Source organism: Nicotiana sylvestris, chromosome 8, assembly GCF_000393655.2.
Source record: "Nicotiana sylvestris chromosome 8, ASM39365v2, whole genome shotgun sequence".
In the NCBI taxonomy this organism is placed as follows: Eukaryota; Viridiplantae; Streptophyta; class Magnoliopsida; order Solanales; family Solanaceae; genus Nicotiana; species Nicotiana sylvestris.
This window is the reverse complement of record NC_091064.1, coordinates 27,110,062-27,182,150: the sequence shown is the minus strand read 5'-3', so window position 1 is coordinate 27,182,150 and position 72,089 is coordinate 27,110,062. Positions and strand designations below refer to the sequence as shown.

Genomic DNA, 72,089 nt, shown 5'->3' with positions numbered 1-72,089 from the left:
ACGTGTACACAATAAGATTGACAATATTATTTTTTATTATAAAAATATCATATGTTCGAAATTTAAAATAAAATTAAGAACATCGTCGCCCTTGTATGATTAAACAGTGAACTGCACATCTCGGGTTATATGAAATTATTTTAACATCCTCGGAGAACCCCCTTTTTATTAAATGTTCTCTTGAAGTTGCGCGAACGCATGATCCGAATTGTTTTTTAGAAATATAATCAGGTCACGCGAACGTATCCCTAATCATACAAAATATTCTTAACGGTAGTATAAATTTTCCACAAAATTTTTTATTACGTCCATGCATTTTTATGTGAAAGTCATGAGAAATCCTTATTTGAGATACCTCTAAATTCCTTGAAAAGAATTCACAATTTATTAAGTGTTGACCACAAATTATATTTTTTCGCGTGTGAATTATATTCCTCAACACCATTCGAATTTAAAGAGTAAAACAAAAAATAAACAACGTGTGCTTAGTACTACCTTTTTTATCGTGGATACAACATTAGTATACCCAAAAATCGAATCACATATAAAACTGGGAAAAGAATTAATTTGATAAACAAATTAATAGTTTCCGAAGAATTTTCAATATTTATATTTAGTGCGAACTCTATTTCTGCATATCCTTGACATAAAAGGTTGCAATTCATGCTTATAAATCCCATCTCATTTTCGTATACTTGTTTTTAGTCCAAAGTTATAATTGTTTGGTTAATTTATTTGCCATGATAAATAATCAAACCAATTTTATTATTGGCCTATGCAAGCTATTTATGGTCGCTAAATGTACCTTTTGTAAGACTTATTGACATTATTTTTTATACACTATTTTTAAGAAGTGAATTAAAATAGGAGGACCCTTTGTTGGTAAGAGAGAGAATTATTCTACAATTTGATTCAATAAAATGACATTACATATAACGTAGTTATATATCTGAATCATTTCATAATATTCCAACATCGTGACGGCTTATATCAATTCACTTTTCACCTAATGGTTATACACATAACCGTTATTATGCCATATATGAACAACATACAACTTACATCAATCTAAACAAAATCGGATTTTGACAAGATATACTAGTAATGTAGTTTCTTGATACTTCTTATTCTATTCTATACTTAGCCAACAATATCACAAGATAAAATTAATGGCCAACTTTCTACCATGTTCCCTATCTTGACAATTCGAACATAACTTATACTTAACGAAATTCTGAAATAGATAACATTATTACAACACTTATATGAATTTCAAAAGGGAATAATTAACTAATAGTCATCATGTCAAGCATACTACTATGTTAACCAACTGAAACAAAATTGCAATTTAAACTAATAGACTTAAACGAATAGAAGACATAATATTAATTACAAACTTTATTCAGTTTTGCAATGTTGAAACTTTCCACAGCACAAGTCTAAAGATATTTACCTGGAAATGAGGGTAAATGAGGCAAATTTCAGCAGTAGCAGCAGTAACAAAATCAGCAGAAAATGCCAAATAAATTAGCAGATTTGAGCAACATAACAAGACCCTTGGAACCCAAAGAGCAGTAACAGAATTTTAAGATAAATTTCAGATTTAAACCAAACAATCTTAACAAACAAAACCCGGATAGATTCAAGAAGAAAATGTTTCAGATTTTCTTTCTTTCTTTTGTTTCTGTCCAGTTTTTCTATATCTCTCAGTTCTCTCTTTCCTATTCTTCTCTGTATTTCTCTTATATTTCTCTATCTCTCTTTTTGATTCTCTCTATAATCTCTCTATCTGTCTATCTCCTTGTGTGTCTCTTGTTCTTTTCTCTGTCCTCTCCTCTCCTTATACTTCTATATCTTATACAGGTCTGCCCCCTTTCTAGCAGCCCACTGTCCGGACCCCTTTCTCTTTTAAAAAATCAGAAAATCCCCCCTCCCATAGCACTAAGGCTGGTTTTCTAATAAATCAGCCACTAAAGGTACTTTTTCATTATTTTCAGCATTCTCATTATCCTTTGTTTCTCATTATCCTAATAAATTATAGCCATTAACATTCCACTATCAACACACTAATACTATCATATTACTCTCACTGTTTCATTCCCAACAGTACCCCTGAAAGTCTACTGTTATTACTGCCCTCAAAGAAATCAGAATCTGGTACAAAACAGATTTTAAAATCTGTTCAAACTTAATTATCTTTCTGATTTAAACAGCTACAACCAATTCTCTTAAGCTCTGGACTGAATCTTAATTGAGAATGCAACCTTCTAACACAATTGTATCTAATCAACATTTGTGAAATTGAATTTAAACCTAACATCACAATAACATCACACAGAATTCAACAGAACAAAATTTGAATCGAAATTGAGGTTAGCATGAATGCAGGGGCATTGTCAGTATTGACATTGCCTGAAACTAACTGCTCAAAATCAACACACACATGTTTGACAAACTTTATGACTTATTAAACAAGAACCAACTAATTGGCAAGAACTAATTAACTGATTACAACAAAATAATAATAATCAATCAAAAACAGGTAAACAAGTTATTACAATCAACATTATCAGAAATAGGATTTTATAATATAACTAATCGACGAACTTAATCGAGTCGATTACACACATTGTAAATAATCACAAAAAACAGAGACATTGTTATAATTTGATCACATAAACGGGTATGAGACAGAATCACAGAATCAACTAAACAAATATGAAAAATTACACAAGCTACTGAAACAGGCAACAATATACACGTAGGAAACAAAAAGAAGTAGAAAAATACCTCTGAATCTTAGATCTTACACAGACAAAAACTCAGCTTTGGAATCGGACCTTTTGAGGCTGAACAGACTTTATTCGAAATATTCTCAATTGAGAATACCTCGATTAAAGTCTCTTAGACCTCAATCCCTCACTTAATTCGGACAAATTCTACGATTGGAATTTTTAGGGTTTCAGATTTTTTTGATCTCAAATTCGAACACTTCTAGATATGTTCGAATCAAACCAGTGGTGTTCTAGGCACAAGGGAGGTCCGGTGGATAACTGGTGTGAGTTTGAGTTGAGTTGGGGTAGGGTTAGGTTTCACTCGAATCTTCAAATGAAGATTCGAGCAGTTCCAGGAGGATTCAAAGTCAACGAACAACAGATCCGTAATGAGGGTAGTTAGGGGAAGCTATGGTGTTAATTTGGAAGTCATCGGATAAAGTTGGGGTTTTCAGACCAACCTTCGATCGAAGATTCGAGATCATGTGGTCTGATTCGAGAGAAACTAACACCAGATCCGTAAAGAGGGGGTTGTGAGGAGTCTAGGGTGTTAAGGTGGGGTTGTTTGGACCACCGGAACCGCCGTGAGGCGATTTCCGGTGGGCGGTGCACGGTGGTGGACGGTGGAATTCATCTGACCTCTTTGAAAGAGATGATGAACAGGACCGGGGGGTGGGGTGTTTGGTTTGGGGGGCTGGGGTAGGATTTAGGCTTTTATAGGGGTGGGGTGGATTGATCTTGACAGTCAGATCAAACATGATCCACGGTCAAGATTAAATCACTTAGCCAAACGATGTCGTTTGGTTTAAGTTGGGGGAAAGGGGTCAACCCGGGCAATGGATCGGGTAGGGGTTACGGGTTAGGGTGTGGAATATCAGCCGTTGGATTGATCTAATCTAACGGCCCTTGATGAATGATAACCAAACGTCGTCGTTTGTTTTGGTTTTGAATTGGACCGGACCTGGGGTGTTTGGAGTGGGTTGTGGAGTTATTTTGTTTGGGCCTGGATTTCAGTCCAGGTCCGATTTTTACATTTATAACTTATTTTCCACTTCCTAATTTTATTTCTAATTATTAAATTCCTAATTTTAATTATAAAAACAAAATTAACCTTACAAAACATTAATCACCTTTTAACAAACATTAACACACAAGATAAATTATTAATCATACAATGGCATATTTAAATGACGAACAAATAAGATAAATGCATATTTTTTGTGATTTTTCCCTTTAATTAACTCTTAAATGCATAATTAAATCCTAGATATGCATGCAACATGTATTTTATTTTATTTTTGTTTAATTATAACAAAGCAAACATTTACGGACAAAACACAAAATAATTAATAAATGCCACATAAATCCTAAAAATTGCACACTAAGAGAATTTTTTTTTGTTTTATTTTTTGATTTATTTTAGAGTAGTTTTCGTAAGGCAAAAATCACGTTCTCACACCGGTACCGAGGAAACATGCCAATCCAGCCTCATGGAGAAGATCCATCTCCATACCAAGGGAAGATCCATACCTAATGTAATCAAGTACTTCGGATAAATCTATGTCCAGGGAAATCCATCCATCAATAATATCATCCCTCACTAGGGATGTGTAGACTCCGGAGGAGCTCCTTCAGCCTAAGCGCTATAACAAGCCAACGAAGGCATAATAAATAATCTGCTGTGGCGTGCAGCCCGATCCCATAATTGTCACTCATAATCAAGCTCTCGGCCTCACTCAATCTTCAATATCTCCAGTATCACCCACGGGCTCACAATGTCATAAAAACTTCCCCTGAACAATGATATGATGTATCAATAAGTAATAATTGAGACTGAGATATGATATGAATGCATGAATATGACTGAGTACAAAATATCAATAAATTCAATGAGATGACAACAAGAAACGATCACTATGGGTCCCAACATTATCAACATAAAACCTAAACATGATATCTAGCATGATGTACAACTCATTTATCTTATCACATGGTGAAAACACAAATATCAATAAAATAGGGCCACTATTCAGTGCCCTGGAAACAACAGAGTCACAGCTCACAGGGTACACGCCCATACGCTCGTCACCTAGCATGTGCGTCACCTCAACACCAATCACATAATACATAATTCGGGGTTTTATACCCTCAGCACTAAGTTTAGAAAGGTTACTTATCTTAAACAAGCCAATTCCGACACCGAGCAAGCCAAGCTATGCTCCAAGAATCCCATCACACGCGTTCCGACTTCTGAATGACTCGAAACTAATCAACAACAACTCAAATACATCAAACAATGCTAAAGGAACCAATCTAATGGAAAAAGGTCGAATCTTTACTCAAAAGCCCAAAATCGACCATAAAGCCCAACCCGGGCCTGCACCTCAAAACCCGACAAAACTCACAAAAACCATCAACCCATTCAATTACAAGTTTAACTATACCAGTTTCACTCAAATCCGACTCGAATCGATGTTCAAAACTCAAAAAATTATATTATGAAACTTTAGGCCAAACCCCCAATTTCTTCTTTAAAATTCAACAACCAAAAGCTAAAATCGAAGATAGATTCATAAAATATAACCAAAACCGAGTAGAGAACACTTACCCAATTCATATGTTGAAAAGCGCCTCGAAATATCGCCAACTTCCGAGCTCCCCAACTCAAAATATGTTAAATGCACAAAACTCTCGTTTTAACACTGTTCTGCCTCAATTCTTGTGCCAAAATATCTCAAAACTCATTTTTGATACTTCCAATGGATTTCTTTTAAAATTCTAGTCAAGTTAGGCTCTTGAATCACTCCATTTAGCCTTATATTGAAGGAGATATGTTGGTTTCAATATTTGGAAATAGTGCAAATTTTTAAATATGCAGCAGTGGCAATTTCGTACTTAATCTGAAAAATCTAGCAACCTAATTCTTAGTAAAATGACCATAAAATCCTCATACGATGTCCAAATTTGATGATTCTTTTTGCTATAGCTCTGTAATTACGATACGGATCTAATGCTTCAATAAAAACAGAAATCAAAGCTCATTTGTTCAATGTGGTACCATTTATGCTTGAAGAAACGACATCGAAATATAAGAAAAACGAGCGCAACACAACCCAACCAATCCGAAACTCACCTAAGCCCCTCGGTACCCCATCTAAGCATACAAAAAAGTTCTACTATCATAATACAGACCTACTCGAGGCCTCAAAACACACATAACAATATCGAAACGATGAAATGCACCTCAAATCAAACTTAATGAACTTTCGAACTTTCGACTTCCAAAAACTCACGCCGAAACATATCAAATCAACTCAAAATGAACCCAAATTTTGCACACAAGTCCTAATACATCATACGAAGCTACTTGTGCCCCCAAACTACCGAGCAAAGTGCAAATTTCTCAAAATGACCGATCAGGTCATTACAGTAAAATTACAACATAACATAAAATAAGCTTCAACATAATTTAAATAAATATATTCCAAAGAAAAGGAAACATAAGCTTATAACCTCATTTAACAATGAGATTCAACTTTAGCCGCATCACTCATTTTATGCTATGCTTCTTAATAATTTACTAATTCTAATATTAGGAGGAGCAGTTTTAAAACTAGAATAATAGCACAATTATGCTAAATGAAAAAGATAAAAAATATGAGCAACTATATGGAATCACAAAAACTAAAAGTTGAAAAATGAGAATATCATTTAAATATTAAAAAGTGATATATCATTTTAACATAGTTAAGTTTGTATATAATTCTATCCCATAACAAAGTTTAACTTTATGACATCACTCATTATAAGTAGAGTTTGTGGGTGATTTATTATTTCTAAGATTACGAGGTATAATTTTTATAAAAATTAGAATTATAACATAGCCAAAGTGTAATAAAAAATAAAGAAAAATAATTAAAAAATAAATAAAATATAAAAAACTATGTAGAAACATCTGAAGTAAAGATTGGGAAATGAGAAATGAGGAAATAAAAATAAATAATATAAAAATAATATTTGAAAAAAAATTTAACGTTAAAAAAATAAACTAAAAAGAAAAAAAAGAGTAGGAATAAAAAGTAAATTAAAAAGAAATTGAAAACCTGGTAATTACATTATGTAATTACTAGCAATTCTCAGCTCCCCCTTTAGAATTATAGAATATAATTACACCCCTCCAATTATATCCACTTACATGTTGACTAAGTAATTATTTAATTAGACAAATATGCCAAAACAGTGTAATTACACCCAAATCCAATTATAGGATGACTTTCCAAACAAGCTCCCAAAATAAGTACTCTCTCAGTTCCGATTTATGTAAAATTTCCTTTTTAGTCTGTTCCTAAAAGAATGACCATTTTCTAAATTTGGAAATAATTTAGATTAAACTTTCAATTCTACCCTTAATGAGAAGCTTTTATAACCACACAAATACTCTAAACCCTCTTTTGAGTTGTTTAGGATTATATATTTTAAAAAAAGTTATTTTTTCTTAAATTTTGTACCCAGTCAAAAAAGTTCACATAAATTAAAACACGGATATAGTAATAATTTTATTGTTGAGAAAGGAGGTGAGAAGTGGAGGGGATGGGTGGGGGAGGGGTTCGTGGTCATTTCTGGAAGTCCAGCTGGTAGGGTCAGAGTCTGCCCATAGCTTTTGTCCTGTTCACGTTTGGCCTTCAAGTCTTCAACTCCTTTTTACCCTCGTTATAATCACCCCAAACAACAAATCATTCTCTTCATCATCACACACACACTCTCTCTCTTTCTTCTCCCCCTAAAGGAAAGGCGAAAGTCTTGGGGGATAAAAAGATAAGAGATAGAGAGGAAACTACACAAATAAGCAACAAAAATACAACTCCTAACAATCAAGAAAGGGAGCTTTTCTATTGTGGGGAATGTTGTCTGGCTCGAGGAATCTTTAATCTTGATCAAATTCTTTACACAGATCTATCATTATATATGTTTTATATATTTTTTAGATCTTATATAGATCTATAATTGTTAGTTGTTAGATCTATGAATTTTGATCATATTTTTTTGCGTCGTCGGACCAGGCTTCATTCCCCTCAGAGATTGCTGCCATATATTAGTATCGCGATTAAGATCTTTTTTGGTATATAAATAAGGTGAGGCCCATGTTTAAGTTCTTTTTATTTTATTTGTTTGTCACTTATAAGTGCTATATTCAACATTTGGGACAAATTTGTACTTGTTTATTAACCTATTTTGGTATGTCCGTTATGTATCTGCAGATTGGTGTAATGATAAGGATCTTGACTTTAGTCTTTGAGTTCTGATTCTCATTTTTCATCATTACAACCTTTTTACATACTCTGTGTTTCATAACCTTAGGTTTCTTTTGTCAGTAAATAAGACATACTCCCTCCATTCCAGTTTATGTGAACTTATTTCTTATTTGATCCGTTCCAAAAAGAATGACTCATTTCTAAATATGAAAACAATTTAGCTTAAACTCCCAATTCTACCCTTAATGAAAAGATTTTACAACCACACAAATACTCTGGACCCCTTTTTTACTTGTTTAGGACCACAAATTACACAAGTATTCATTTTTTCTTAAACTCTATGCCCAATCAAACAAGTTCACATGAATTGAAACAGAGAGGCAGTACTTTTTTTTCATCATTGTGTTATGATTGTAGAATGATGGCTTTTTTGGTCTTTTTCTGCAAAATTTTCTGATCTGTTTTCTGGCTTTCTACTTTGCTCAATACCCTTTCTTCTTTTAATTTTCTGCACAAAGGTGCGCGCACACACACTAGATGGGATTAATCTTATCGAGATGCTATGTTTATGAATAACTTAACCATTTTATCTAACTTGTTTTACATTGCCATGTCTTAATGATTTACTTTGGTCAACTGAAGCACGCGTGAGTATTTATTTAGATCTTACGATACTCGGTGCATTAAGCTCCGGGTTTATTGTAGGCAGTCTTATCTTATATTTCTACAGGAGGTTGTTTTCATGGCTTGGACGTGACTTCCTGGTCACACGGCGATTCCCTGGACATTACCTGTTACGCCAAGATTTATTGTATTACCTATATGACCATAAGCTTTTATTCCTCAAGTTTACATTTTATTACTGTATTGCCAGACTAATGAGTTTTGTTTGTGTACTGCTGGTGTAAAGTCTATATGTGCATTGGCTTCAAGTTTAGGCTTGTTCTTGAATATGAAACAGACTCACATAAGTGGTGCTTTTTGCAGTTTTATCGTCAACTCGAAGGCACATGTAACAACTGATTGATCTATTGATTAATCTTATATTCATTCACAGTTAATCATTTACACTATCAGTATAAATTAACTTGTTTTAAAAATGCTACACTTGTCTTATTTTGCAGGTTCTTAACACCATTGACTATGGGTAGCTTTAAATACAAAAAATTATTATACTTTCAATGTGAAAAAGTTAACCCTGAGAACACTACTTCTAGCGGTTGTATATGGAAAAGTATTTGCTACTATATTTTTGTTGCTATGATGCAGTACTGTTGAGTACTTAGTGATTGTTTTTATTTGTTTGTAAACAGGCCTAGGTTTAATTATTCTTATAGCTCTTAGGTTTGAGTTGGGAAAACAAGAGAGGAAAGTCATTAATGAATACACTGAAAAACATCTGACTGGAAATGAAGTGGTCTAAATGAATGACATAAAAAGGTGAGAGGTAGACATCCTGCTAAGAAAAAAGATAAGCTATGTAGACCTATAGGAGAGATAACAACAATTAAGTGTAGGCTTTCGACTACTTCCTGCATATTAAGAAAAACCAAAACAAAGTTCATTAAGAATCTAAAAAACCTAGATTTCTGAAGTAGTAATAACTCAGTCACATTTAAATCATTAATGATGAATGTTTCAAGAAATTATGCAGTCATCTGGTAAATTGGTGTTTATCGCAATATTTGAATGTAAGCGCATTGCCGGCTCTCATGCTCTTTCAGCAACACCAAAAGGTGCATCATGAAGGACAGTTCGGTGCATCATGAAGTATTTGCGTCCACACAGAGTTCGAGGAAGAATCGCATCCTAAAAAGTGATGTAAGTGACCTACCCTAATGCAAGTATCAATGACTGATTTGACCACCTTTGAACCATCAGAAATTGTTAGAAGACTTGGTGATTTTGAATCTTTTTGACTTTACAAGCTTGAAAGTGGGAATGTTAGCTTTTGTGTTACTAGTTTTTTACACCACATACACACCCGCAAAGAAAGTTAGCTCGATTTTGATGCATGAATGGTCCATTCGTTGACTATTTACTGTACATTGTTTGGTGCATTAAAGAAAAGCTTTGACACTATAACATATAAACTGTGCCTGTACCCATTAGTTGCAGCATAAAGGGATACTGATCTATCAATACACTGGGGAAAATCACTTTAATTCTTACTTTTATTTTTTTTATTCAAGCTAATACCAAAGCTATGGGATGTTTGGCACGATCCCTACCTGTAATATTTTATTATACCGTAAAAAGAATACATGGAGGAGGACATAAACCTTAACTTTTAGCATCCAAGATGAGATGAAGAATGAGAGAACCCATTCTTGTACGTTGTGCAATATCAGCAATAATTAAAAGGAAGAGGACTACTCTTCTTTTTTAGAATTTTGTTTAATAATTAGAAAGATCAACACCATTCTCATATAGTTATGGTAGATATTAGCCATCATCAAAAAGGAAGTGACCAGAATGAAACTATAATACCCACTAAGATATTTGGTTGGCGTTTGGACAACATTTGGTTAAAGCTGAAAAAAAGGTATTCGAAGTTAAAATTATGTTTAGATATATATTTTACCGTAAGATATAGTTAAACAGTAGTGAGTAAAAACTATCATTTCACTTAAAATACTTAAAACAAGTTTATCAATATTCCACTAGTATGCAAATAATGATGGACAACTCAGAATTTGCAATATGAAAGTTTTCGTAGTAGTATGTTAAATGTCAAACTTTGGTCTTCGACAAATATATATAGCTGTATAGAAGACTTCTATTGTATTTCACCATTTAACTTCGAGAAGCTGTTTCGCTGTTGCCTTTGAATAATTCAAGTACTTTCGATCAATGGCTTAGTCAGAAATTTCACGAAGAGTATTCAAATTTTGAATAAATAAGTAATTTTTTTAATGAATAGGTGCACCAAAAAGTTTAACATAAATTTAGCTAAATCATAAAAACACTTGTAAAATGTAACGGCCGATAGATCATTTTGCGTACCAGTCTTAATTTCTGTGTTCCGAGACCTCTCATAACTTCATTTGATGTTTATTAATTTGCGTGCATAGTCCATGTCGTTTTCCAGAAAGCGTTTACATAAAATTTTGAAGAAAAAGTGATTTTTTACTTAAAATAAGGCTTGAGTTGACCACTATCAACGTTTGTGGTAAACGACTTCGGATCGGTATTTTGACGACTCCCATAGATTCGTATGATCTTTTTGGACTTGTATGCTCGTTAGGTTGGGGTCCGGGGTGACCCGAGCGCGTTTCAGCACATTATGTGAAAGTTTCTGAAAAATGAGTTTTCATGTTAAATATCTTAATTTTTGATGATCGATTCTTGTTATTTAATGTTATTTTGATGTAGCGAGCGAGTTTATATGATATTATTACACGCGTGTGCATGTTCGGTGTAATGATACAACCGGTCGTTTTGAGCTTTAACATTCCATTCAATGGTCTAAGACTTTGAGTATCTTTATAAGATGTATTATGACTTGAGTGTATCGTCGGTTTTGGTTTTCAAGTGGTTCGGGATTGATTTTGAAGAATGACTCTTTATTTGGAAGCTTTAAGTTGGAAGAGTTGACCAAGGTTTGACTTTTGGGTAAACAGACTCGAAATCAGGTTTTGATTGTTCCGATAGATTCGTATGTTGATTTTGAACTTGAATGTATATTCAAATTTGATTTTGGAAGTTCCTAGAAGAATTCGACACTATTTGTCGAAAGTTGGTAATTTGAAGAACTTAAGAGTTCATAAGTTTGACCAAGAGTTAGCATTGATGTTATTATACTTCAATTGGTGTTCTGAGACTTTGGATAGATTTATATAGTTGAACTGAACTTGTGTGCAAAGTTTGTAAGTAATCTGAAGTGTTTAAATGTGATTCAGACATTCTTTTGAATTTTTTAAATATAATTTTCCATAGGTTGAGAGTGTTGTATTACTTCAAAAGACATTGTCAATGATACAACACAAAGGTAAAAATTACCCTTTCAAAACATAGGTGGCGAGGTGATAACAAGAACAGATTCACATGCCCCAAACAAAAGCTCCTAGCTTACAAAAATATTGGTCTTGTCATAATTAATTCTAATGCTTGGAATTTGGCTTTTGTCCAAGTGAAATGGCCTTTGGCTGCTTTAGGGAGCTGCTGCCCAGAAAAGAAAAATGCTCCAGTTTGTGCTTTTGATGCCATTTTTGTCAAAATGTCCACTAGTTGGTTAGCTTCTCTATAGCAATGAAGAATGTCAATATTAGATGTACGCCTCAGTCGAGCTATTTTCTCTGTGATCATAGCCATTTTGTAGTTGCTCTCTGTCTCCTCCTTTTAGCAAATCAACATGTATTAGGGAGTCAAATTCTAGAGTGAAATATGTATAGTCATTCTCAATGCACCAGGTGATGCCAAAAAGTGCTGCATTTTGCTTCCGCAATGTTATGGTTGTTGCATCTATAAGGGACCGAATAGGCCATGATAATTTCACCACTGTCATTTCTTTAAACACCTCCCAAGCCAACGCTCCCATCTATCTTGGTGAAGCTTCTATCCGTGTTAAGCTTCAGTCTACCCGTCATAGGTTTTTGCCATTGCACGACCATAAGACTTTGCTTGGGATGTAACCTTACAACTGTGTCACATGGCCTGTTCCAAGGCATTTGAAGGTCACACTTTAGATATGCTTTGTGGAGAGCAACTTTCACATTCCAACTGATTTGTTGCTGCAGCTTATATAAGTTGAATTTTTTCTGTTCACCATACCTGCATGCACAATATTCTTTCCACAGCACCCAACATATAATAATGAGGGTAATATTTAAAACCTATTTATGAACAACATTTACAGACCTAGTATTTCACCAATTATTTAAGATATTTCTAATAGGGTGGGGGTGATAGCTAATGCTAAGTTGAGATCCAAATAGTTTCCAAGCATATATCCTTCAACAAAAACATGGTGCATATTTTCATAGATAGGGTTCTCACAGTAGTTACACCTAGAAACAATTTGTTTCCCAAATCTAGAAATAACTTCATCAAAGGGGAGCTTTCCATTCCAAAGACTCCAAATCAAACAAGACATGTTAAAAGGAACACTAGGATTCCATAACTTACCTATGAGGTGTTGTTTAGGTTTAGAGTTTCTTACCAGATGCCAAGCTGACTTGTTGGAATATTTTCCATTCTCCGTAAGATCCCAGTAGATTTTATCTTCTTTATCTTGGCTTCCAATGTCAATGCTAAGGATATGATTGATCAGATGTTCAGGAAGAACATCATTCAGCTTATTGACATCCCACCTGCCTTCTGAGATGAATTCATTAACCAAAGTTTTATGACTCTTTCTAGTGGCATTAACTAGACCCTCAAGGTGACCTTTTAAGGTCCAATTATCCCACCATAAGCTACTAGAACCAGAGTTAATATGCAAGATCATGTCATTTTCGGCCGTGTTTCTTATCTTAAGGACATATTTCCAGACATGAGAGTTACTGGCTGCCCATTGTTTCGAGACCAAGTGAGATCTAATATAATATTTTCTCCTAACATATGTTTCCTAAAGAGATGATGTGGACATAATCCTCCACCATCTCTTTATAGCCAACACATCACTGATATCTTGCAACCTACGCACACCAATGCCACCCTCATCAGTAGGCGCAAAAAGGTTATTCCAGGAGCTCCAATAATACTTGTTGTGCTCAGATGAAGTACCTCAAAAGAAATTAGCAATATATTTTTCAATTAATTTAAATGTGGTTTTTGGGGGGGGGAGGAGGGGGACATAGCGGATATAGTGTAAATAGGCAGCGATTGAAGGACACTTTTAATCAACACATGCTTACTACCATAAGATAAGAGTTTTCCCTGCCAACCATTGAGTTTTTTCACAATTTTACTAATTAAAGTGTCAAAGTATTCTGCCTTTTTCCTACCCACATAGAGTGGGCAGCCAAGGTAAGTGAGAGAAAAGTTTTTATCCATAAAACCAGAACACTTCCTAATTTTATTAATCCTTTTAGCAGCAGTCTTAGGAGCAATGAAGAAAAAACTCTTGTCTCTATTAACTAGCTGACCAGAACTTTCCTCATAGTTACTAATTTGCTTCAAAACAAGTTTAATAGATTTAGAATTAATGCTATAGAAAATAACAATATCATCTTCATAAACTAAGTGATTAACTTTAGGGACCTTATCATGCATAGAGAAAGGAATAAAGTCAGAGTGATTGTACAAGTTATTAAGGGATCTGGAAAGAACTTCAGCAGCTATAATAAACATGGTGGGGGAGAGAGGATCATCTTGTTTAAGGCCTTGAGATGATGAGAAAAAACCATGCCTAGACCCTTTAATAATGACCGCATACCACACATTAGAAATCAAGTTATGAATCATATTAGTCCACTAATTAGAGAACCCAAATTTTCTTAACTCTGAGAGGACAAAAGGGCCATGACATTCTATCATAGGCTTTAGCCATATCTAGCTTAATGACAATATTCCCACCCTTGTTCTTATCAGAAATGTTGTGAATAATTTCTTGAGCTAATAACACATTTTCATAGATTAGTCTATTCTTCACAAAGCCACTTTGATTAGGAGAAACTAATTTATGCAATAAGAGGTTAAGTATTAAAGAGAGAATTGAAATGATTTTGTTAAAGAAGTTAGACAAACTAATTGGTCTAAAATCTGAAAAACTAGGGGGAGAATCAATTTTGGGAATCAAAACTAAGCAAGTATGAGAGAAGAATTTAATCATACCTCTATCACAAAAGCAACAACATCCTTTTTGATGATTTCCCAGTAGCTGTGATAGAACGCTGCGTTATATCCTTCTGGACCAGCAGTGCTCTCAGCACTAAGGCTCATAATAGCATTTTTGATTTCCTCTTCATCAGACATCTAGTTGAGATTAGCATTATCCTACTCCATGTTGCATTTTGGGATACATTCCAAAATATTAGGATTGAAATTTAGCTATGGAAGATTGATTGTGCCTTGAAGTGTCTAACTACTGCTTTAGGAATTTTCTCATCCCCCATAATCCAATTACCCTTGTGATTTTTAATTCTATTTACCTGTTGCTTCCTCCTTTTTCCCCTGAGCATGCAATGAAAATACCTAGTAATTCTGTCACCATCTTGAAACCATTTAATTCTCGACTTCTGTTTAAGGAGGTATTCTTGAATGCTAAACCATCTAATATATTCCGCATAAGCCCTATTTAATTCTTCTCTGCTCAGTTAAGTGTTATCCTCAATGTTCTTCAGTTCTAAGAATTGAAGTTTCTCTTCCCAATTATTAACAGCATCATGAATATCCCCGATGTCTTCCCTTGACCATTGCGTTAACCTTTTACTGAGAGCCTTCAATTTAGTTTGCAACACCCACAAAGGCTTACCTTTAACATTGGCACTCCAACTGTCCTCGACAATATTGAAAAAACCAGGCAGACCTGTCTAGCAGTTGAGGAATCTGAAGTATCTTATACAATTGTGATTAGAAGATAAGTTCTTCATGAGAAGAGGTCTATGATCAGAACCGGTTCTTGCCATATGTCTAATAGAGCATCTCTGGAATAGATTGTCCCACATGTCGTTCACAAAACAATCTCTTCCAAATCCTCTTCCTTGGTCTCCTGTTGTTGCACCATGTGAATTTCGGCCCAGAGTAAACCAATATCCGTAACTCCGCAATTATCCATACAATTCTGAAAATCGGTGCTTTTGTACATTCTTTGAGGTTTACCCCCATGAAGATTTAACAACTTAAGAAAACTTCTAGTCGGTTTGAGCTTCGATTCTTTATTGTGATGTTCCTGTGGGTCTTTTGTGGCTTTGGATAAGTTTGAATAATATATTTGTATTTGTTGGTATTATTGGATGGGGTCCTCAGAGGCTCGAATGTATTTTGGATCATTGGTTGAGAAACTAGTTAAGTGAAGGACTTGAAGTTTGACCATGGTCAATATAGGATCAATATGACCTCTTTCCGGTGTATTACGTCCACGAGCAGGTTCATACCGTTCTTATGATTGAAATGCATATATGATTTGTGTCGGGGAGGTTCCGAATGAGTTTTGGGTGCTAAAACGAAGATTTTATTATTACTCATTTTTTTTCTGGTGTAAATAATTACAAAACTACCATTTGTGTCCCTGAAATTTTCAGACTTCCTTTAAAACTTCAAAATATCATATCTCCCTCATTTTAATGCCAAATTGGGTGATTCAAAAGGCTATCTTGGGTATAATATCGTAAGGATTATATTGGGCTTATCAAACATAAGTTTCGGGATCATTTATGATTTGATTCAGGTTGGGAAAACTGTTGCATTTTTATTTGTTTTGAAATTTAGTTACCTTTTCTCACAAAGTTTTGGAGCTCAATTTTAGGCAATTTTGGAGGAAAGTTTCACTATGTGGATTGGAATTCGAGCCATCTAGAGGTTGTTTTAGGGGGAAAGGCTTCTTAAAGTGTTGATTTACCTTATTTGAGATTCAAGTGTTGAAGGTAATGGACCTAGGCTTTGGGAGCTTCTTTTATCACAAGGATTCAAGGTAGAGCTGCTTAGTTTATCACGGCCCCTTGGAGTCCTTTACCTACATTTATACTGTCAATTCTCTATCTGAACAATATTCTATTTTTTAGATATTTTCAGCTATTAAGTTAGAGCTCGTGACTTTGTACTACCTAGTCTTGAGAATTTTTTTGTGATTATCGCCGTGTTGGCTTGTATCACTTTTATTTCCGCAATTATATTAAACTCTAATTCATAATATTATGTCTTATTGGTTTAACTGTCGTAAGTGATCGGCTTACCTAGTCTTAGAGACTAGGTGTCATCACGGTCTTTAATGTGGGATTTTGGATCGTGACAAGTTGGTATCAGAGCTCTAGGTTCATAGGTTCTATGAGTCATGAGCAAGTGTGTACTAGAGTCTTACGGATCAGTATGATGACGTCCATGCCTATCTTCGAGAGGCTACAATTTATGTAGGAAACTTCCCATTTTCCTCTTTATCGTGCGGTATTGATTCAGCTTGAAGCGTGTCTCTTTGAATTCCAACCATCCACTCGTATGTTATGTTGAGAATTCGGTATCGGCTGTACATCGACGACTTGTGATGTCATGGGTGAGGTTCGAGATATGTTCTCCGCATTGTGGAGATAGGAAAGTCTGGAGGTCTTGAGGCTAGGTTTAGATTGCAGTTTGGACTCGGTGGTTTCAGTTGCGTAAGTATGTGTGTTCGGACTCATATATCTGGTAGTGTGATCTCGTCCAAGTAACACCTCTTATTCGAGGATATGAAATGGTCGATACAATAGTAATACCCAACAGAGTTGGGGTCGAATTCTACAAGGAGCTATGAGATTGGGATTTAGGAGTATATATTACGGTATATCAAGTTTGAACTATCTTTGATTACACTTCCACAACTTTGGTTGGTTCTATAGCTAAATTAAACTAAGATTGCAACTAAGTAATTGAAACTAAGAAATGATGTTTTTGTTGTTGTTTTCAAAAATTGTAAAAGGACTATGGTTGTGACCATAAGCTAGGTGTTCGCGTAATGGAATAAAAAATTTTATGTTGTTTTGTTGAATGGGGTGTATTATATCTCACAACACTGCACTGCTCACTCTATACCTCTCGATCAGAGAATTGTTTTGCCCAATTTGACTTTCTTAAGACCAAATGGGTATCTACCGAACGGTTGATAAGAGCTTAAGTCGGGTTGTTACTATCTCTAGGTTGAACCCTTTAATTGGGTTGATCAATTTCTCAATTGATCGAATTCCTTGTTAGCTAGGTTGTATATACTAGGTCTCTCTTTCTCAAGAAGACTATACGTCAAAAAGGCATAAATCAATATTTACAATCATTAATTCACAAATAAAGCATAAACCTAGATAAATAACAAACACCCATTCATAAATAAATATAAAATTAATCGCCCATAAGGTTTTACACTTTAGGATTGGGTCACTACCCTAGCTAAGAATCTAGCTACTCATAATAGGTAATGAAGAAAATAGAGAAGAAAAGATAATTAAACTCATATTAAAAGATTAAAAGACAAAATTCCAATGTTAAATCCCCAAAATAAACTATAGTTGGCTAAAAGAGTAACAAGAAACGGCTACAGAAATTCAAATATCCAAAACTTGACCTAATTTCGTGAAAGAAGTCTATTTATACAAAGCTGGAATTTTTGGACAAAATGCCTTTTCGGAGGTTCTGCGGCTGCACAATTCCATGTGTAGTCTGCACTTCTTCTTCAGACTTGGCAGGAGCTGGATCTGCAACTGCATAATTCTAGATTGCGGCCGCATCTCTTGAGTTCTGTGGCCCGTATAAATCTGAGTGTGGCCGCGTAGGGTCCTTCTGCGGACTGCACAAATCTGAGTGCGGCCGTATGGTTGACTTCTGCAGCCGCACAATAATTGTACGGTCCGCATTTTCTTTAAGCTCGAAATGGTGACTCTCTGAACTTTAGCTCTGATGTAGCTTCTGCGTCCGCACATTAGTCTTGGGCTCTGTTGGATTTCCTTTGCATTCTGCGGCTGCAGAAGGAATTCTGCGATCCACACATTAGCCTTTTGCCTGCTTTTTGTCTTTGAGTTCACATTACTCCTTTTTTAGTTGGATTTCATCTTTGTGGCTCATTTTCCAATACTCCTGCATTTAAGCACATTTCATTAGTTTTCGGGAATAAACCTAAGCACTTTTGGACTAAAACGAAAGTAAAAGGTGCTAATAAGTAGTCAAAATCTTCACTTATCAACTCCCCCAAACTTATGCTTTTGCTTGTACTCAAGCAATTAAAGTAATTCCCACCTCCACGAGTTAAGAGCTATTCCAGGTAATCTAAAGTGTATCAAACACACATCAATTGGGACCAACAATTACCCACAACACTTATGAATTATCAACAAGACAATGATTTGAAGTTTTAAGCACGAATAGTTATAATGTGACACTTGAGCATCAAGAGTTGAATTTATTCATCAAGGATGCTTGCTTTTTCATGTAGGTCATTGTGGATCCCAAACTCCTCCTCCTCTACTCTCCATTAGCATATCTCACTTAAGAATGAAACACTCAATTCAAGGATCTGTGAAAAGTTCTCTCATCTCTCTCAAAAGAATGTCACAAGTACAGCTTTAAGTACCATATGCTTGCCCCTCATGTAAATCACTACTAATGTAAGTTCACTTGGCTTGAAATCACATAGGGCTTTTTTTGGAATTTAAGGAAGGCTTTTGGACTAAGGTAGGTGATAAGTGGGGATTTTAACCATTATTTGCTTTCTTTTACTTGCGTTTTGGGCTTAAAATGCGTAAAGGTAATCCCAGAAACTGATGTATTATGCTTGGGATTGCTCACAATGAGCCAAAATAGCCATGATCAACTCATAAAGGAGTCAAAACATGAACAAAGACCAAGACTGGGCAAAGAGCTGTGGAATGTTGATCGCGACAGAAAGTGCAGCCACGAAAGTATCAACGCGGACGCGGTCATAATTACGCGACCCGCGAAATGGAGAATCAGAGAGGTTGTTTTTTGCCACAAATATGAATGTGGACCGCGTCAGAAAGAGGCGGACGTGAAAGTACCACTGCGTCCGCGATTGGAAATTTCGCGGACCGCGATTTCCATGATTTAGAGAGTTCACAAGTGATGCAAAAGTGAGAAGGGCGGTCCGCGTTTAAATTATGTGGCCGCGGAAGTCTCTCACGCGGACATGGTGGAAAGTATGCGGTTCGCGAAACAAGGTTCAACCCAGACCTAGATGTGAAGAAACACAGACCAGGATTAGAATTACGCGGCCGCGGTAAAACTTACGCAGCCGCAAAACCTCCTCATGGGTATTTTCTTTGTCCGAAAATTTCAGCTTAGTATAAATAGATCTTTTTGACATTTTTAGGTTAAGTTTTGTTTTTGCTGAGCACGTGAGATGACTACAAGTTCCATTTCGGGCAATTTTGTATTAGATTCAACTTTTAACATTAGCTTTTCATCTTTTAATCTAGTATTATGGATTCTATCTTTATTTCATCTTTGATTTCTGTTATTTCTATGAGTAGCTAAACTCATAGCTAGGGTTGTAACCCAACCCTAGTGTGGGTATTTGATGGGTCTTGAACTTTAGGGCTTGAATGTGTATGGGTTAGTAGTCTTTAGTCTAGTTCTTGCTAGAACTATGGAATTAGTGGTTGCAAACACTGATTCATACTTTTATGACTTAGTTTCTACTTAAGAAAGAAGGACTAAGTCTAGGAAAACTAGACTAACAAGGAATTGGAGTGAACTCAAGAAATTGATAGCCCGAATTAAAGGGTTAAACCTAGAGATAGTAGTACCCGACTTGAGCTAAAATCACTTGAATTGCACGAATACCCATTTGGACTTGAAAAAGCCAAATTGGGCAAAATCACTCAAACTACCGAGAGGTATATAGTGATTACTGGGGTGTACAGCTATATCACAACCCCAATTAATCACATGATTGTCCTAGATTCTTCCTACCCGTTAGATATCCACCTAGGTAGAAGTCACTACCCTAGTCCCTTTAAACGCTTGAAAATAAGGAACAAAAACATTGTACTTAGTTTCAAATATTGCATATTATAGAATATAAGTAGAACTAGAAAACAAACCAACTATTTGTGGAAGTATAATTAAGAGCAAAACCCGCATCCCTACTTGGATATAAACCTAACTCCAAACAAATTAACTCTCTGTGGATTCGTTCCCTACCTTGTTGGGTAAAACTGCATTGACCATCCTTGCTACTCAATAGTAGTGCAGGCTTGGACCCGATAAATTTTTGGCGCCATTGCCGGGGAGTTAGACGGTTTTAGCTATATATCCGAGTATTTGTATGTTTTGTTTTTCTTTCCTTCCATTTTTCTAATTTGTTTGTGAATTTCTTTTAGGTACCAAATGGCTCTTTACAATGATGCCCTCAAAAATTTGCATTGGGGGAAGAGGTAGATGATAATCATGTGGAGGAGATTCAACCCGAACCTCAAGCACAAAGGAGGGGCCGACCGCCTCGTGATAATATTCCAAACCCTCGACCACCTCCAGCAGGGCAACACACCGGTTGTTGCCCAACGAAGGCTATGCAAGTGCAATAGTCCTGCCCCGAATTAGGGCGGGCAACTTTCAAATAACCTATGTCATTCTTACACTCTTGGAACATAGGGGTTTCTTCACCGAAGCTCCACACCAAAACGCATACAAGCATCTCATAGGTTTTGTTGATACGTGCTGGGGGAGCAAGCAAACTAATGTCTCCTAAGACGCATTGCGGTTAAGGATTTTCCCATTTTCTTTAAGGGGGAAGGCTTTGGATTGGCTAGAAAGGTTGCCCAACCATTCCATCACCACTTGGGATGAGTTGGCCGAGAAGTTCATCACAAATATCTTTTCTCCGGGACATATGGCGACTCTAGGATATGACATCCTTGATTTTAAACAAGAGCCAAATGAACCGATTCATGAGATTTGGGAAAGGTATCAGACGATGGTTAAAGAGTGTCTGAATAATGATATGACCGAAGCCATGATCTAATAAACATTCTACTGTGGCATAAATATAACAAACCAATGTGTCGTTAACCAACTCGCCGGGGGGAACTTTATGAACACGCCATATACCGAAGCGTGTGAAATACTTGATGAGATGGCGGATACCTCTTCAACATGGCAGAGTCGAGCTAATGTGCCACAAGGCGATCCTAATGTTATTCACCTACACAAGGAGATCCATGACCACGACCAAACAATAGTCGAATTGACTACTACCATGAACCAATTGGCCAAAGCTCATTTGCAACAAGTTCAAGGGCCAAAAGAAGTGAATGCCATGGAAGGAGTGAATATGATGATCAATAAGAGAACACAACGAGGTCAACAAGTTCAAAACAATCTGGACCAATTTAAGCAAAGTTGTAGCAGGTACAATCAAGATAATGCATATGATGATCAAAGTGAAGAGGTTCAATATGTGAACAATTACCAAGGTCAATGGGGGAATGCTCCGAATCAACAACAGTGGAGATCACAAGGAAATTAGGGAAATCAAGGTCAACAAGGAAATTGGAATAGTGGCAACAACAACAACCAAAGCAACTGGGGGAACAACAATCAAAATTGGGGCAACCAAGGAAACCAAGGCAATTGGGGTGGCAACAATAATAGTAATTGGGGAGGCAATAACAATCAAGGGGGTTAGAACAACAATAATCAAGGTAATCGGGGGTCGGGCTTTCAAAGGCCTCCGATGTAGCAACAACCAAACAACCCGCCTCCATATCCATCGCAAGGTCCTAGCTCATCCAACAATGAGATGAGACGGTTTGAGGCAATGTTTGAGCAAATGATGAAGAAAAATGCCGACTCTGATGCCCAATTGGCCTCCCACAATACTTCTATCCGCAACTTGGAAATCCAACTTGTCGAAATTTCTCAAGGTTTGGATACTCGCCCTAAGGGGGCACTACCAAGTGATACGGTAGTAAACCCAAGGGGTGGGAACAATACGGGCCATGCTATGGCGGTGCCTACAGGAAGTGGTAAAGGTAGAGTTGCTAGTACCTCTAATCCAAGAAAGGTTGTGAGTGATGATTTGTTGGTGCAAGATGATGATGAGCAAAGTAATGATGTGCAAGTGAATGATGAGAATGTGAATGATGAAGTAAGGATAGACATTGATGACAACATGGAGGAGACACAAAATGATATGAACCCGTCTAGGGAACATGTGATAACATACCGGAAATGGTAGTACCCAAAGCTAAGGCTACTTTGCCAAGGCCTCCTCCACCATATCCTCAACGGCTCGCCAAAAAACAATAAGAACTAGTTCAAGAAATTTATTGATATGATAAAAATTTGTCCATAAATGTACCTTTGGTTGAAGCTCTAGAACAAATGCCGGGATATGCCAAGTTCAAGAAGGACTTGGTAACAAAGAAGAGATCAACGAACTGTGAAACGATCAAAATGACACATCAAGTGAGTGCTATTGTGCACTCCATGGATCCAAAGTTAGAAGACCCTGGTGCCTTTACAATTCCATGCACTATTAGTAGTGCCGATTTCACCGAAGCTTTGTGTGATTTGGTGGCAAGCATTAACTTGATGCCATACTCTTTTTTCAAGACATTGGGGATTGGGAAATCAAGGCCCACATCGATGAGACTGCAACTGGTGGATAGGAAAATGAAGAGGTCATTCGGGATAATTGATGATGTGCTAGTTCGGGTTGACAAGTTCATACTTCCCGCAGATTTTGTGATACTTGACTGTGAGTTTGACTACGAGGTACCAATCATATTGGGGAGACCTTTCCTAGCTATAGGGAAGGCCTTAATTGATTTGGAAGCAGGGGAGCTCACCTTCCGGGTGCGAGATGAAAAAGTTGTATTCCATGTTTGCAAGTCAATGAGGCAACCTAATAGCAACGAAGTGTGTTCGTTTATGGATCTTGTGAACGAAGTGATTGTTGAAGACACAAGTGTTGTGATTAATGTGGAAGACCCATTGGAAGTTGTGTTGTTGAATCATGATGTGGATGAAAAGGAAGGCTACACCCGTAAGCCTTTCCCCAAAATAAGCCCTCAGTAATTCTTCATTTCCACCCGCACCTCTTAGTTGATTGCAATATCTTTTCAGGTGGGCTATGGGGTCTCTATATCCATCATACTTTTCAAATTTGGGGATTTTGAAACCAAGTGGCAAACGAACATCGGGGAACATACATAGATCCTTGAAGGCAATACTCTTTTGACTTGCCAACCCCTGCATGTTTTTCAACTGTTGTTCTAAGCTTTTCAGTCTTTGGGTTATTTCTTCCTGTGCCATCTTTCGGGCAGGCTTCCCAATGTTTGCAGGAAGATCAAACAAGTATGATTTGTACTCAGGAGAGTGGTATTGCTCTTGCGGGGTTGCAAATTGTGACTCATGAGTTTTCCTCTGCACCACCGTCGGCTGTGGGATGGTGAAGATGTGCATAACAGTATTGGTTGTCTGATTGGTTATCAATGGAAAACTTTGAGAGCATGCAACAGAAGTTCCAGCTGTAATCGTACAATTGGGATAAGGACTGAATCCAGGTAGATAGGATTGATTAGACAATGAGACCGAAATGGCAGTAGTCGAGATGGGTGTGAACTCTGGGAAACCATGAGAAGAAAAGGGTGGTCCTTGGCCATTAGCCCATGCTTGACACATTTAAGTCATTTGCTGCTTTAGTACCCTATTTTCCTCAACCACAGTAGGCTTTTGTTGAACCCACTGGTCCTGAGTCTCTTGAGCACTGTTGACATCCAATTTTGTCCCTCTTTCTTCCGAAATATTTATTTGAGCTTCTAGCATCACTTATTCGAGTAAATTTAACACCAAGTTAGGCCTATTTTCTATTATTAAAATATTACTACTATTATTACTAATTATTGTAATTATAGTTATAATTATTATTTTTACCATCATCATCATTGGCATTCCAAAATTATTCTCGTTATCTAGTGTGAAAATCATACCCTTTCTCCTTATTTAATCAAATAGTAATATCTGCTTAATTCAACAATTACAAATAAATACTTAATATTATAGTATTTTATTAAAAAAAGTTAGTGTAATAGTTATTTATTAAATCACATGATATCTTCTAATTATTTTATTTATTTAAATACGAGCTATTATAATTTACTTTGGCATTCTAAATATTTTAATTATTTGTTAAATATTATAATAAAATTTAATTCAAGCAAGAAGCCCAAAGAAAATGCAAGAAAGAAGGAAATGGTTATTTTAACTTTGTCGATTATATTGGCTCAATCTATATAAGTTAATCCTTAGCCTATTTAGCATACAAATTATTTTTCATGATCCAGCCTAACATTTGAAATAAGAGGGTTATTCATCAGCCCATTAAAGAGGCAGCCCAGCAAGCCTATGCGTTACCCAAATACCTTTCAATCCGTCCAGCCCACACTATAAGACCAAGCCCGCCCGCATAAGACCTAATCAGTAACTTTTTATTTGATTTTGTTTTAACGTGCTTCTTCCCTGTCTTCCTCTTTTGGCGAAAGCTCTGCATCTACATAAGCCATGGCAGAGCTTTGACTTTCCAATTCGAGTAAGACTTTTGTCCCTCATTTGAGATCACGTGAAGTCTGCAAATTCTGTCCAAAATCCCCAACGTTCAAATTCAAACGGGTATGTTGACCAAAATTCAAATCTGAATTAAAAAATCCTCCTCAAGAACCCTAACTTCTATCTATAAATATATATCTGCTTTGAAACTCATTTTTTGGAGGAGTTTGGCCGCCCTTTCTATCTCAGTTAACCCTCACTGTTTGGCTAACTATTCATAGTTATCTTCCTTCTTACTCTTAAAATCTAGCTTTAAGTTTTTTCTGCCTTTTGATCTCTATCTAGTCTATAGCCTTGCCAAAGCTTTTATTTTTATTTGTGTCGGCGTTTGATGATCTTCCAAAGGAGTTGAATGAAAGCCGTAGATAGTAGATCTTCTTGACGACGCCCCGTTTGCTGCCCACAAAAAGGTCAGTGACTTTAAATTTATCTCTTCTTATTATCTTCTGCTTAAGGTCTGAAATGAATATTTGTTTGATTTGAGTGCGAGCTACGGATCAATTTAGTTTGTTTTGTGTGAAGAATTGTGGTTTAGTATCGTTTGTTTTAGATGTATACGTGTTAGAGTTACTGCCTAAAAAATGAATATTGGGAAAGAATAAAATCCATGTCTAAACTTTAAATGAAGATTTGCATTATGCCTTGTTAAAGAGTTGGAGAACGTGCAACAAGCTCCAACATATAGGTGTAAGCTATTCCTGTTTTGTTTCTTCTATGTTATTACAGACCATTTTCATTTCTATTCCCCTTAACTACTTTTCATGAAATCTGTATATGGTTTGGACATATGTACTAAATTAAGTCAGTCTAGCTTGTTAAATTTGGCTAAGTTTAAGGAACTAACTTGCAAGAGTATCCTATTACAAATACTTTTGTCATTGTAGGATACATCAATTTTAGTTTGGGCTAGAGCTATTTTAAATATTTGTAATAGACAACAACTATAAACGAGTCTGGAAATTCTTTTTTACATGCTAGAGATCTTGGTTATATGAAGGCCTAGATGTGTTAATGTAGTTAAATGACTTGCTTACAAGTTCCGTAGTTTATACTCGATTTATTTAACATTTTGGCGTGTCTTAGTTAGTGTTCTTACTCACTCTGGTTTCATAAGCACGTTACTCTGCTGGAATTTGTTATTTGGGATTGTAGAAAAGGATTTTTTTAGGAAGATCTAAATATCATTGGTCATAGGACTATAAGGTGTTTATTCGAACCATATTGTTAAACTTCATTTTAGACCCAATGCTTTAAGATTTTAAAATACTTTGTTGGGGACATAGCTTGTGGATTGTTGCAAAACCAATGAAGGAATGATATGCTTATCTTTGGTCTTTGATTTTTCTATATTACATAGTACTAAGTCTTCCCTCTAATTCTGTTTTCCTTTTCTTCCTTTATTTGCATATGCACTTGGAGCAAATCATGGAGTCTTAAGCAAGACTCTCCCATACCCGCACGTGGAGTTGATGCCTCTCATTCTTTAGATGTATTTGATAGCAAGAAAACAAGCAAAATGCTTGGGGGCGCCTATGGCTACTACCAAAAAAATGCTATTTTCCGACTACAAAATAGTAGTCGAAATTTTCCGACTACAGTAGTCAGAAAAGTATAATTTTTTTTAATTTTTTTTACTTTGTAGGCGACTGCCTTTTCGACTATATTAGTCATAAAATTTGGTGCAAAATCCCGCGAATTAATTTTTCCGACCACTATAATCGGGACTAAGTCAATAAAAAAATTTGACCAATCTTCCGACTACAATAGTCGGAAAATTAAAAATTAATTTTTAATTTTCCTTCAAATAAAAAAGGAATTTCCAACTACAGTAGTCGGAAAAGTAAATAATTGCACAAATATGTGTACTCTTTTTCCTTCACTAGGATTTTTTCCCACGTGGTTTTTCCTAGTAAGGTTTTAATGAGACACATTATCTTTTAATGAACATCCAAGGGGGAGTGTTATAAATATATTATATTATGGATGTTCATTTAGTACTCCGTTGTAAATAATCTTCCTGAAGAAGCTTATCCATATGGGACTCCACCGTAAATATGTTTATCTATTTAGTACTCTATTGGAAATAAGCTTCCTGAAGAAGCTTATCACTTCGGTACCCGGTTATGGATAAACATTACCCTAGGTAGAAGATTATCCATACCGGGTATAATAAGCTTATCCATTCAGTACTCCGTTATGGATAAACATTGCTCTCAGTAGAAGATTATCCATATCTGGTATAGTAGCAGCTTACACAGCAGCTTGCAGTAGCAGCTTACACAGCAACTTGCAGTAGCAGCTTACACAGCAGCTTGCGTAGCAGCTTGTAATAGCAGCTTACACAGCAGCTTGTAGTAGCAGCTTACACAACAGCTTGCGTAGCAGCTTACACAGCAGCTTCCTTTCTTCTATAAATAGAAGAGATTTCAGTTCATTATGTACATCAGTTTGAATTCGAATAATATATCAGTTTCTCTCTATACTTGTCTTTATTTTATGGTCTTTATTTTATAACACGTTATCAGTACGAGACTCTGCCATCTCGAGCAAATATTTTGAAAGTATCTGAGGTAAGAACTTTCTTTTCCTAAATAATGTCAAATCTTTCTAAACTTGAATTTGTAGCCCTGGATATATCGGGCAAAAGCTACATGTCTTGGGTGCTTGATGCTGAAATTCATCTTGATGCGATGGGTCTGGCAGACACCATCAAAGACAAAAATCAGGCATCAAACCAAGACCGTGCCAAAGCAATGATATTCCTACGCCATCACCTTGATGAGGGCCTGAAAATGGAATATCTTACTGTTAAAGATCCAGTCATACTGTGGAATAATTTGAAAGATAGATATGACCACCTGAAGATGGTCGTTCTTCCACAGGCACGATATGATTGGACTCATCTAAGGCTACAAGATTTTAAATCTATCAGTGAGTATAATTCTGCTATGTTCAGAATTATTTCCCAATTGAAGTTATGTGGTGATAATATTACTGATCATGATATGTTGGAGAAAACTTTCACCACTTTTCATGCCTCGAATATGCTCCTGCAGCAGCAATATCGAGAGATGGGATTTAAAAAGTATTCTGAACTTATCTCACATCTTCTTATAGCCGAGCAACATAATGGGCTATTAATGAAAAATCATGAAAGCCGACCTACTGGTTCTTGTCCATTCCCTGAAGTGAATGAGAACGAACTTCCACCAGGCTAAACGTGGAAAAGGTCGTGGCCCCAGTCGTGGTCATGGTCGTGGTCGGGAAAGAAACTCTAATCATGGTAATAATAATGCACCAAAGAACACTCCTCACCAGCAGCAGTGGAAAAGGAAGGAACAAAAGCATGAAGCGGTGCAAGCACCAAATGCATGTTATAGATGTGGAGAAAAAGGGCACTGGTCACGTACCTGTCGTACGCCAAAACACCTGATTGAGCTTTATCAAGCCTCCCCCTAAAGAAGACAGAGAAAAATGCTGAAGCAAATTTTATTTCTGAAGATAATTTAGACTTCATGCATTTGGATGTAACTGATTACCTTGCACTCCCAGAAGGAGAAACAAGTCATGTAATCGGTGGTGAATCTATAGAAATGTAAATATTTTAATTTTTATTGTTTGTAATAGATAGTATGGTTATGTAATTATTGTACATAAAGAAAAAAATATGATTTGATAATAATGTTTACTATAATATATCTTATTTATGTCATTTTGAAGAATATGGATAATATTATTAGATCAACTTAAACTCTAGCAGAGTTTGCAAGAAATATACATCCACCAGAAGTAGTTATATTTCATATATCGCATTGTAATTATATTTTGTTAACCATCAGAAGTGGTATATGTCTATGATCACCAGAAGTGATAATTTAGGTTTTCTATGGTTACAATTGAAGATAAGCTACATAAATATTCTCTATATTAAATACACGCCTCGATTTGCTCCTGAATTAGTAAATATTTTAAAAGAGATTGAGGCATCACAATTTGATGTGATTAATGCGCATTCAGATAATTATGTTCGATTTCCTGAAGGATGAGAACTTTGAATAATATTAATCCATTCCCTGAAGTGAATGTGAAAATATTAATAAATCGGGTAAATATGAACGCACTCTTGATGTGAATATATCACAATTCACCTTCTGAAGAGGTAATATCATTGAGAGAATATATACTCAATATTTTGTATTTTAAATTTGCTCCTGAAGAAGTAACACAATTGAAATTGCCTCCTGAAGTAGGAAAATATTATGAAGAGGAGTTTTCTTGTGCTTAAACAATTGTTTTACATTGTTTATTTGATTGTGATTTTCTCTCATGACACCAGCAGTGTCTGAGCAATATTTGATAGTACAAAATGTATCAACAACTCCTGAAGAGCTAAATGTTTGCCTAAAGAATACATGACACCAGTAGTGCCAGATAAATATTAGATTGTGGATAATAAATGAAGGCTCTCGAAGAGCTTATATACAAATATGTCATTCATATTATATGATTATGGTCAAAACATATGTTGTAGTAAACCTGAAGTTTACTAATACAAATGGCTATCATATTGAGACTACAAATGATTGGAAGATTGATAATCTTCATGTTTCCACAATCATAGGGGGTAAAATAATATGTATGTGAGAAGTTACCCGTCTTATTCTTTAATTTGTACTATATCATGTATCACAGTAAACCAGAAGTTTACTAAAGCAAAAGTTTATGCCATAGTAAACCAGAAGTTTACTAAGAGATAGCACATGACATGATAAACTTGAAGTTTTCATTTGCCATTTTTAAATGAGCTATTTGAGAATTCAGATAAGCATATACTAAAGAACTAGAAGATTCTTCAGGAATTCTCATGTGTTGCTTGTTCTCATAATGAATTGATTATACCAGCTAAAGTTGGGACTAAGACCCCTGATTCTGAAATATATAAAAGGTGAATATGGGCCCGTTCACCTATCATGTGAACCACTTATAGGTGCATATATGAGATGGTTACATGTGTAATTATTGTCAACCTGCAGTTTGGCATTTGGAATTGCTTTTCTCGATTAAGAGCATAATTTTCAGATTATGAAATCAAGACAGTTCATCTTGATAATGCTGGTTTATATCCAAGCTGGTTTAGCATTGAATACCTCCTATTAATGGCTAAACCATTGTGAGAACAAAGTTTCATGTGTTGGTCTAAGATTTTCTAAAGTGCATATAACAGCACTTGTATGCATCAGATCAATAATATATGATAAGTCCTCCCTTCACAATTGGTTTAGGATCGGAAACCAAATATTTTTACTATCTTTTGTTGTGTGGTATATGATTAATTTCTCTACCATAATACACAAAGATATGTTTCCCAAAGATGATTGGGGATATATGTTAGTTTTTCTAACATTTGGGGGATGGAATAAACAGTTGAAAAATATGCTATATGAATCGAATTATCATTAATATGATCCTCACTTAGAAGATAATTCAAGTCGAATGCCAGAAGCATTTGCTGATCCAAAATTAAATATCATATTTCAGCTACAAATGCTCCTATTAAAATTAAAGTCCCTGAAGGATAGAGTTTACTGTACGCATGAAGCGTGGTAGACCAATCGGTTCCAAAGGTAACAATCCTTGAAAAATAGTAGGAGCTAATGATCAAAATGATCATAATGAGGAGGAAATAAGCTCTAGAAGAGCCCACGACATAACATTTCATGAAACTCCCGAAAAAGTTCAGGTACCTGAAAATAAAGAAAGTGATGAGATCTCCACAAGTTATGTCGCTTCGGAACTGACACAAAATGATCGTCGACGATATATTTGATACAATATAGTGCACAATATTATAAAAGATTGTGAGGATCGGACCAACAGTCCAGACACTTGAAGATGTCATACCATTTAGATACAAGTCTTAACCCATATGACTTATTTGACTAAATCTATATGAAGATCCTTGAAGGATTGAAAATGCCCGAAGCATATAATTCAAAGTCTTGAGAAATGTACTCGATCAAATTATAAAGATCTTTGTACGGTTTAAAGCAATCTGTGCGCGTGTGGTATAATCGCCTCAGTAAATATTTGCTGAAAGAAAGTTACATAAATTATGTTATTTGTCCATGTATTTTTATAAAGAAAATGTCATCAAAATTTGTTACACTTGCTGTTTATGTTGGTGACATAAATCTTATTGGAACTCCGGAAGAGCTCCAAGAGGGTCTTAAAAATACTTTTACATGGACAAAGTGTACCCATTAAGTACACCAATGAATATTCAATCACTTGAAGTGAATAAGGATCCGTTCCAACCTCTAGAAGAGGATGAGGAGCTCCTTGGTCCTGAAATACTCTATCTCGGTGTAGATGGTGCACTTATTTATCTTGCTAATGCTAACAAAAGTGGTGCAGATCGTATTGGTAATGCAGATGCAGGTTATTTATCCGATACCCATAAAGCTCGATATTCATGAAGCAAGTAGGGAGTGCGTATGGTTGAGATCAATAATTCATTTTATTCGAGAAAAATGTGGTTTGGAATGTGAGAAAAGACCCACAATTTTATACGAAGACAATGCTGCATGCATAGCCCAATTGAAGGGAGGATTTATAAAAGGAGATAGAACGAAGCACATTTCACCAAAATTATTCTACACACACGATCTTCAGAAAAATGGTGACATTGATGTGCAACAAATCCGTTCAAGTGATAATCCAGCAGATTTATTCACTAAATCTTTGCCAACTTCAACTTTTGAGAAGATGGTATACAAGATTGGAATGCGGAGACTCAAATATTTGAAACAAGGTTTTCATCAGGGGGAGTAAAATACGCGATGCACTCTTTTTCCCTTACTAAGGTTTTTTCCCATGGGGTTTTCCTTATAAGGTTTTTAATGAGGCACCTAGCAATGCGTATTACTAAATATGTGTACTCTTTTTCCTTCACTAGGATTTTTTCCCACGTGGTTTTTCCTAGTAAGGTTTTAATGAGACACATTATCTTTTAATGAACATCCAAGGGGAGTGTTATAAATATATTATATTATGGATGTTCATTTAGTACTCCGTTGTAAATAATCTTCCTGAAGAAGCTTATCCATATGGGACTCCACCGTAAATATGTTTATCTATTTAGTACTCTATTGGAAATAAGCTTCCTGAAGAAGCTTATCACTTCGGTACCCGGTTATGGATAAACATTACCCTAGGTAGAAGATTATCCATACCGGGTATAATAAGCTTATCCATTCAGTACTCCGTTATGGATAAACATTGCTCTCAGTAGAAGATTATCCATATCTAGTATAGTAGCAGCTTACACAGCAGCTTGCAGTAGCAGCTTACACAGCAGCTTGCTGTAGCAGCTTATACAGCAGCTTGCAGTAGCAACTTACACAACAACTTGCGTAGCAGTTTACACAGCAGTTTGTAGTAGCAGCTTACACAGCAGCGTGCGTAGCAGCTTTCACAACAACTTCCTTTCTTCTATAAATAGAAGAGATTTCAGTTCATTATGTACATCAGTTTGAATTCGAATAATATATCAGTTTCTCTCTATACTTGTCTTTACTTTATAGTCTTTATTTTATAACAAAAGCTAGGTTTTATTTCGCTCATCTCCTCTCTTTTTTCAGTCTCCTCTCTCTCTCACCGCCTAACGTGCTCTCAACCACTCCGCTGCCACCGTCACTCCACTTCGGTAAGTAGACCATTCTCCGCCGAATCAGGCGTAGCTTCTCTCTCTTTCTTCAATTAGCAAAACCCTTCACTAAACATTATTATAAACTGTCATACTTGATCAATCAAAACTCATTCCCAAAATAAAGAAGTTAAGCTTCTTCCAAAGTATATCAATTTTTTGGATATTGATGATGTCAATGAAATATATTGACAAGAGGAAGAACGTACTTATTAGTCATAACATCTGATGGAATTTCTTTTCCTTATGCGTTTGATTTCTCTAGGGAAATAAATTTTTACCGTATCAGAATTTTCGAAAAGTGATAATATGTATTTTAGAGTAAAGTAAATTACAAGTTAAAAGAAGGTAAGTGGCATATTAAGTTGTTGAATTTTAGTGCAAAAAAATGTAATTTTCAGGAAAAGTATAAGAGGTACTTGGAAGGTAGTGTTTCTTGAAATTGTTATGCTAAACCTTACCTTTTGGGCAAAAGTATCTTAAGGTAGCAATTTGTGTATTCTTGTAATTTTAAGATAAAATTGTATACAGATATTTTTGGATGTTAATTGTATGATCATGGACTGGCAATTTGTGTATAGGAATTCTCCAACAAGTGGAAGTTGCGGACTGCAAGGCAAAGGGAAGATAACATTCTGGTTTGCAATTTCATTGTTATAAGGTACGAAACCTTTACCAATTTGCAATTCTAACTAATTGATTGCTTTTACATGTTCAAAACCAATTTGAGTATTAGAATAAACTATAACAGTTGAATTGGTTTTTCTTCGTTGGAGCTATTTGTGTTTATCGTTGTCATGTTTCGCTCACCTCTATTAGTCCGCGACTAGTAGCTTCGCTTGATTCTATGTATGATCGTGCTAAATCAGTTTATTTCTAAGTTATCAGTTTGTTTCTAAGTTCTAGCTAATTTGTTTTCAGTTTGAATTAAAACTATAAGATTTGGGTAAGTAAGGATATGACGATATTAAATAAATGTCATACGCAAAAATTACTTGTATCTTGTGATGGTAGAAAGCTTGTTTTAGATAGATTTTTGTCTCAATAAAAGTAAAATCACAACAATTATGACAAAAAATTATGGAAAGAGAAATAGTAACAACAACCAAAAAAATAGAGATCTAACCTTAAATACACAATATCATTAGAATACAAGTGTCGCTTGTAAGAAAGTTACGAATTTCAGATATGCACTAATATACTTTATTTTCATTGTTGTAGAAGGAGGAGAAGTTTCTAGTGAAATAAAAATTATTTCAAAAATATAGCTTCTTATCAAATTTAATTAGCCGCATCAATTTGATCAGCTCTATTTTTTGCTCTTGTGGCAAGACACTTGGCTTGTCAATTTTTTTTACAAGATTGCAATTTCATATAGTAATAAATATGACATGAGACCACTTTGTAGCTTGAGTTGCTTTGTACTCTTTAACATTATTACCTTAATTTTGTGTCCTGTTGTGTCCATAACTTTTTTTGTTAATTCTTTGTTTGAGCCTTTGAGGGAAGAGATGTTAGCCACATAGTGTTAACCATTGTTCACTTTGTTGAAGGTATTACAATTATTCAAAGTAGGAACCTTTAGAAGAATATCTAAATAGTTTTTTTTTTGTTGATATAGATGGAATTTGAACATCGTAGATGGATGTATAATAGGACTCATCCTAATCGTGTGGGATTGAGGGAGGAATTTATAGAAGGAGTTGCGGGGTTTATTGCTAAGGCGAAATCGCTAAATGATTTTCTTATTGAAGGGACAACTAGGTGCCCTTGTGTTAAATGCAAGTGTGTGAAGTTATTGAGACCAGATGTAGTTGAACTTCATCTTTACAAGAATGGATTTATAGAAAATTATTATGTGTGGACTGTTCATGGAGAAAATCATGATTTTCATAATTCTTTTGGTGGTGAGGGTAGTCCCGGAGTAGAGAATAATTTTGAAAATTCTCGATTTAATGAAATGATGAGAGATGCTTTTGAGATGTTCCCATGGGCTCAATCCGAACCAAATGATGAGGCTAAGCACTTTTATGAACAACTAGAGGAAGTTAGTCGTCCATTGTATGAAGGCTCAATGCATTCCAAGTTGTCTGTTGCAGTTAGACTACTAACTATCAAATCTGATAGTTCTATTTCTCAAGCGGGCATGGATTCTATCATTGGGCTTATGAATGAACTAAATCCGAATAAAATTAACTTACCCAAAGATTTCTATGCTGCAAAGAAATTGGTGTCCAAGTTAGGACTTTCATCAGAGAGGATTGACTGTTGTGAGAAAGGATGCATGTTATTTTATAAGGATGATGCATCATTAGAAAACTGTAAGTTTTGTAACCAACCTCGTTATAAGGAGGTTACAAATGCTAATAAGAAGAAGGTTCTGTGAAGGCGATGCATTACTTACCCCTTATACCAAGGTTAAAGAGGTTGTATGCATCAATGAGCTCCGCTCCTCATATGAGATGACACTATGAATATAGAAGGTCAACCAGTATTCTATGTCACCCGTGAGATGGAGAAGCATGGAAGCATTTTGATAGGATGTTCCCGGACTTTGCAAGTGAACCAAGAAATATTAGGTTGGGATTATGTGCTGATGGATTCACTCTATTTGCAGTCTCTGCCGCACCATATTCATGTTGGCCAATGTTTGTTACGCCGTATAATCTTCCTCCAGAGTTTTGTTTGACAAGTCCATATTTTCCTAACTTACATTATTCCAAGTCCACGCAATCCAAAAAGTTTAATTGATGTATACATGCAGTCGTTGATTGATGAGTTGAAGTTATTGTGGCATCAAGGTGTGGAAACCTAAGATATATCAACTAAACAGAACTTTAGATTGCGTGCCGCTTTAATGTGGACTATAAATGATTTTCCTGCTTATGGAATGCTATCCGGGTGGTCTACTGCTGGAAAGTTAGCCTGCCCGATTTGCATGGAAGACACAAAAGCGTTCACTTTGAAACATGGAGGTAAGAACACATGGTTTGACTGTCACCGTCGTTTCTTGCCAATAGATCATGAATTTAGGAGAAACACTAGTGCAATTTTGAAGAATCAAACTGATTATGAAGAGCCACCTTAAGTCTTGTCGCCAGAAGAAATTTGGAATAGAGTTAGGGATCTACCTAAGGTAACTGAGTCTCCATTGCCTAATAAGATACCTGGTTATGGTGTTTCCCATAACTGGACTAAACAAAGCATATTTTGGGAGTTACTTTATTGGAAGCATACTCTTCTAAGGCATAATCTTGACGTCATGCATATTGAGAAGAACTTTTTTGATAACTTATTTAATACTGTGATGGATGTCAATAACAAGACAAAAGATAACTTGAAGGCCATGATGGACTTGAAGGAATATTGTAGGAGAAGTGAGTTGTACCTTATATGCCTGAACAACAAGATTCAGAAGCCCAAGGCCAGTTACACATTCACTTTGGATGAGAGAAGGGAGATTTGTCAGTGGGTTAAGAATTTGAGTATGCCAGATGGGTACGCGTCAAACTTATCTAGGTGTGTTGACATGAAAGAAGGGAAGTTGATGTCAATGAAAAGCCATGATTGTCACATTTTCATGGAATCATTGATGCCTATTGCGTTCAATGCCTTGCCTGATAGAATATGGAAGCCTATCACAGAGATAAGCTTATTTTTTAAGGAGTTGTGTTCTAGCACATTGAGGATGGAGAATCTAACTTACATGGAGAGTAATATTCGCCTAACTTTAAATAAGTTGGCGAAAATTTTTCCTCTTGGTTTCTTCGATGTAATGGAGCATCTTCCAATTCACCTTTCGCAAGAGGCACGACTTGGAGGGCCAGTTCAGTATAGATGGATGTATCCCTTTGAGAGGTAGTAAATGATTTTTAACCATTTGCCCTTTATTTATTTTAATAAAATAGTGTTTCGTCTAAGAAATCGTAATATGCACGATTACTGGCAAATGTAAGCGGGCCGTGAAAAATAGATCGAGAATTGAGGGATCGATATGTGAGGCATATCTGGCTAAAGAAACTTCTTATTTTTGTTCGTATTATTTTGAACATGGTGTGTCATATTTGAGAAATAGACCCAATCGACATGACGATGGAGGAAGTAATGATCCTTCAGCACCACCATTTTCCATATTCAATCAACCAGAAAAAGGTGGGCCAAAAAGTAGTTCAATGCAAATCTTGACTGAGAAGGAACTACAATCAGCTACAACACATGTACTATTGAATTGCCCCGAGGTCCAACCTTATTATAGGTAAATATATATTTATATTACCAAGTTTCATACAAGATTTATCCTTGTTTTAACTAATGAATATTATAATTGTGTCGGACAGTTACTTTGTGGGTACATATGGGCAAAATGTTGTTTATCCTAGGTTTTCAAAGTGGTTTAGAGAATTTATAAGTGTTACTTAATATAATAAATAGTTTTTGTTAGTTGCAAATTAATTACATGTATTTTAAAATTCTAAATTTTCTCTAATTCTATATAGGTTCATAATCCAGCTAATGGCATAAGTGATCAATTTCTGCATGATATAGCTTGGGGACCTGATCCTAGAGTCAGAAAGATGTCTAGGTATTGTGTTAATGGGTACAAGTTCCATACAGAAGAATGGTCTAAGGGAAAGAAAACCAATAATAGTGGGGTGTGGGTGAAAGGTGAGGGGGATGTTGATTATTGTGGTGTGATTCAAGAGATTTTAGAACTCGAGTACAGTGTTGGTTGGCCAAAGAAAAAGTTGGTACTCTTTCGGTGCAAGTGGTATGATCCAACACCAAATAGAGGTACGAAGGTGCACCCTTAGTATAAAATAGTTGAAATTAAGCACACGAGGGATTATCCATTCTATGATCCATTTATCATTGCACAAAATGTAAAACAAGTGTATTACACACCTTATCCTTTGTGCAAGAATAAGTCCTCATGGAGGGTGGTTATTAAAACAAAACCCGTGGGTAGAGTGGAAGTCGAGGATGTTTTGGATGTAGCGTACCAAAATGATATTTCAAGTGTTGAAGCATTGGTAGATGATGAATTAGCAGGTGAATTACACCATAGCGAAGGATCTATGAAGAATTTGATATTTCTGTCCTTAGATCAATTTTAAATGATGACGGGGAAGGAACATCCAGGGCAAATGAGAAGGAAGACCCAGCCAATGAATATGAAACAAGCGATGAGGAAGAATTACCTGATGGAAATGAAACAAGCGATGGAGAAGAATTTCTTGATGACAATGGAAGAAGTGATAGGAAGAATCTAATAATGAATATGAATCAAGTGAAGATGATTGACTTGTTGGGTTTTTATTATCTCTTTAAATTTTTTTATTTTTCCTTAGTTATCTAAAATGTTGAAGAATTACTTTATGTTTTTATTATTTCGTTAGGTTTTATGTTATTCCTTAATCATTTAATTTGTTGAAAACTGCTTTGTGTTTATTATTTCTTTAAGTTTTATGTTTTTCCTTAATCATCTAATTTGTTGAGGAATTACTTTATGTTTTTATTATTCTTTAGGATTTTTATGTTTCTTTTCTTAATCTTCTAATATGTTGAAGATTTTATCTCTTTATGTTTCTATATTTTTTCCTAATCATCTAATTCTTTATGTTTTTGTATTATTTCTTATACATCTAATATGTTGAAGATTTGCTTTATGTTTTTTTACCGTGGTTATATTACGTAGATGCCATCTGGGGGTAGCGATCGTCGACACCGTAAGGGTAAGGGGACTCAATTAAAATCTCCAACTGCAGGTCACTCTCCTCCACATACGGGGCCTCCTCCTACTTTTCCTCCTCAGTCAACTTCATTGCCACCTACATTTTTTATGCCCCCACATGGGCCTGTCCACATTTCTGTATCTTCAGTTGGCACGAACTCTAGCTCTAACCTTAATTTTATTCCCACACCAAATGTAACTTCTTCTCCCGGTTTTCATATTAGTCAACAAGGTAGCTCCTCAGCACTGCCTACTTCATCGACTCCAGTTGCATCTCTGATATCAAGCACACCTAGCGTATTTAGGTTAAATATTGGAGTCTCTGGCACACCAACATCACCATCCATTGGTAGTGCTGCACCAGCAGCTTCTCGGGGTCGAAGTGGTAAAGTGACTCCACAATATGATGCATATAGTAGGCTGATTATCGTTCCGGATGAGAAAGATGGGTAAGTAATCCTTATGCTTATTTTTATTCTGTTGAATATACAGTTTACATATGTTAATTTTAATGCAGGTTTTTCCCTTCATTTGCTGCTGCGCATATGGTTACAGAGTCTATGAAGCCACTTTACCATGATGCTTGGGGTAGATGGAAAGACATTCCATATGATATCAGAGATAAAATGTGGAATCAGTTTAGGGTACGTATAAACCTTATTTTTAAATTATATATCAAATATTCAATTTCACTCTACTTTATTTAATTATTTTCCAGACTAAGTGTGTGTGGGAACAACGATATGACAATGAAATAAAACATGTCTATGAGAAGAAAGCAAAAAAATTGATTCCAAGTTTATTGTATGAAGCTCGAGAAAAGAATAAGAAGCCTGGTTGGATAAGAGAAGATGTGTGGATAAAATTTTTAGCAATATGGGACAGTGTTGAATTTAAGGAGAAAAGCGAACGAGCAAAGGCAGCCCGAGCCTCTCAAAAGGGTGGCTCGTTGCACCGGGGGATCTATGAGTTTTGCTGCGCATCGACAGAGATTGGTAATGTTCACTAGAGAGCTTAATTTCTCACTTACTTTTCCTATGTCATCCTCTTCTCAACTCTTCTTTATAAATTATTTAAAAGCTTAAAAATTTCAAAAGAAGATTTAATGTATTCATGTGACTTTTAATGCATTGGAAATTATAAGAAATTTCCTAACTGGGCATCCTTTTACTCTCAGATCATACTTATAATGACTAATCCCATTTGGTGAATTGAGAATAATGATTGTTATAAGAATACAATTAACCAGTACTGTGTAATATGTAGAGAAATACTATGGTGTAAAATACTGCACACTAAGATAGAAATTTGTGTTTGTTTTTCTTATAGAAGTTTTTTTCTTTTTACTTTGTCGTGCCTAATCCTATCTAACTTTTTGGCTAGTTTGGAGTAAATATACTGCAACTACAATATTTTTTTGGCTCAGCATAATAGAAGTTCTGTTAGGAACTCATTTTCTATGTTAGGTTTGACTAGCTAGTTTAAGGTCTAGTTCCAGGAAATTTCGGGTTTAAGTTATATATAGTAACGTGTTCGTTTTTCGTGTAATTTAATATGTGCTTGCAGTATTATTTTATTGATTATTAATTAGTACTTATCATAAAGGGTGTTGGTGACAAAAAGAGATTGGTGATAAATGTTTTAACTTTTATTAATTGGGTATATCTTTTGGTCTTTTTGGTTTATTTGGTGTCCTTTATGCTATTGATACCATTTTTAAGTGCTTTTTGGGTCTGAAATTGGTTCTTTGCTTTGTGGCTTTGATTGACTATTCTGAATTTGACTACAAGAAGAAAGCATGATTAAAGAGAAGAGACTGTGCAGATCAGCGATTGATCCACAGTTACTTTGCAATCACTTTTTCTAAAAAATTAAGTGCAACCCTCTGTACTTCCTAAACTCAAAGATTTAACTTTTCTGCAACTACTCCAAACACATTATGTCAACTTGAATTCCACCTCATTGATGATATCCTATTATGCAATCTTGTCTTTTTAGTGACCATCAAATAAAAGCTATTTTCCATTAGTATTTGCGTCCAAATTATATCATGCTAAACGGAAAGGCAAAGTTGATCTGTTGTGTTGTCATTTTGGATTGTTTTCTTCAAGAGTGTTGGTTGTTTTTCCTTTATTGCAGTTTTATTAATGTTCTTGAATCTTTTCTCCTCTGTCACCAATACCCTATATAGGATTCAGTTAAGCTGAACAGAAGTTCATATAGATAATCAAATAAAGATAATTAAAAGGCTTTAGTATAGCATCCTTATAATATTTTTATGAGTCCTTAATCCTTATATATATACACTTTCTCTTGACTCTTATCGCATTATGCACTCTTCACTTGAGACACAATGTTATCGATGTGGCATTTATTTGGACATCACTAGAAAAATTACATTTTTTATTCAGGAAAAATTAAAAGGGGGACCAGTGTCTGATGCTAAGGTCTTTGCGGAGACACATAAGAAAAAGAAGAAAGACGAATCAAGGGAAGGATGGGTTGAGACACGTGCATCGGAACAATGTGTAAGATCATAACTTTAAGACTATTTTCACTTTGATATGTATTTATTTATATAATCCTTATTACTTTTATTTCAGGATGGATATCATAGAAGCTTGGATGAATGGTGTCAGACGCAACCTACTTCTGATGATGGTATCCCAATCCAACCGTCACCCAATATTATGACTTCAATATGGACGGATGTAGCAGGTGGTGTATCCAAAGGAAGAGTTTACGGGCTTGGAGTACAACGGCCTTCCTCTTTTCGTCCATCGCCATTAGTTTCGGATGCTCCTACTGTGCAAAATCAGGAAGAAATGGGAGCAATGCAAAAGAATATTGAGTTGTTGTCGAAACGATGTGAGACGGCCGAAGCTCACATTGCTAGAATGGATAAATACATGAAAAAACACATGCCCCACTTTTATGATGATGAAGAGACTGATTCTGATGTGTAGTAGTGATTTAAGGTTGATTACTGTTCTTGGATGTTTAAATTTTATATTTAGACTTTATGGTAGATTTGAATGATGTGGTATATATATGTTTAGACTTTATTATATTAGTGTCGATATGTATCAGCTACTCAGATTTGATATTGAATATTTAGACGTTAAGTAATGTTTTGGTTTGATATTATGGGATTTGAATGTTTGTTTATTGATGTTGGAATTGGTTGGTTTGATTATTAGATTGTTTAGTGTGAATTGGTTGTGTAGTTGATATTGATTGGTTGAGTTGGTTGTTTAGTTGGAATTGGCTTGTTGAATTGGTTGTTTATTATATTTTGCATTTGACAGGTGATGTGCTAATAAAATAGCAGCATTCTATCAAATTTTAACCTAGTTTTCCGACTACTGTAGTCGAAAAGTGTGCCCAGCATAATAATTTTCTGACTACAATAGTCGAAAAATGAGGCCAGAATAATACAGATTTTGACTACTGTAGTCGGAAAATACAATAAAATAACTAATAAATAATTATTATTTGTATAATATCCCCACTACAATAGTCGGAAATATTTTTTAAAATAAATAATATTTTTCTTATTTTCCGACTACTTCAGTCGGAAAATAGCTGCATTTTCTATTTTTTGGTGGAAAATATTTTCCGACCTATCTTTTTCCGACTATTTTGGTAGTCGGAAAATAGCGAAATTCTTGTATGTCCTTCTTTTAATGCCATTCATTTTCATCTAACTTTTTGTGATTGTTAAATTGCTTGTGTATTTAGGTTTTATCTCAAGTTTGAGTTTAATCAGTTAGGTTCTTTGCTCTAACACTTATATTCATAGGGTATGGTAATTAGAATAAGGATTCGTCAATAATCTAATAACCTTTTCACTTATTTACCATTAGGGTATTCATTTTCTGGTAAGCTTTAATGTTATACTTCAAACACCTTTTTATAAGAAGTAAAACGGGTTTCAAAAGAATAAGCTAAGTACGGCTGGAAGTGCATATGCGAAACAATTTTTACCAACTCTTTCAGTCTATCTTTTCAATTCCAATTATTATATGTATCTTTGAAGCTACATTTTTGCCAAGTAAGTCTATACCTATTTTCTAAAAAAGAACGTCATTATCTATGCAAGTTATTTTTCAAATAGAGATAGCTACTCAACTTATTTATCTACTGGTTAACTTGTCCCATTCTGATTATATAATAATACCAAATATTGACACTTAGCTATGAGTTTTAACAACACTTATTCATAAGCCTTGACTGATCCGGTGCACTTGCTTTTCAAATTTCAACTTACTTATTGTTTGGTCATTTTTTTTACAAATTACTGTTTTAACTAACCTGCACATGTTTAGTTTTTATAAACTATTTTCTTCATATACTCATAAAATGCCTACATGATGTACATATATACTTTAGCTTAATTAATCTAAGTTTGACCGGTTAATCATTTTTAACGGATCTTAAAAGGTACCTTACCCCTTCCTTTTGAGATAATTAGAACCCTTACCCATAATCTTAAGGTTAAGCATACCATAAAACAAAGTTAATTTTAAGCACTACTTAGTTAAAATTGGTGTCCTAATTCACCGTTAAAATAATTAGGTGACGACTCTCTTTAATTAATTAAACCTTCAGAATTACCAATATGTTATACTCTAGTTTGACCCGTGTTAAAATGGGGTACAACAAGCACTAGTAACAGCTTCGATGTCAAATGTCATTGGCATTTGTCCCTTGGATCTTGTGAATTCTGGATGTGTTGACAGCTTACCACAAACCGACCACCTCAAATTTGCTCCACAATTCAAAACAAACAACATGTTAGAATGGTCACTCTTCTTCTTTTTTTAAGCACTTTTTCTTCCTTCTCTCTATTTTTTTTCTTTTTCTTTTTATTTTTTAAATGGTTGATCGAACTTGATTTGGGTTGGCTACGTATCATGACGCCACATGAATCAGATCTTTGCGTAGTTCGGGAAGATTAGGAATAAAAGAAATAAGCTAAATCTTTTCTTTTTTGATTTTGAATTTTTTCTTCTTTTTTTCCTTTTTAAATTTTCGAAAGAAAAACTTCTAAAGAAGAAACAAAATATCTTTGAATTTTTGGACTTTTATGTTAAATTATGAAAGAAAGACTTCTAAAGAAAATATTTTTGAATCTTGAATTTTCTTTTAAATTTTCGAAAGGAAAACTTCTAAAGAAAAATGAAAATATTTTTGGATTTTTAGAAGAAATTAAAAGAAAATATTTTTGGATTTTTTTTTTAAAAATTGGGGTCTTAATGAAAGAATTTTCTAAAGAAGGGAGCAAAGGAAAATATTATTGAATTTTTTGAAAATTGGGGTCTCAAAGAAAGACTTTTCTAAAGAGGAAGTAAAAGAAAATATTTTTTTATTTTTTGAAAATTATGGTTTCAAAGAAAGACTTTCCTAAAGAACGAAACAAAGAAAAATATTTTTGGATTTTTTTTAAAATTGGGGGCCAAAACCGATGAGGTTTGCCTACGTATCTCACATCCGGTGAGAATCAGACCCACGTAGTTCGGTCCAATTTCGACGAACAGGAAAATATGATTTATTTTGAAACGACTTTCCTTCTTTTTTCTTCTTTTTTAAAATTTCGGCAGAGTTTCGGGGTTTTTCAAATACCTATCTCTCACTCTTATTTTTTTTATTCTTTTTCTTCTTTTTTCCCTTTCTTTTTTTCATTTTCTTTCCCTATTCTTGAAGCCAGTCAACATGCAAGCCGAAACAAACAGATACGCAGGTAACACGTAAGATGCATCAGGATGGTCTTTTAATTTGGGTACAGCTGTCCTAGACGGACCCAACCCCTATGTTGAGTCCCCAAAGTCAAATGCACGTGATGCAAACAAGCGTTCCTACTAGGGATCTGGCATGAGACTATGTTATTCTAGGTTTAAAACCTTTGTGTATTGTTCTAGACTTGGCTTACCCAAGCGGACAACTCGAGCCGGGGGGGGGGGCAGCGTACCGGGAATACAGAAGCTTCACCGGTTTTACAACTTATCCAAACCTCGTTCTAAAATTGGGATATGACTCTAACAGAAAAGAAGCCACACGAAGTGCACGCTTCCAAGATGATTTAGAAAACTCAGAGAGAAGAGGGTCTCGTAACAGTTTATATATAGTCTATGCAATATCAAAGCGGTAAAAAGCGACATTTAGCGCATTAGGCTCAAACACGTAAAAATCAGATAATAAATAAAAGCTCGAATTTTGAACCCTGAACCAAAAGTTCTGGGTTCTTGTCCCCAGCAGAGTCGCTGAAGCTGTCACACCTCCTTTTTCCCGAGGGGATATGGAGTTTTTCCAATTAAAGTGACATTATTCGAAATGAGATTATTTATTTATTTTTAGAGTCGTCACTTAGAATAATTTATGGTGTCCCAAGTCACCGATTTATTTTAAATCCCAAATCGAGGAAATTGACTCTATTTTTGGTCCGCGAACACAGAAGACCGAGTAAGGAATTCTGTTAACCCCGGAGAAGGTGTTAGGCACTCCTGAGTTTCGTAGTTTTAGCACGGTCGCTCAACTATTAATAATTGGCCTAATTATCTTATTTATTACATGTTTTAAACCTATTGTGCATTTTTAACTCTATTATCGCTTTTAATTATTTATGGATTTTATTTAAATAAGTCCCGATGTTGCGCACTTATTGTTTTGGAACACATTGCGAACCACGTCACATGAAATGCACCCGCGATTTACAATATATTTATTTTATTATTATTCAAAGTTATGGTCGGGTTATATGAAATGCATACCCGAATTGGGATTTATGTATCGTGAATATGCCACAGGAACCGTACCCATAGTCACAATGGTTACTTACACGTCGAAAAGTTTGCCTACCCACGTGTGATCGGCCTAACGTGCTACTAGCGGTTAAATTAGTAATGCAAAAATAAAGAATTAACAAAAATCTTTCACAACTCAAATTGTCACATGCCAAACAAAATTCAATCCAATATCATTTTTGGCCTAATTCACTTTCATTTTTAGTCCACAAATTCCAAGCCTATTATTTCTCGTTAGTTTTCCAACTTAGAATCTCTGCATCTTAATTTCGTAACTCATTCTTTTCCCAAAAGAGTATCTTAAGAATTAATTCACCTTCATGTTATTAACTAAATGGAGAAGTTGCTCAAAACATAGTAAATTCCGTTATGTATACACACCATAAAAATGATGTATCATCCACAAAATATTTAATTTAAACTCAGAAGATTTACACAAAATTAAGCATATGTAGCACAGAATCATACGAAGAGCAAAATAAAGAGCATCATCACACATAATCAGTCAAACAAAATTATGGGCATTCAAGATGAATAAAATTGGAGAGCGTGTTAAGAGATGGACCTCAAAACAGAATTTGCCCGTGATTGTTTGAAAACTTTGAAACGTGACTGTGGAACAAGGCTTGGACCGGAAAGTAGAACGGAGACCCCGAAATTACACCGGCGACTTCGACAAAACTCAAGCTCGAAATTGTTGCTGTATTATGTGAAAAGTGGACTGTTCAATATGAAAACACCTTAAAGAGGAGACTCCTTTTACATGAGAGTGGTGTGTACTGCTAAGCAGGAGAATGAAGTTTTCAGAGCTTTAGTTAAGAAGCAAGGGTGCGACTCTTGGAGGAATTAGCCTAATGGAGAAGCTGAGCTAATTTTTCCTTTTTCCATCTCACTCTCGTTCCCCCCTTTTGTTTTCCGACTGAACCCGTTCCCTTTCCCCTCTCGTTCCCTTTTGGCAGCTAGGTGGGGCGAGGGTTCAGGCGAGTTTGGGTTAGGAGATGGCAGAGGCGGCTTGGTGGTGTAAGGGTGGTCGTTTGGTGTGAGGTGAAGAAGCAGCAGTGGCTGGAATTTTTTGGGTTCGGATGTCCAAAGGTCGCTTATGATGATGGAAGACGGCTGGGGATGGGGTTCTCCTTCGCTGGTTTAAGAAGAAGGGTCTTTTTCCTTTTTTAAGAAAAGCTTCTTATGGGGTCTCTTAGGTCTTCGCTACGTCTACGTTGTGAAGACGTAAAAGAAGAGCCTTTTTAAAATGTTAGGGTTTTATGGGTATTGAGCTTAGATTTATGGGCTAAGGGTCCGAAAACTAGGTCTAAAATATGGGTTGTTTGAGCCCAAATTTTATTCTTTCTCCTTGAACAAGACTAACAATACTACCCCATTTACTAATTAATCCTACTTAAGTAAAATAACTATTAAAATAAAACAAACCGTTAAAACAAACCTATTTTTGGTATTTTTCAAATATCATATTAAAAGATAAAAATGGAATTAGATTGAAATCATTGCAAAATTAAAATAATATTCCTACCAAACTACTAATAATCCTGAAAACAAAGTAGAACTATTTTTGTATTTTTGAATTTTATGAAAGGTAGATAAACTAAAAATAACAAGACAAAATAAAGTAAAAGAGTCAAAACTAGTTGAAATAACTATATTAAGCCTAAATTAAATATTTAAATGCTAAAATATGTAAAATCTCGGGGAGGGTAAAAAATTACATGTCTACAACTACCACTCCCATCATTACCGCACCAAATTGGAGCTTACCATTTGAGCTCATGTGTGATGCTAGCGATGTGGTGATAGGAGCGGTACTGGGGCAAAGAATCAACAAGACATTCCACCCGGTATACTATGCTAGTAAGACCATGAACGACGCCCAAGTCAACTATACGGTAACCGAGAAAGAACTCTTAGCCATTATCTTTGTTATGGAACAATTCCGCCCGTACCTCATGGGTACCAAAGTGATTGTTCACACCGATCACGCGGCGCTTCGCTATTTGATGAGTAAGAAGGACTCAAAACCTAGATTGATGAGGTGGGTACTTCTTTTACAAGAGTTTGATCTTGAAATCATAGACCGAAAAGGGAGTGAGAATCAAGTGGCAGACCACTTGCCCCGTTTGGAAGAGGAGGGGAGGCCCCATGGTGGCCTTGAGATCAATGATTTATTTTCGGATGAATAACTCCTTTCCATGTCTTTGACTGGGATGCCTTGGTTTGCCGATGTAGCTAACTATCTTGTAAGTGAAATTGTCCCGAATGAGTTCTCTTCAAACCAAAGGAAGATGCTCAAATGGGACTGTTTGGATTATTATTGGGACGAGCCTTATCTTTTTAAAATTTGCACCGATGGTGTTATCAGGAGATGTGTTCCAGAAGAAGAGCAATTAGGTATTCTTGAAACTTGCCATTCCTCGCCTTATGGTGGTCACCATGGTGGGGCGAGAACTGCTACAAAGGTCCTAAGCTGTGAATTCTATTGGCCTACCTTGTACAAAGATGCTAGCGAGCTAGTTGAGCGGTGTGATGATTGCCAAAGAGCCAACGGGATTTCCAAGAAGAATAAGATGCCTCTCACTACTATCCTTGAGATTGATATTTTCGATGTGTGGGGTATCGACTTTATGGGTCCATTTGTGAGTTCATGTGGGAACAATTATATTCTTGTTGTTGTGGATTATGTCTCCAAGTGGATTGAAGCTGTGGCTTTGCCCAATAATGAAGCATGGAGTGTGGTAGCCTTCTTGAAGAAAAATATATTCACAAGGTTCGGCACCCCAAGGGCCATCATTAGTGATGAGGGTTCTCATTTTTGCAATAAAGCCTGTGACACTTTACTCTCAAAGTATGGTGTCACTCACAAGGTTTCAATCCCCTATCATCCCTAGGCAAGTGGACAGGTTAAGGTCTCCAACAGCGAGATCAAGAGTATTCTATCCAAGACTATCAATGCAAACATGACCGATAGGTCAAGGAAACTTGACAATGCTTTATGGGCCTATAGAACAACTTACAAGACTCCAATTGTATGTCTCCGTATCGGTTGGTATTTGGGAAAGCATGTCACCTCCCGGTGGAATTAGAGTATAAGGCCATGTGGGCGTTGAAGAAGTTGAACCTAGAGTGGGATGTAGCTGCCAATCTTCGGGTGGAGCAATTAAATGTACCTGATGAGTTCCGGTTCCATGCTTACTCCAGTTCGTCATTATACAAGGATAAGATGAAGAACCTCCATGATAAGTATATCCAGAACAAAGAATTCAAAGAAGGTGACTTTGTTCTCATATTCAACTCTCGGTTACAGATGTTTCTTGGAAAGGTAAAGTTAAAATGGAGCGGTCCCTTTGAAGTGGTGCATGTAACTCCCTTTGGTGCTCTAGATTTGAAAACCAATAATGGTGAGATCATTAGAGTTAATGACCGAGTGAAGCACTACCTTTGTAAAGTTGATGATGGCCACGTTGTGGCATTGATTCATTTCAAGTGAATAATGGTAACATGCGTCATGCCGCAACATTAAATCAAACGCTTCTTGGGAGGCAACCCATGTGTTTTATTTTCTTTCATTTGATTTTCTTCTTAGATTAGTCATTGTTTTGGACTAACTGGTTGTGAAATGTATGTAGGAATTGGTTGTGCAATACAGAAATTTGTCAAGAAAAATTTGGCTAAGTGTTGGAAGTTCGCGGACCGCACCCAAAATTTCGCGGTCCGCGTGATCATTTTGCGGCCGCACCTTTTTGTCCCCGGACGCGTAATTGGAAGAGCAAAATGCCAACTCTCTGAAGTTGGACTATCAAATATCCTTTAGAGTTCGCGGCTGCGTACATATTTTGGCAGTCCGCGATGTACTTCACGGCCGCGTCCATTATTCCGTGGATCGTGCCCATGTGTGAGGCTGTTCTTCATCAGGTAACAAAACGCGGACCGCGATTTGAATTTTGCGGCCGCGCTCAGGTAAGGCGGTGGATTCCACAAGTTGCTAAGTATAAATAGGGGCTCCTTAATCATTTTACACTTTTCGACCCCTAACATTTCACCGCACAAAAAGCACTGTTGCTCGTCTCCAGCTCTCAATTTCATCTCATTCTAATTAAGAGTTTATTTCCTACTAAAACTTTACAACTGGTATGTTCAATTCCATGATATGATTTTATCTTTTTCTTTCTTTTCTCCTTGTTTAATTTTGTTTCTTTTTATTTAGGGTTAGATGCACGCCATAATCTAAAATTAATGCTTGATTGATGCTTAAATACATGTGGGTAGTTTTTATGCCTAATGGGGGATAGGGTTAGTAAATTTGCATGGTTAATTGAATTTTTTTTTGAACACTTAGTAAAAACTCTAGTTGTCAGTGTTTATCAGTACCAGTTGCGTTTGCATTTCGTGGCCGCGGTCAATTTTCCGCGGTCCGCGGTAAGGTATGCGACCGTGTTTAGTTTTTTACGGTCCTCAATGCCCTAGCTTTTAATTACTGAGTATTGATTTAAGTTCACGACCGCGGTCAGTTTTACAGGTACGTGGCTGGTCCTTCGCGACCACGTTTCGGTTCTTGCGGTCTACGCTTTTGAACTTAAGAGAATCTGTTAATTGCTTTCGCGGCCGCGTTCACTTTTTCGCGGTCTGCAATTGATCATTTGCAGCCACGTATAATTTTTTATGGTCTGCGTTTGTCCAAGATCAGAGAGTCAGTGTCACACCTCATTTTTCTACCACCGGAAGCAGTATAGGGGAGTTTTTTCTAATTAAAGTGACAATCAAAATGGGATTATTTATATATTCAGAGTCACCACTTGGGATAATTTATGGTGTCCCAATTCACCGGTTTAAAATCCCGAATCGAGAAAGTTTGACTCTGTTTTACAGTCTGCGAAACACAGAAATTCGGGTAAGGAATTCTGTTAACCCGGAAGAAGGTGTTAGGCATTCCTGGGTTCCGTGGTTTTAGCACAGTCGCTGAACTATTAATATTTGGCCTAATTATCTGATTTATTACACAATTTAAACCTATGTGCATATTTAACTTTCAAACCGCTTTTTAGGATTTATGGAATTATTTCTTGAATAAGTTACAATTGCCGTACACTTGTTTGTTTGGTACACATTGCGAATCGTATCACGGGAACCGTACCCACGATCTACAACATGTTTAATTTTTATTAATGTTCGAAGTTGTGGTCGGGTCACATGAAATGTACACCCGAATTTGGGAACTACGTATCGTAACCATGTCACGGGAACCGCACCCATAGTCACTGCATTGAATATAATGATCAAACCAAACATAAAGTAGTTCTTTCAACTTTGATATCAAAATAATCCACAGCTACTAAATCAACTATTAGAAAAAAATCGTGAACAAATATCGAAGCCTACCCATTTTGGCTAGCTCCCTTAACTTAATCTTCTTCTTTTTTAATTATCTTAAAACCCAATTGCGTGCTCTACTAAATTGCTCCTTCAGTTTCAAATCATTCAAGCTCATTTCAATATGCATCCAAACACTTGAAGCCACGGGTAATAAGGAAATACCATTAAATATGAACAACTAAACTCAAATGATGAAGTTACGTGATATAAATATATTGCTGGCCCATTGTGACTTGAAGTTCCTAAAGCATATTGCTATGACAATAGGTTTCGAATCATAACTGACCCAATAATCAAAATAACACCTCCAAAGACATATGACCAAATGAAAAGAAAAAAGATTCAAACAACTAAAAATCTACATAGAGGACTAAATCCACGCAGTAGCGCATCGCTAAAAAATTGCACAAAATACTAATCCAAAATTAATTAGATTAAAGCAAGAAATGAACCTTAAGTTTTGAATCTGAAACTTTAGCTGTTTTACAGCCCCGCAATCCGAAAGCAAAATAAACCATGAATGACCCAATCGAATTCGGCGGACTCGGCTCGGATCTCAACTCGACTCAGAAACTCTAGCTATTTTCTAGTGGTGTTCAACTATAGTATCTGCTGTGTCTGCTTAGGGGTGTACTGTCGTTAGCTTCATGTGGTGAAAAAGGGTGGTGAAGAAATAAATCGCTGGTTGCTGCTCGTTTTCCGGCGAGATCGATAGTTGAAAAAGAAGGGGTCAGGGTGGTCGTGTGGCAGTGAGTTATGATGTTCTCGTCGAAGATGAAGAAAAAGGGGTTCAGGGGTGTGTTTTTAGGTTCAGGTGATGATGGAGAACAACGGCTGAGAGGTGGTGGAGTTAAGGCCGGTGACGGGCCGGTGCTAGGTTTTGGGTGTGTTAAGGTTAAAGAAGAAAAGTCATGGCTGAAAGGTGGTGTCTCGAAGAAGAAGACCTTCAGGGGGGGGGGGGTTCTTTTTTGTTCAGAAATGGCTGGCTCTAGTTCTTTTTTGTGTTCTAGGGTTTTTGTTCAATCTCCATGAAGAAGAAGAACTTACCTTCATTTAGGTTCTCATTTCTTTAAAAAAACGACTTCTAATTCTTAGGTCCCAGGTCTAGTTTATTTTGTAGGGTTTTTCAGGTTAGGGGATATGGTCCTAGAAATTATGCGCTTGGGAATTATAGGCTAGGTCCAAAAATTAGGCTTAAAAATGGGTTGCTCGAGCCCAAATTTTATTCTTTCTCTGTGAACAAGACTAAAATACTACCTCATTTATTAATTAATCCTACTTAAATAAAATAACTATTAAAATAAAACTAACCGTTAAAACAAACCTATTTTTTGTAATATTTATTTTTTGTGACAAAATAAAGTAAAGGAATCAAAATTAGTTGAAATAGCGATATTAGGCCTAAACTAAATATTTACATGCTAAAATATATAAAATCTTGGGGAGGATAAAAAATCACATGTCTACAGCTGCCCCTTTTTGACTGGGAACGCGAAGAGTTTTCAGACAAAGAACGACTAGACAGGTTTTTTTGACCCGACCCTTATTTAGGGAGACCAAAAACTAAGAGGAAGGAGAATGTGACCGAACCCTGGTATCTGAGCTGCCTACATATCCTTGGATACAAAGGAATCAGGCCACGTATAGTTCAGAAGTGGGAAGACTGACGTAGTTTACCGAGGTAGAGATCCGATCGAGATGCCGTTCCGTTGAGGTTTCGGTCCGCTGTTCCTGTTATTACATCAAAAATCAAAAAATAAAAAAGACTAACTAAGCCTGTCAACTACGAGTTACAAGATTCCTATCTATAAGTCTTCTGAAGCTTGATCTTGAGTCTTGAATGGTTCCTCATACAGACTTTAGATTTGAACCTTGGCGCTTATTAGCTGTAGGTGCTAGCTCATTCTTCTTCAGCTTTTTGGATCAAGACAGGACATGTAGTGCTTGTGACTTCAACCATGTCTTGAGCAGTTCACATCTTTCATCTGCTTCTGTATTAGGATTCACTTCCCTCTTTTTTCTTGGATTGAGACTTCTCCTTCGGTCATCTCAAAACCCTGTGCCTTGAGATAAAACCCTTATTCTTCAAACAACTCATTCTACCTCCGATTTGAAACTTGAAATGAATTCTGAAATGACTTCCCTTGTTCTCCAGGTGGGAGCCTGATTGCCAAAAATTTGAACTGTATTCCCTTGTTCTCCATGTGGGCGCCTGATTGCCAAAACATGAACTGTGTTCCCTTGTTCTCCAAGTGGGCGCCTGATTGCCAAAACTTGAACTATATTCCCTTGTTCTCCAGGTGGGCGCCTGATTGCCAAAAACTTGAACTATATTCCCTTATTCTCCAGGTGGGCGCTTGATTGCCAAAAACTTGAACTGTATTTCCTTGTTCTCCAAGTGGGCTCCTGATTGCCGAAACTTGAACTGTATTCCCTTGTTCTCCAGGTAGGCGCCTGATTGCCGAAACTTGAACTGTATTCCCTTGTTCTCCATGTGGTCGCCTGATTGCCAAAACTTGAATTGTGTTCCCTTGTTCTCCAGGTGGGTGCCTGATTGCCAAAACTTGAATTGTATTCCCTTGTTCTCCAAGTGGGCGCCTGATTGCCAAAAACTTGAACTATATTCCCTTGTTCTCCAGGTGGGCACTTAATTGCCGAAAACTTGAACTGTATTCCCTTGTTCTCCAGGTGGGTGCCTGATTATCAAAACTTGAACTATATTCCCTTGTTCTCCAGGTGGGCTCCTGATTGCCAAAACATAAACTGTATTCCCTTATTCTCCAAGTGGGCGCCTGATTGCCAAAAACTTGAACTATATTCCCTTGTTCTTCAGGTGGGCGCCTTATTACCAAAACTTGAACGTTATTCCCTTGTTCTCCATGTGGGCGCCTGATTGCCAAAAACTTGAAATGTATTCTCTTGTTCTCCAGGTGGGCGCCTGATTGCCAAAACTTGAACTGTATTCCCTTGTTCTCCAGGTGGCCACCTGATTGCCAAAACTTGCACTGTATTCCCTTGTTCTTTAGGTGGGCGCCTGATTGCCAAAACTTGAACTGTATTCCCTTGTTCACCAGGTGGGCGCCTGATTGCCATAACTTAAACTATATTCCCTTGTTCTCCACGTAGGTGCCTGATTGCCAAAACTTGAATTGTATTCCCTTGTTCTCCACGTGGGCGCCTGATTGCCAAACCTGGAACTATATTCCCTTTTTCTCCAGTTGGGTGCCTGATTGCCAAAACTTGAACTGTATTTCCCTATTCTCCAGGTGGGCGCCTAATTTCCAAAACATTAACTATATTCCTTTGTTCTCCAGGTGGGTGCCTGACAGTACAACAAAAAAGACAAAACAAAAGAAACTTTTCTACCCTAGTTTGGTATCTAGGCATATTTGTGAGTGTTAATCGAATCATGTTACCCAAAATCTCTACGAATTTAAAATCTAAATCCCATTATCCAGGAGGTTCTTGAAAACTTCAAATTAAATATCATCTTAAGAGTGACAACTTTAAAGCTAAATCATATTTCCTAAAGGTAGAACTTACACAAAATCTTGTTATCTATGAAGGTCTTGAAATTTAACTAGGTCCCATTATCTAGGAGGACCCTGAAAACTTTTAAAATTAAAACCCATTATCCAGGAGGGCCCTGAAAATTTTAAATTAAATCCCATTATCCAAGAGGGTCCTGAAAAGCCGAGAATGAACTTACCTGAGCCATGCTTTCCTCCTGGAGGATCTCTGCAGAACGAACAAAATTCCTTGCCCCTGAACCATGCTTTTCCTCATGGAGGGTTCCTGCAGATCGAACAAATTTTTCTTTCCCCTTCTCAAACCGCCTTTGTGCTGACAAAATTTGGGGATGACACTTGAAAAATTCAAACTTCCAAGCTTTGATTTGTACACAATTTTTGTCCCTGTTTCAAACAAAGAAAACTTGTGAGTTTATAAATATGGTGGTTGGTTTGTAGCCTTGACTTTAAGGGCGATTTCTCCTTCACTTCCCATGATAACTTTGATTTCAACTCGAAAGACCTTGCTTGTTTATTGACTAACTACTTTCTCTGTCACCCTTATCACAAAAAATACCTCTAATCCGTTCAAACCCAACATCCTCTATCTGTTGCATTTTGCTCATGAATTGACATTTACCGAACCTTTGTATTTCACATGAATCCAAAAATGCGTTGATTTTTACCAACTGAGTGAGCTTGTTGTTCTTTCCTGACGTAGGCCACTGGCCTTGGCCTTGAGGTCTTTTTCTCCTTCACTTGCCATAATAACTTTGATTTTCACTTGGAATACCTTGCTTGTTATTGGTTAATCACTTTCTCTGTCAAACTTATAATAGAAAAATACCTTTGATCCGTTCAAACCCAATACCCTCTATCTGTTGCATTGTTCATGAATTGGCATATACCAATCCTTTTCATTTCATATGAATCCCAAAGGGTTTCCACCATCAAGCCTGTGATGACCCGACCAGTCGTCTCATGAGTTACTGCTCCGTTTTCCTTATTTCTATTTCTTTACACTTCGTTATCCATGTTTTGTGGTATTGGGTTGGTCGGATCGAGCCCGGAATGATTTTGGGCAAGGTTTGAGACTCTTAGTCTCTTTTAAGGAAGTTTAAGTTGGAAAAGTCAACCGGATGTTGACTTATGTGGTAGAGGGCTCGGATGTGAGTTCTTATGGTTCGATTAGCTTCAGGAGGTGATTTATGACTTAGAAGTGTGATCGGTGTTACACCCCATATTTTTGTACGTAAGAGTACGTCATAAGTCAATTAATGTAAGCTCATAAAGGGAATCATCTTTGAAAAGTTTACAAAGTTAGTTCATCATGTTAACGTGGAGGTTACAAATATTTAAGATCATTAATACCAAGTAGCAAGAGCGTTTGAAGGCTTAGAAGCTAAACGAATTGAAGAAAATAAGTTCCGTCGAAAGTCGACAAGTTGGAATGTTTTACCATGTACTTTTGGGGTGAGACTAGGGTTATTAACATTATAAGGAGATTATATTATGAGTTATTTTAGTCGTATGATAGTTGGTGTATTGTTTTGAAGTCAAGCGAGTTGTGGAACAAACGTTGGAAAAGGTCATCACAAGTTCCATTCATAAATGTGCTGAAAATTAGGTCAAATGTAACTGAGTTTTTCTCCTAATATACTTCGAATTAGGGGATGATCTACCTACAAAATTGAAGATATACGAGTCTATTTTCTAACACATTAAACCGTTTATTAATATGATATTGTAATAGAGATATATTTGCATTTTTGCAAGACAGCGCAGACTGGTAGGTGACAAGTAGGTGCATCACCTACTTGCCAAAAGGAGAGGTCTCAATTAAACCTCCTAAAGTCAGCCAAGAGTGGACATTTAAAGGCTTATAAACTCATATAATTCACTCATATTTCAGACCATAAAACCAGACTTAACCCCTGCATCTCCTCCCCAAAAATCCCACACAAACCCTAGGTTATTTCGGATGTTACGATGTGATTCTAGTGCCGAAACCCGGACAACTTGCTAGTTTCTCTTTCTCCTTCATGTAGCTGCGTTGGGGGACTGCTTTTTTTATGGATAAGGACTAGGTTTCATGGTTCTAGTCATTCCAAGGTAAATCTATTCTTCTCCTTCCATTATCTATGCTTGTACGAGTTAAAACTCGACCGTAAAGACTAGACCTAGCGATAAGTGGTATGTTGTTTGTTGTTGCATCACTATTGGCTAGTTGTGAACTTATTTTTAAGTTGAATTGATGGCTGGTTTATAGGATAAGAGGCTTAATTATGTATTGTTGTTTGTGTTGCTCAATTTGAAAGAAAAGACAAGTCGAAACATGTTTTAGTAAACCAAAAAGTCAATTTTGAGTTGTTGAACTTATGGGACTGTTTTGTGGGCCGTTTTGTGTTGCTGTTGGGTTGTCTATTTTGCTAATGTTTTTATGGAGTTTGGTAGGATAAAGAGTGTAGATAAACACCACGTAATGGCAGGGTGGTTGGCTGGTCGTTCGTCGTTACATTTTTTTAGGTTGTTGGACACTACTTTGGTTGTCGTTTTATGTATGAAGTGATTAGGGTGTGTGGGCTATTTTGTGGTATATTGTGATGGAGATAAGTTTAGAACATGATGCATACATGTTGTTATTGTTGTGTTCTTGCTGTTTTTGGTATATGGTATTAGAGTATGGCCTTGTTATAGGGGAGATGCTGCCAAAATCTACGTAAACAAGCTACTAGTTTAAGTTGCGGACTTAGCCTTTACTCAACACTGATTTGGAATCTCCTTATGCTGTGGTATATTAAATTGAGTTGTTTGAAGAATTGCTTGGAAGGCATTAAGGACTCAACAGAGCTAAGGTATGTTAAGGCACTTCCTTCTTTCTTTTGGCATGATCTAAAGTTAAATGAATATGCTATTTCATAACAGATCTACTCCTAGCAACTAAGGTTATCCATGTTGTTCTTTCCTTATAAAATTATTCTAAGAAAGTGTGTATGATCCTTGAATTCTACTGAGGTTCATATTGAGGGTATGGATGTCTATAATGCTCATAAGTTACTCCAAAAGGTTTAGAACGTGATTCCATGAGTCTAGCATGCATTATATATAGTATCTATTTTACTCTACCAAGATGTTCTATAGTCGGTCGAGTATGGCACTATTGTGCAACCACTGATCAATTGGGATTTACCGAACTCCACGTGGCCAGGTACAATTCTACCAAGCCTTATGATGGCCGGGTACGTTTTTACCTAGTCCTCTTTGAGGCCGGGTACGATATGATGATGATGATGCTCACAGAGGCGTATGTTTTTAAAAGGTTTATGTATATATATGTATTATGCATTTCATGTTAGTAGCCTCCAGAGGCACTCAGATGTTACAAGTTGTATCTCCTATATCTTTCTTTACATTACTGTTCTTGTTTATGCTTTCCTGCCTTACATACTCGGTACTTTATTCGTACTGACATCCCTTTTGCCTGGGGACGCTACGTTTCATGCCCGCAGGTCCCGATAGACAGGTTGACATTCCTCCTAGTAGGCTATCATCTCAACGGAAGGTGTTGGTGCACTCCACTTGCTCCGGAGTTGCCTATTTGGTCAGTATGATTTGGACATATATTGATTGGTATGGCGGGGCCCTGTCTCGGCCTTATGATATGTATGTACTCTTAGAGGCTTGTAGACATATGTCATGCATATGAAAGATTGTATGGCCTTTTCGGCCTATGTTCAGTGTACGAGTGTTCATTTTCATCTTATAGGACTGCATGTCACATGTATAAGTTTGTATTACATGTTGGGTCATCCTATTTCAAGTATTCCCTTATGTTTCATTCTTGTTATATCATGACAGATCTTCCGGCCCATTTACCCATGATGGTATGATAAGAAAGATATTTTACGTTGGTACTCGGTTGAGTAAGTGATCGAGTTCCTGTCGCGGCCCTCCGATTTAGGTCGTGACAATCGAAATGGGTTTTGGAGGTTTGGAGTAGATTTAGGCTTGAATTGGCGAAGTTGATATTTTGGGATTTCTGGTTGGTAGGAGAGATTTCGATATAGGAGTCGGAATGGAATTCCGAGAGTTGTAGTAGTTCCGTTGTGTTATTTGGGATGTGTGTGCAAAATTTCAGGTTATTCGGACGTCATTTGGTTGGGTTTTTTATCAAAAGAGTAATTCGAAAGATTTTAGAAAGTTTGGCTTGAATCTGATGTGTTTTGGGTGATTTGATGTTGTTTGGGGTGTTTTAGTGATTGAAACAAGTTTGAATAAGGTTTTAGGACATATTGGTGCCATTGGTTGAGGTCCTGGGGGCCTCGGGTGAGTTTCGGGTGGTCATTCGGATAATTTTGAAGTTGAGAATTACAGAAAATCTGTTCAGCTGTTGCAGCGATTTTACCCATCGCATTTGCGAGTGGACCCTCACATTCGCGAAGAGTCAGTTGGGGAAGGCGAAGATTAAGCCTTCGTGTTGACGATGGGAGCTCTGTGTTCGCGAAGGGCTGAGGATTGGTGCATCACGTTTGCAGGATAGGTGTCACGTTCGCATAGAAGGAATGGTGAGGCTGAGCTTCAGTGGATTTAACTCATCACGATGGGCTGAACACGTTCGCGGAGGTTTGCCCAGGTAAAGTATCGCGTTCGCGATGGTCGTGTCGCATTTGTGAAATAGGATTTTGGTCAAAATTATTTTTGTGCTTCGCGAACGCGAGTATTTGACCGCATTTGCGAAGAAGGAATTTATGCCTGGGCAGAAGGTTTTAAAACTCGTCTTATCGGTGAGGATTGGGTTTATTTCCTCCATAGTTGGTCATTTTGGGAGATTTTTGAAGGAGAATGAATAGGGATTCAAGGGGAATCATTGGGAGGTAAGATTCTTGGACATAAAACTTGATTATTATGTGAATTCCATCTAGAAAATCATGGAAATTAAGCTAAAAATTGAAGAACTAGGGCTTGGAAATTAAACTTTTGATTAGAGATTTGAAGGACCATTTGGGGTCGGATTTGAGAAATTTTGATATGTATAAACTCATGGGGAGATAAGGAATCTATTGGTGTGAAAATTTCTTATTTTCGAGACGTGGGCCCGGGGGTCGGGTTTTGGTAATTTCGGGATTTGTGCCCTTTATTGATTGTTTTCGCTTGGACTTTGTTCCCTTTGCATATTTTGACGTCCTCGTTCTGATTTTGGATAGATTCAACGCACGTGGAGGCCGATTCGAGGGGCAAAGGAATCGCGAGCTAGAGATTTGGCCGAATCGAGGTAAGTAATGATTGTAAATGATGTTCTGAGGGTTTGAAACTCCAAATTGCACATCGTAGTGCTATATTGAGGTGAGGCTCATGCTCGATGACGAGCGTGGGGTCGTGCACTATTGGGGATTGTGACTTGGTCCGTCCCAATTGATGATTTTACCGCGTATTTGATTGAAAACTATTTGCTATCATCATTATTTGGGCTGAATGCCATATTTGGGCTGAATGCCAACTGTTTGACCACTTCGGGGCTTTTTACTGATATTTCCTCACTATTTGACTTTATATTTGAACTCACTCATGCTATTTTCCCACTGTTTTCATACTCATCCATGTTTACTCGGTTTTATTACTTAAATGATATTTTAAATGATGTTTGGGCTGAGAAACACCGTTTTACTGTTTCCCGAGTGGCTTGTGAGGATTTTGACTGAGTAAGGCCGGGGGCCTATGTTGTGAGGAAACATTTGATACTGATTATGAGGCCGAGGGCCTGAGATATGTACGCCACAAGGTGGCTTGATTGATATAAAGCCGAGGGCCTAGTGATGATGCCACGAGGTGGCTTGATATTGCGCTTGGAACGTAAGAGGCTCTTCTAGGAGTTTGCACACTCCAAGTGAGCGCGGGTACCCATTGTGATGTGAGATTGAGCTCGAGGGGCTAGTACTATTCTGAGATGTTGCCCGAGGGGCGGATTTGCTGATACTGTGCCCGAGGGGCGAACTTCTATTTGTTTACTTTACCTTAATTACTTGTCAATTGCTTGTTTACTTGTTGAAAGAAGTTTTACTTGATTTTTCACTGGTTTACTACTTTTAAATGATTTTTACTGCTTCATTATAGAATGCCGTGTGCCTTACGTGTTTTCTTACTTTCAGTCGTTATTTACTTTTGTTACTCACTAAGTTGGAGTACTCACTTTACTCCCTGCACCCTGTGTGCAGATTCAGGCGTAGCTGGTCCTGCTCCCGATTGTTGATTCATTCCAGCTTCAGGAGGATCTTGAGGAGTCTTTAGGTAGCTGTTGGCGTTCGCAGCCCGAAGCTCCTCCCTATCTCTTTTCCTTTATGTCCTTAGTTCAGTATTTACACTCTGTAGTTACATTTGAGGATTCTGTGTTGTTAAATGCTCGTGACTTGTGACACCCCAGTTAGGGTTGTGTTGGGTTGTTCTTTCGCATATTTATAATGTCACCCGCTACTTTGGTGTATTTATTTATGCTTAGACTATTTTCGTATTGTTTAACTGTTTAAAAATGGAATTGGGTTTAACTAACTGGCCTTGTCTTCACGAGAGGCGCCATCACGACCGTATCTGGGTTTAGGGTCGTGATAAGTTGGTATCAGAGCCTAGGTTACATAGGTCTCATGAGTCACGAGCAGTTTTAGTAGAGTCTCGTGGATCGGTATGGAGATGTCTGTATTTATCCTTGAGAAGCTGCAGAACCTTTAGGAAAAACTTCATATTCTTGAAATTCTTGTCGTGCGAATTTGTTGACCCGAGTACTAAACTTCTATTATTCTACTCTCTCACAGATAGTGAGGACACGCACTACTGGTTGGGGTGAACGACCCCCCGTACCACCAGCTGTGGCCACCAGAGGCCGAGGACTTGGCCGTGGTCGTGGTAGGGGCAGAGCAGCTAGAGCAGCACCTGTAGATCTACTAGCTGCCCTAGTTCAGGACCAGGTCCTAGCTATGGACGCTCTTGAAGCACCAGTTGTACCCATCGTGATTCTGGGTCTTTAGGAGGCCTTGGCTTAGATCTTACCAGTTTGCACTGGCCTAGCTCAGGCAGTTTCAGCCACTACAGCCGTAGCTACTTCACAGGCCGGGAGAGGCAATCAGACTCCCGCCGCTCGCACACTTGAGTAGGTCGTGTAGGGACTCCAGATGCCGGGGCGCATCCAGCCCAGCCGATTGCAGTTGCTTAGGACTATGTAGTTCCTGCCATGCCTGAGGACGAGCAACGTAGGTTGGAGAGGTTTGGTAGACTTCAGCCTCCGTCATTCAGTGGTGCATAGGGAGAGGATGCCCAGGGTTTCTGGACAAGTGTCAGAGGATGCTTCGTAAAGCAGGTATTCTAGAGACCAGCGGGGTCGGTTTTACCACCTATCAGTTTTCAGGAGCTGCTTTCACTTGGTAGGAGGATTTTGAGAGGCGTACGCCTATTGGTGCAACACCCCTTTCTTAGTAGCATTTCTCCATTTTCTTTCTATAGAAGTATGTGCCGCAATCTCGCAGAGAGGAGCTGCGTAGGTAGTTTGAGTGGTTGCGTAAGGGGGAGATGACCATGTCGCAATATGAGTTGAGGTTCTCTGAGTTGGCTCATCATGCCATCTGGTTGGTCCCGACAGATAGAGTGAGGATTAGGAGGTTTGTTGATGGTTCTACTTATCAGCTCCGTATTCTCATGATCAGGGAGAGGGTGACTGATGCTACTTTCGAGGAGATTATGGATATCGCACGTGAGATTGAGTTTGTTTGTCGCTAGGAGCGAGAGGAGAGGGAGGCCAAGAGGCCTCGAGGATCTGGCAGTTACAGTGGTACTCCTTCGAGAGGTCAGTTTCAGCACGACAAATGCTGTCCATTTAGGTCTACTCAGCCAACTTGCCCAGGTTATCGTGGGGCATCTTCCGGTCATGGTTATCACAGTTCTCAGCAGGGCCAGTCATCACTTAGTGCCCTTCCAGCTTAGAGTTCGACCCGTGCTCCATCAGTTCAGGGCTCTTCTATGCCGAGTGCATCTGATAGTTACTCCGGTGTGAGGGGTTCCCTTCAGTCCCCTTCTCTAGCACCTGGGAGTTATTATGAGTGTGGTAAGATGGGCTACATGTGGAAGCAGTGTCCTCGTCGTGTTGCTAGTTCGTCCCAGTAGAGGGGTCAGTTATCGGCTTCAGTGCCAGTTTCTTCGCCACCACCCGCTTAGCTAGCTAGAGGTGGAGGCTAGTCAGCTAGGGGTTGCCCCAGAGGAGGAGGTCGATCAAGGGGAGGTCAGGCCCGTTTCTATGCACTCCCAGGCAGATCCGATGCTATTGCTTTAGACGATGTTATTACAGGTATTGTTTCAGTCTGCCACAAAGATGCCTTTGTATTATTTGAGCCCGGTTCCACCTTTTCTTGTGTGTCTTCATACTTTGCTAGTTATTTGGGTACACCCCGTGAGTTCCTTGCTTCACCTGTTCATATATCTACCCGGTGGGCGATACTGTTGTTGTAGACCATGTGTACCGGTCATGTGTGATGTCTATTGGGGGTCTGGAGACCCGTGTGGATCTTTTATTATTGTGTATGGTGGATTTCGATGTCATTTTGGGAATGGATTGGCTATCTCTATGTCATGCTATTCTGGACTATCATGCTAAGAGAGTCACATTGGCTATACCGGGTGTGCCACGGATTGAGTCGCGAGGTGTGATTGATTATGTTCCTAGTAGAGTGATCTCATTCTTGAAAGCCCAACATATAGTTGGGAAGGGTTGTCTTTCGTATCTAGCTTTTGTGAGGGATGTCGGAGCCGAGACTCCCAATATTGATTCTGTCCCAATTGTGAGGGATTTCCCCGATGTGTTTCCTGCAGACCTGCCGAGCATGCCACCAGACAGGGATATTGATTTTGGTATTGACCTGGTGCCGGGCACTCAACCCATTTTTATTCTGCCGTATCGTATGGCACCAACGGAGTTGAAGGAATTAAAAGAACATCTTCAGGAACTCCTTGATAAAGGGTTCATTCGGCCTAGTCTGTCACCTTGGGGTGCGCCGGTTCTATTTGTGAAAAAGAAGGATGGCACTATGAGGGTGTGTATTGATTATAGGCAATTGAACAAGGTAATAATTAAGAACAAGTATCCTTTGCCTCGCATTGATGATTTATTTAACCAGCTTCAGGGAGAGAGAGTGTTCTCCAAGATTGATCTCCGTTCAGGTTATCACCAGTTGAAGATCAATGACTCGTATATTCTTAAGACGGCTTTCAAGACCCGATATGGTCATTATGAGTTCTTGGTGATGTCTTTTGGGCTGACCAATGCCCCAACAACATTCATGCATTTGATGAACAACGTGTTCTGGCCTTATCTCGATTCATTTGTCATAGTCTTCATTGATGATATTCTGGTCTACTCGCGTAGTTAGGAGGAGCACACAGAGCATTTGAGATTTGTGTTGCAGAGATTGAGGGAGGTGAAACTTTATGCAAAATTCTCCAAGTGTGAGTTTTGGCTCAGTTCATTTGCTTTCTTGGGGCACGTGGTGTCCAGCGAGGGTATTCAGGTTGATCCGAAGAAGATAGAGGCGGTACAGAGTTGGCCTAGACCGTCCTCAGCCATAGAGATTCACAACTTTCTTGGTTTGGCAGGCTATTATCGTCGGTTTGTTCAGGGATTCTCATCCATCATATCGCCCTTGAACAAGTTGGCTTAAAAGGGTGCTTCGTTTGTATGGTCAGACTAGTGTGAGGAGAGCTTTCAGAAGCTTAAGACAGCTTTGACCACAACTCCAATGTTGGTTTTGCCATCAGCTTCAGGTTCATATACCGTGTATTGTGATGCTTTGAGAGTTGGAATTGGTTGTGTATTGATACATGAAGGTAGAGTTATTTGGAGTTGGCTGCCATAGTTCATGCGTTGAAGATTTGGAGGCATTACTTGTATGGTGTGTCTTGTGAGGTGTTTACTGATCATCGTAGCCTCTAGCAGTTGTTCAAACAAAAGTATCTTAATTTGAGGAAGCAGAGATGGTTGGAGTTGCTTAAAGATTATGATATCACCATATTGTACTATCCGGGAAAGGCCAATGTAGTGGCCGATGCCTTGAGCCGAAAGGCAGTGAGTATGGGGAGTTTGACATATATTCTAGTTGGGGAGAGACCTCTTGCAGTTTATGTTCAGGCCTTGGCCAATTGGTTTGTGAGGTTGGATATTTAGGAGCCCTGTCGGGTATTGGCTCGTGTGGTCTCTCGGTCTTCTTTATATGATTGCATAAGAGAATGCCAGTATGATGATCCGCATTTGCTTGTCCTTAAGGACAGAGTTCAGCATTATGATGCTAGAGATGTGACCATTGGTGATGATGGGGTGTTGAGGATGCAGAGCCGGATTTGTATGACCAATATGGATGGGCTTAGGGAGTTGATTCTGGATGAGGCCCATAGCTCGAGGTATTCCATTCATCCGGGTGCCGCAAAGATGTATCAGGATTTCAGGCAGCACTCTTGGTGGAGAAGAATAAAGAAAGATAGCTCGGTGTCTCAATTGTCAGCAGGTGAAATATGAGCATCAGAGACCAGGTGGCTTGCTTCAGCGGATAGATATTCCAGAGTGAAAGTGGGAGAGGATCACTATGGACTTTGTAGTTGGACTTCCACGGACTTTGAGGAAGTTTGATACTGTTTGGGTGATTGTGGATCGGCTGCCCAAATCCACGCACTTCATTCCTGTGTGTACTACCTATTCCTTTGAGCAGTTGGTAGAGATCTATATCCGGAAGATTGTTCGTTTGCATGGTGTCCCAGTTTCCATCATTTCAGATCGGGGCACTCAGTTTATGTCGTAGTTTTGGAGGTTTATGCTGTGAGTGTTGGGTACTCAGGTCGAGTTGAGCACAGTTTTTCATCCTCAGACAGATGGGCAGTCTGAGCGCACTATTCAGATATTGGAGGACATGTTGCGTGCTTGTGTCATTGATTTCGGAGGGTCATGGGATTAGTTTCTACCGCTTGCAGAGTTTGCTTACAACAATAGCTACCAGTCGAGTATTTAGATGGCTTCATATGAGGCTTTGTATGAGAGGCGGTGTAGATCTCCAGTTGGTTGGTTCGAGCCCGTTGAGGCTAGGCTATTGGGGACGAATTTGGTACAGGATGCTTTGGAGAAGGTGAAGGTGATTCAGGAGAGGCTTCGTACAACGCAGTCGAGGCAAAAGAGTTATACTGATAGGAAGGTTCGAGATGTGTCCTATATGGTTGGCGAGAAGGTTCTATTGAAAGGGGTGAAAGGGTGTTTGAGATTTGGGAAGAAAGGGAAATTTAGTCCGCGGTTTATTGGGCCTTTTGAGGTGCTTCGGAGGATTGGGGAGGTGGCTTATGAGCTTTCTTTGCCACCCAGCTTGTCGAGTGTGCATCCGGTATTTCATGTTTCTATGCTCCGGAAGTATATTGGGGACCCGTCTCATGTTCTGGATTTCAACATGGTTCAGCTGGATGATGATTTGACCTATGATGTGGAGCCAGTAGCTATTTTGGGTCGTCAGGTTTGAAAGTTGAGGTCAAAAGATATAGCTTCAGTGAAAGTGCAGTGAAAAGGTCGGCCCGTAGAGGAGGCTACCTGGGAGACCGAGTGGGAGATGCAGAGTAAATATCCTCACCTGTTTGAGGCTTCAGGTATGTTTTTTGATTCATTCGTGGACGAATGTTTGTTTAAGTTGGGGAGGATGTGATGATCCGGTCAGTCATCTCATGAGTTATCGCTCTGTTTCCCTATTTCTGCTTCTTTATGCTTTGTTATCCGTGTCTTGTAGTATCGGGTTGGTCGGATCGAGACCGAAATGATTTTGGGCAAGGTTTGAGACATTTAGTTTCTTTTAAGGAAGTTTAAGTTGGAAAAGTCAACCGAATGTTGACTTATGTGTTAGAGGGCTCAAATGTGAGTTTCGATGGTTCGGTTAGCTTCGGGATATGATTTATGACTTAGGAGTGTTATCGGAATGGGTTTTGGAGGTTTGGAGTAGATTTAGGCTTGAATTGGTGAAGTTGATATTTTGGCGATTTCCGGTTAGTAGGTGAGATTTTGATATAGGAGTCGGAATGGAATTCCGAGAGTTGTAGTAGTTCCGTTGTGTCATTTGGGATGTGTGTGCAAAATTTCAGGTCATTCGGATGTGGTTTGGTTGGGTTTTTGATCAAAAGTGTAATTCGGAGGATTTTATAAAGTTTGGCTTGAATTCAATGTGTTTTGGGTGATTTGATGTTATTTGAGGTGTTTTGGTGATTGGAACAAGTTTGAATAAGGTTTTAGGACATGTTGGTGCCTTTGGTTGAGGTCTCGGGGGCCTCGGGTGAGTTTCGGGTGGTCATTCAGATCATTTTGAAGTTGAGAAATTGCAGAAAATTTGTTCAGTTGTTGCAGGGATTTTACCCTTCGCGTTCACGAGTGGACCCTCACGTTCGCAAAGAGTCAATTGGGGAAGGCAAAGAATTAGCCTTCGCGTTCGCGATGGGAGCTCCGCGTTCGCGAAGGGCTGAGGATTGGTGCATCGCGTTCGCATAGAAGGATTGGTGAGGCTGAGCTTCAGTGGATTTCACTCATCACGTTCGCGATAGGCTGAACATGTTCGTGGAGGTTTTCCCGGGTAAAGCATTGTATTCGCAATGGTCATGCCGCGTTCGCGAAAGAGGATTTTGGTCAAAATTATTTTTGTGCTTCACGAACGCGATTCTTTGACCGCGTTCGCGAAGAAGGAATTTATGCGTGGGCAGAAGGTTTTAAAACTCGTCTTGTCCGTGAGGATTGGGTTTATTTCCTCCATAGTTGGTCATTTTGGGAGATTTTTAAAAGAGATTGAAGAGGAATTCAAGGGGAATCGTTGAGAGGTAAGATTCTTGGACTTAAAACTCGATTATTATGTGAATTCCACCTAGAAAATCATGGAAATTAAGCTAAAATTTGAAGAACTAGGGCTTGGAAATTTAGACTTTTGATTGGGGGTTTGAAGGGCCATTTGGGGTCGGATTTGAGAACTTTTGATATGTATGAACTCGTGGGGAGATATGAATCTATTGGTGTGAAAATTTCTGATTTTCGAGATGTGGGCCCGAGGTCTGGTTTTGGTAATTTCGGGATTTGTGTCCTTTATTGATTGTTTTCGCTTTGGCTTTGTTCCCTTAGCATATTTTAACATCATCATTCTTACTTTGGATAGATTCAATGTGCTTGGAGGCCGATTCGAGGGGCAAAGGCATCGCGAGCTAGAGATTTAGCTGATTCGAGGTGAGTAATAATTATAAATGATGTTCAGAGGGTTTGAAACCCCGGATTGCACATCGTAGTGCTATATTGAGGTGAGGCACACGCTCGATGACGAGCGTGGGGTCATGCACTATTGGGGATTGTGACTTGGTCCGTCCCGATTGATGATTTTACCACGTATTTGATTGAAAACTATTTGCTATCATCATTATTTGGGCTGAATGTCATATTTGGGCTTCGTGCCAACTGTTTGAACCCTTCGGGGCTTTTTACTGATATTTCCTCACTGTTTGACTTTATATTTGAACTCAGTCATGCTATTTTCCCACTGTTTTCATACTAAGCCATGTTTACTCAGTTTTATTACTTAAATAATATTTTAAATGATGTTTGGCTGAGAAACACTGTTTTACTGTTGCCAGAGTGGCTTGTGAGGATTTTGACTGAGCAAGGCCGAGGGCTTATGTAGTGAGGAAACATTTGAGACTAATTATGAGGCCGAAGGCCTAAGATATGTACGCCACAAGGTGGATTGATTGATATGAGGCTGAGGGCCTAGTGATGATGCCACGAGGTGGCTTGATATTGCGCTTGGGCAGTAAGGGGCCACTCCAGGAGTCTGCACAGCCCCAGTGAGCGCGGGTACCCATTCTGATGTGAGATTGAGCCTAAGGGGCTGGTACTGTTCTGAGATGTTTCCTGAGGGGCGGATTGTTGATACTGTGCCCGAGGGGCGAACTTCTATTTGTTTACTTTACCTTAATTACCTGTCAATTACTTGTTTACTTGTTGAAAGAAGTTTTACTTGATTTTTCACTGGTTTAATGCTTTTAAATGATTTTTACTGCTTTATTATAGAATGCCGTGTGCCTTACGTGTTTTATTACTTTCAGTCGTTATTTACATTTGTTACTCACTGAGTTGGAGTACTCACTTTACTCCCTGCACCCTGTGTGCAGATTCAAGCGTAGCTGGTACCGCTCCCGAGTGCTGATTCATTCCAGCTTCAGGCGGATCTCGAGGAGTCTTTAGGTAGCTATTGGCGTTCGCAGCCTGGAGCTCCTCCCTATCTCTTTTCCTTTATGTCCTTAGTTCAGTATTTACACTCTGTAGTTACATTTGAGGATTTCGTGTTGTTAGATAGTCATAACTTGTGACACCCCGGTAATAATGTCACCCGCTACTTTGGTGTATTTATTCATGCTTAGACTGTTTTCTTATTGTTTAATTGTTTAAAAATGGAATTGGATTTAACTGGCTGGCCTTGTCTTCACGAGAGGCGCCATCACGACCGGGTCCGGGTTTAGGGTCGTGATAAAGTCTCTCTCATTTTGTTCTTTCTCTCAACTTACCGTCGCCTTCTGGTGCCTGTAAAGGTTTTCACTGATAAAATTCTCTCATTTTTTTCTTTTCTTTCTATTTCCTCCGATTCTGTTGATGACAAGGCATTGACCATAGTAAAAGCATCATATGCTCTTGGCATGGCTAAACTCAGCACTCTCAAAGATTATCTGGGAGGTCTTTTTTTTGGACTGTAATGTGACTTTTGGATAGGGTTAGAAAGAAAGGATATCACAAAGGCTCAAAATAACTAAGACAACAACGTTAATTTATTTACAACTTTTGGAATCCATTTCAAATCTTTGCCCTAATTTCTAAAACAAGAAAATTTGATTCTAAGAAAAACCGCTCCACTCTTGACTTTATGGGATTATGAAATATTTTATTTGGTATAAACCGAACCGTAAGGCTGACTACGTATCTTGTGGTGACAAGAATCAGGTCAAACGTAGTTCACCAGACTACTTTTTTTTTTACTATTTTCCTTTTTCTTTTTTTCTCTTTCCTTGCCCTTTTTTTCCTTTTTTTAATCTCTATTTTCTTTTTTTTTTAATTTTTTTTTTTGGAATGAACTTTCTAAAATAAACCTATGGGGACATGAACTTTTTTTCCGTATGACTCTAACTTGATTCCAAAAGAGGGGAGGTCAAAGAAATCAGTATAGGCTCAAAAGGGTATCGAATGGTATAAGTATTTTGGTAGCTGAAAGAGGGCCTCCCAATCGCTGAAAATACTGGGTACAACATATGCAACTTGAAATGAAAAAAGAAGAGCACACACAACATTTCTTTTACAACTTCGGCATTGATATCACTGATATGCTTTCCACTTTTTTTTAGTGCCTTGTCAAGTACAGAACTCTCATTGGGTGATTTATTCTTCACGATGGATACCCTCCGTCTGTTTGGAGCAAACTCCCTTGACTTTATCTTATTACTTGAGGTACACTTGAACTCAAAACTGCTCACTTCAAATTGTCTGGGATGCACTCTCCTTTAACGAATTTTTGTCATCCTATTAACTTCCCAAATTATCTGCCCTAGTTTCACATAGTTCGGGCTTAAATGATCTCAAGATGTCCAAATCTGTACTTATTTCCCTCAAACGTCTTTATCATCTTCAAAATTGTTTCATTGCTTCATGACTAAGCAAACTTTTAAAACCAGGCTGAGAGTGCATGTCATGTCACTATAATCAGCAGGAAAAGAACTGTAAAAGGAAAAGAGGACTAAACAAAAAATGACTAGAAATAACAGAAAATAGGAAATTGCATTAGACAGACGGTGAAAGGGTTTGAACAACGAAACAAGCAAACTAAACTGGGGTTACAACCCTGGAACAAACCTAGATAACACAAAATGAGCTACTACAACTGAACGAAAGACAAAATAAAAAGGATGGAAGGGTTTGAGGCATAAGACAATATCCGGATTACAACCCTGAAATAACCCGGACAATAGAAATGATAACAAAATGAACCACCAAGACTCCTCCCTGGCTAACCAAGAAAGGAGCGCCTTTCCAATTACCAAGCTCGACATCTTAGCCACTGAATTCCACCTCAATATCACTGGGATCTTCACCAACTTAAATCATATTGACCTTAGCAAATTGCTTTTGGGTCCTTTTTGCCAACACATTCTTAAGATCAACTTCCGAATTCTAGACTGATAGCACTGAAAACTTTGCAACAAGTGACCTTTTTTTGAGCAAATATGAAATAGATATATTAATAACTAAGGAACATCTAGTACATAGTCGACATAACTTGCATCTCGGAGGATTCATTTGTTTCCTAAGCTTGCTAGCCTATTACAAGCTTCATTACATAGAAGTTTTTCGTGACAAGTAGATTCAAGTTTGTCACTTTCAACAAAATCTGTTACATCAAAAGGTGGTATGACAAGAACCTTTTTAGTGGACTTCACTTCTTTACTTCTTCCTGCCAATCTCTGAGCTTGGCTGTCCCTTTCTAGGACCCCTTTTGCTAGCTGGTGGGCAATCATATTCCCCTGCCTGAAAGTGTGCTAGTGAGTAACCCTCTACTAGTGCATTAAGGACCTGCAATCATTAACAATTTTGTTAAATAATTTATTACCATTTTGTATTGCCTGGATAGCCTCTGAGCAGTCGCAACAAGTGGCCTTTAAAGGAACTAAGGAGAGTTTTCATATTCATTTTCAACACAAATCATGCCCACCTTATACGTCTCATTATGAACAGGCAATGGACTTTGGATAGTATCTGCTGCATCTGAATTTTGCACGGTAATGTGACTTGCATCGACAAACTTCTGGACTGCTCTTTTCAGATTCCAACACTTTTCTATGTTGTGCCCCGGGGTATTAGAGCAATATGTGCACCTTTGAGAATAATCAAAATTCTTTGAAAGGGGCTTCGATATTTTTATCTGAATCGGCTTCAACATGCCCAATTGCCTCAATCTTTGGAACAAACAGGCATATGATTCTCCAATAGGAGTGAAAGACTTTTCTCTTTGTTGATGCCTTCTCATTTTGAACTCCGGCCTTGGTTGGAACCTCTTTCAGGTGGGTAGTTGATATACTTGAAGAGGCGGGTAAGATATTTGTAGAGGTGGTGCAGTCTATTGCGGGTCTCGTGGGTGTGGAGCATATGGTGGTGCATTGTAGATAGACTATTGGGAAGGTGAGGTATGACCTTGGGGATTTTGTGGAGGAAAGTAGCATTGGTGAGGATTATCTGGAGTACGAGGAGATTCATGGGGTCGGAATTGAGGCTAAAAGCATTTAGTAGGAATGCCCACTGGATCCTGTCGTTGGTGGGGCTTAGCAACATCTTTTCTACTAATCAGAGAACTGATCCTGAGCAACTTGTTCGTTCCATCTGAACCAAAACTCCCTAAAGCCTTCCTTGGGTTTCGTTTCCATCCGAGATAGGGAGGAGCGGTCTGGGATAATATCTACATTATACTGATAGTGCCGAACAAAATCTCGAGCCAGGTCACCCCATGTACGCCACTTACTAGCGTCTTGGCGGGTGTACCACTCCAGAGCTGCCCCACTCGGACCCTGACTGAAATACACCATCAATAATATATCTTTCCTGCTAACACTTCTCATTTCACTGCAATAAACCCTCAAATGGGCTACTGGATCTCCACGCCCATCATATAAATTAAGCTTTGTCATTTTA

At 37.6% G+C, this 72,089-nt stretch overlaps 1 protein-coding gene and 2 long non-coding RNA genes across 5 annotated transcripts; 2 read left to right on the top strand and 1 right to left on the bottom strand.

Annotated features, from left to right (window-relative positions):
• Positions 1-7,486: 7,486 nt before the first annotated feature.
• Positions 7,487-10,197, top strand: LOC104212891 (uncharacterized). The gene is made up of 2 exons (XR_707469.2): positions 7,487-7,906; positions 8,757-10,197. It is a non-coding gene; the product is annotated as an uncharacterized lncRNA (long non-coding RNA).
• A 7,882-nt stretch (positions 10,198-18,079) lies between these two features.
• Positions 18,080-46,663, bottom strand: LOC138874432 (uncharacterized). The gene is made up of 3 exons (XR_011401411.1): positions 46,018-46,663; positions 28,624-28,668; positions 18,080-18,724 (listed from the first exon to the last, which is right to left on the bottom strand). It is a non-coding gene; the product is annotated as an uncharacterized lncRNA (long non-coding RNA).
• Positions 25,098-41,791, top strand: LOC104221442 (uncharacterized). Of its 3 annotated transcripts, XM_070152831.1 has the most exons (9): positions 25,098-25,276; positions 25,559-25,623; positions 32,854-32,918; positions 33,500-33,579; positions 38,614-39,098; positions 39,167-39,293; positions 39,368-39,644; positions 41,061-41,177; positions 41,253-41,791. In XM_070152831.1, the coding sequence occupies exons 5-8, from the start codon at positions 38,614-38,616 to the stop codon at positions 41,087-41,089; spliced, it is 918 nt and encodes a 305-aa protein (XP_070008932.1). In that variant the 5' UTR covers positions 25,098-25,276; positions 25,559-25,623; positions 32,854-32,918; positions 33,500-33,579; the 3' UTR covers positions 41,090-41,177; positions 41,253-41,791. The 3 variants fall into 3 exon arrangements, with proteins under 3 accessions (XP_070008932.1, XP_070008933.1, XP_070008931.1); XM_070152832.1 differs by lacking the exon at positions 32,854-32,918; XM_070152830.1 differs by having other exon boundaries at positions 25,098-25,623.
• Positions 46,664-72,089: the final 25,426 nt, after the last annotated feature.

What these genes read in the sequence shown, in the direction of transcription:
- LOC104221442 (XM_070152832.1), top strand. Translation starts at nt 38,614, where the DNA reads ATGCCATCTGGGGGTAGCGATCGTCGACACCGTAAGGGTAAGGGGACT. An exon ending in AAATGTGGAATCAGTTTAGG is followed by an intron (nt 39,294 to 39,367) that starts GTACGTATAAAC and finishes ATTATTTTCCAG; the next exon opens with ACTAAGTGTGTGTGGGAACA. An exon ending in CTGCGCATCGACAGAGATTG is followed by an intron (nt 39,645 to 41,060) that starts GTAATGTTCACT and finishes TTTTTTATTCAG; the next exon opens with GAAAAATTAAAAGGGGGACC.